Source organism: Vicia villosa, linkage group LG5 (assembly GCF_029867415.1).
Source record: "Vicia villosa cultivar HV-30 ecotype Madison, WI linkage group LG5, Vvil1.0, whole genome shotgun sequence".
Classification (NCBI taxonomy): domain Eukaryota; kingdom Viridiplantae; phylum Streptophyta; class Magnoliopsida; order Fabales; family Fabaceae; genus Vicia; species Vicia villosa.
Genome location: NC_081184.1, coordinates 135,594,860 through 135,666,948, shown reverse-complemented (window position 1 = coordinate 135,666,948; position 72,089 = coordinate 135,594,860). Strand labels below are relative to the sequence as shown.

The 72,089-nt window shown below is 34.3% G+C and overlaps 5 protein-coding genes and 1 long non-coding RNA gene across 8 annotated transcripts; 4 read left to right on the top strand and 2 right to left on the bottom strand.

Moving 5' to 3' along the window:
- The first annotated feature begins 21,848 nt into the window (after positions 1-21,848).
- LOC131602631 (CCG-binding protein 1) lies at positions 21,849-22,845 on the top strand. Its single transcript, XM_058874787.1, has 3 exons — positions 21,849-22,087; positions 22,172-22,245; positions 22,328-22,845. The coding sequence occupies exons 1-3, from the start codon at positions 21,904-21,906 to the stop codon at positions 22,643-22,645; spliced, it is 576 nt and encodes a 191-aa protein (XP_058730770.1). The 5' UTR covers positions 21,849-21,903; the 3' UTR covers positions 22,646-22,845.
- Positions 22,846-24,695: 1,850 nt separating this feature from the next.
- On the top strand, positions 24,696-29,564 carry LOC131602622 (protein DMR6-LIKE OXYGENASE 2-like). Of its 3 annotated transcripts, none has more exons than XM_058874780.1 (4): positions 26,801-26,938; positions 28,180-28,656; positions 28,741-29,068; positions 29,149-29,564. In XM_058874780.1, the coding sequence occupies exons 2-4, from the start codon at positions 28,187-28,189 to the stop codon at positions 29,404-29,406; spliced, it is 1,056 nt and encodes a 351-aa protein (XP_058730763.1). In that variant the 5' UTR covers positions 26,801-26,938; positions 28,180-28,186; the 3' UTR covers positions 29,407-29,564. The 3 variants fall into 3 exon arrangements, with proteins under 3 accessions (XP_058730762.1, XP_058730763.1, XP_058730764.1); XM_058874781.1 differs by lacking the exon at positions 26,801-26,938 and adding an exon at positions 27,677-27,906; XM_058874779.1 differs by lacking the exons at positions 28,741-29,068; positions 29,149-29,564 and having other exon boundaries at positions 24,696-26,938; positions 28,180-28,339.
- Positions 29,565-29,721: 157 nt separating this feature from the next.
- LOC131602628 (protein DMR6-LIKE OXYGENASE 1-like) lies at positions 29,722-31,969 on the top strand. The gene is made up of 3 exons (XM_058874786.1): positions 29,722-30,893; positions 30,970-31,297; positions 31,391-31,969. The coding sequence occupies exons 1-3, from the start codon at positions 30,424-30,426 to the stop codon at positions 31,646-31,648; spliced, it is 1,056 nt and encodes a 351-aa protein (XP_058730769.1). The 5' UTR covers positions 29,722-30,423; the 3' UTR covers positions 31,649-31,969.
- A 2,029-nt stretch (positions 31,970-33,998) lies between these two features.
- Positions 33,999-35,155, bottom strand: LOC131605518 (F-box/LRR-repeat protein At3g48880-like). Its single transcript, XM_058877865.1, has 2 exons — positions 34,755-35,155; positions 33,999-34,566 (listed from the first exon to the last, which is right to left on the bottom strand). The coding sequence occupies exons 1-2, from the start codon at positions 35,153-35,155 to the stop codon at positions 33,999-34,001; spliced, it is 969 nt and encodes a 322-aa protein (XP_058733848.1).
- Positions 35,156-52,212: 17,057 nt separating this feature from the next.
- On the top strand, positions 52,213-58,736 carry LOC131605517 (protein DMR6-LIKE OXYGENASE 2-like). Its single transcript, XM_058877864.1, has 4 exons — positions 52,213-52,514; positions 57,711-57,881; positions 58,070-58,397; positions 58,476-58,736. Exons 1-4 carry the CDS (start codon positions 52,216-52,218, stop codon positions 58,734-58,736), a joined length of 1,059 nt encoding a protein of 352 aa, XP_058733847.1. The 5' UTR covers positions 52,213-52,215.
- A 2,946-nt stretch (positions 58,737-61,682) lies between these two features.
- On the bottom strand, positions 61,683-66,108 carry LOC131602630 (uncharacterized). Its single transcript, XR_009284118.1, has 3 exons — positions 66,040-66,108; positions 65,411-65,465; positions 61,683-61,838 (listed from the first exon to the last, which is right to left on the bottom strand). It is a non-coding gene; the product is annotated as an uncharacterized LOC131602630 (long non-coding RNA).
- Positions 66,109-72,089: the final 5,981 nt, after the last annotated feature.

Genomic DNA, 72,089 nt, shown 5'->3' with positions numbered 1-72,089 from the left:
AGGGTATTAACGTAAAAGCACTAGAGGGGAAGGGGGGCTGTCAGGTATAACTTGGGGTGGCTAGTTAATTCCTCCAAGTGTAAAAGTCAAAGAAACCACCAAAGCCAAAACTTTCGCAATCTTAGTTGCAAATGTTTGCAACATTCCCCTAAGCCAATTACTTGTTCCATGCCTAAAAGGAGATCGACTAACCATCATCATTTCAGAAGAAGAATACAAGTTAGGATTAGGAGCGTGCAAACACAACCTCTATGAGAGAATACTCTGGCCAAAGGGCTTAATACCTTTAATTATGGCATCCATTAAAGTCAAGATGAATGTTGGCTTCCATTGGAAAATGAGGAATAACATATTTGGGGAAAGTTTCTATGAGTTTATTTTCTCTTGTCTTGAAGATATGTAGAGAGTCAGATCATTTTTCTCTTAGAGATTATCCCCAACTACTCTCAAGCTTTTCCTTGGTCCAAAGATTTTTTCTTTCGAATGACAACCAAACTTCTGCCCAAGTATGATTTAAAACTCATGGGTTTTCCCAAGAATACTAGAGGTCAAAAATAATATTCACAATAGCAAGTAGTCTAGGAACACATATATGCATTAACTCTTCCTCAAGTAAACCAACCTTTGACCGCCTTTTTGGCCACTTTGTTAGAGTTTTGGTTGATTTAATTTACATAAAGACTTGGCCTATAAGATCATAGTGGAAAGGGTTAGTTTTGCCTTATTGGCCTATAAGACGTGTTCTATCCATGACACTCCTTTAATTGCAATTATAGATACTGGGGCGAGTCACTCGTTTATTTTGTTGGATTGTGCTAAAAGATTGGGATTAGAAATATCTGATATTAATAGAAGTATGGTTATTGACACTACTGCGCCGGGTTCAGTAACTACTTCTTCTGCTTGTTTGAATTGTCCGATTGATATTTTTGGTAGAAGGTTTGGGATGGACTTAGTGTGCCTTTCGCTTGAACAACTTGATGTTATTTTGGGAATGAACTAGTTGGAATTCAACCGGGTTCATATTAATTGCTTTACGAAGATGGTTATCTTTCCTGAAAAGAGTAATGTTGAGGATTTGGCGATGACTACTAAGCAGGTAAATGAAGCGGTTAAAGATGGGGCTGCAATGTTTATATTATTTGCATCCATGGAGGTGAAACGAAAAGCGGTGAGTAATGAATTACCGGTAGTACGAGACTTTCCAAAAAAAAATTCCAGAAGAGGTTAGAGAGTTTCTACCTGAGAGGGAAGTGGAGTTTGCGATCGAATTAATTCCTGGGATGAGTCCTGTGTCGATGGCACCTTATCGCATGTCGGCATCCGAGTTGACTGAATTGAAGAGTCAATTAGAATAGTTGCTTGAGAAGGAATTCATTTGTCCTAGTGTTTCTCCGTGGGGTGCGTCAGTGTTGTTGGTAAAGAAGAAAGAGGGTTCGATGAGACTATGCGTGGATTATAGACAACTGAACAAGGTTACTATCAAGAATCAATATCCATTACCGAGGATTGATGACGTGATGGATCAGCTGGTCAGAGAAAGCGTATTCAGTAGAATTGATTTGAGGTATGGGTATCATCAGATTCGTGTGAAAGCATACGATATTCAGAAGACTGCGTTCAGAACGAGGTATGGTCATTACGAGTATACCGTAATGCCATTTGGGGTTACTAATGCACCTGGTGTCTTTATGGAGTATATGAATAAGATCTTTCATCCTTATCTCGACAAGTTAGTTGTAGTGTTTATAGATGATATCCTGATATATTCTAAGAGCAAGGAAGAGCATGCGGATCATCTTAGAATTGTGTTGGAATTGTTGAAAGAAAAGAAGCTTTATGCAAAGTTGTTGAAGTGTGAATTCTGGTTGAGCGAAGTAAGTTTTCTTGGTCATGTGATTTCCAAGAATGGTATTGCCGTAGATCTGATGAAGGTAGAAGCGGTATCTCAGTGGGAAGCTCCGAAGTCGGTTTCCGAGATTCGTAGTTTCCTGGGTCTTGCAGGTTACTATAGAAAGTTTATTGGAGAATTTTCGAGGTTAGCGTTACCATTAACCAAGTTGACTAGGAAGGGGCTAGCATTTATTTTTCTAAGTGTGAAGAAGAATTCCAAGAGTTGAAGAAGAGGTTGACTAGTGCTCCGATCTTGATTTTGCCAAGTCCGGCGAAATCTTTTGTGGTTTATTGTGATGTGTCGTTAATGGGATTAGGTGGTGTATTAATGCAGAATCAACAAGTTGTGGTGTATGCGTCGCGACAACTCAAAGTGCACGAGAGGAATTACTCGACTCATGATTTGGAATTGGCGGCGATGGTCTTTGTATTGAAATTATGGAGACATTATTTAAATGGTTCGAGGTTTAAAGTATTCAGCGATCACAAGAGCCTAAAGTATCTCTTTGATTAGAAGGAGCTTAATATGAGGCAGAGAAGATGGCTAGAGTTTCTTAAGGATTATGATTTTGGGCTGAATTACCATCCGGGTAAAGCTAATGTCGTTGCTGATGCGTTGAGTAGGAAGTCTTTACATATGTATATGCTAATGGTGCGAGAACTGGATTTAATTGAGCAATTCCGAGATTTAAGTTTGGTATGTGAAGGTACTTCTAATAGTGTTAAGTTGGGTATGCTGAAGATGACGAGTGGTATTCTTGACGACATTAGAGAAGGTCAGTAAGCCGATGTGGAGTTAGTTGATAAGTTGACATTAATTAATCAAGGTAAGGGAGGTGAATTCAGAATTGACGAGAATGGTATAATAAGGTTCGGTGATCGCGTTTGTGTTCCTGATGTTGCTGAGTTGAGAAAGAGTATTCTTGAGGAAGGACATCATAGCGGATTAAGTATTCATCCCGGTGCTTACAAGATGTATCATGATTTGAAGAAGTTATTTTGGTGCCTGGAATGAAGAAGGAGATTGCTTAATTTGTTTATTCTTGTTTTACTTGCCATAAGTCAAAGATTGAACATCAGAAGCCGTTTGGAGCTATGCAACTGTTGTTCATTCCAGAATGGAAGTGGGACAGCATATCCATAGATTTTGTTTCTGGGCTGCCGATGACAGTTAAGAAGTGTGAGGCCATTTGGGTTATCGTGGATAGATTGACGAAATCTGCTCACTTTATACCGATGAGAATGGATTATCCTATGGAGAGGTTAGCTCATTTATATATTGAGAAGATAGTGAGTTTACATGGTATTCCTTCGAGTATTGTGTCATATAGAGATCCAAGGTTTACGTCGAGATTCTGGGAAGGTTTGCATAAAGCGTTGAGTACTAAGTTGAGATTGAGTTCTGCTTATCATCCACAGACTGATGGTCAAACAGAGAGGACGATTCAATCGTTGGAAGATTTGTTGCGTGCTTGTATGTTGGAAATAGGTGGTGCTTGGGATAGTTATCTGCCGTTGATTGATTTACCTACAATAATAGTTTTCATTCGAGCATTGGTATGGCTCCGTTTGAAGCGTTGTATGGTAGAAGGTGTATGACACCATTATGTTGGTATGAATCCGGTGAGAATGCGGTAATTGGACCAGAGATTGTTCAAGAGACGACAAAAAAGATTAAGATGATTCAGGAGAATATGAAAGCTTCTCAGAGTCGTTAGAAAAGCTATCATGCCAAGAGGCGGATAACACTTGAGTTTCAAGGAGATCATGTGTTTCTGAGGGTTACTCCGACGACTGGTATTGGTCGCGCACTGAAGTCAAGGAAGTTGACGCCGCGTTTTATTGGCCCGCTTCAGATCACGGAAAGAGTAGGAGAAGTGGCTTATCATATTGCGTTACCACCGACACTTGCGAATTTGCATGATGTATTTCACGTGTCTCAGTTGAGGAAATACATTGTGGATCCGTCTCATGTGATCCAAATGGATAATGTGCAAGTGAGGGATAATTTGACGGTTGAGGCGTTGCCTATGAGAATTGAAGACCAAAAGCTGAAGCAGTTGCGTGGCAAAGAGATAGCTTTGGTGCGGGTAGCTTGGGGAGGAGCGGCAGGTGGGAATGTTACATGGGAACTGGAGAGTCAGATGAAAGACTCATATCCTGAACTCTTCACTTGACGTATGTTTTCGAGGACGAAAACTCTTTTAGCGGGGGAAAGTTGTAACACCCCATATTTTTTGTTTATTAATTTAATTTGAATTTAAATTAATTATTTGAAATTTCGGTATTTTAATTTGGATTTAACTGGAAAATTATGGAATAAGAGCTATTGGGCTTAAGGTGTGATGTTAGTAAAATAGGGGTGCTATTTTGTTAGGCCTTTTACTAAGTTGTGTTTATTTTGTTTTATTTTTCATAAAATAAGAAAAGAGCCAACTGGAGAAAAGGAAGAACACGTGAAAGAGCAGAGAAGAGAAGAAGAAGAAGAGGAAGAAGAGAACCTTCAAGAACTTCGATCGAAGGTAAGGGGGGAATCTTCCCTTTAGTATCTATTATGTGATTATAGGTAATAGAACTGATTAGGATATTAATTGATTCAATTGGTTGTATTGAGATTGTGATTGTTAGGTTTGGGGATGAAATAGTTTGGGGGAAATTGATGATATTGCATGAAATTATGAATGGAAGAATGTGTTTTCATGGTGTTTGATGATGTAATCTGCGATGTTTTTATACCTTTATGTGGTGTTTGGAATGCATTTTGGGTGGATAATGGGTGAGATCGCAGGTCTGTTGCAAAGATGAAAGTTCTGCATAATCGCACGTCTGCTAAGCGGATGCTGTTTGTTTTCTAGAAATTGTTTGAGCCTGCTAAGCGGACCTGGCCCGCTAAGCGGAGGTCCCAACATAGTTCACGTCTGTCACTAATTGCTGGTGGGCCGCTGAGCGGACCCTGCTGGGCAAAAAATTTCCAAACTTCGAAATTGCGTATCTTGTGATCCGTGTACTCTTTTTATGTTCCATTTTGGGCATTGCAAAGCTAATTAAATGTTTTATAATATAAAATAGAAGTATGGGTAGTGGCCGACTTTATTTCTAAAACTCGATTTAATTGCTTTGGTGGAATGAAACATTGTGCAAATATGTGATTTGTGGATAATATAATGTAATGTTGTGGTAATGAATGAAGTGTGATTGCTGTGTTTAATTAATGAATGAGTGATATGATGTAATGATTGCGGAACATGGGCATACTCGTTGGTGGTGATAATGGTGAGTTGTGAGGCGATGTATTTCATCGGATCGGTGATGTGTAAGTATGTCATATGTGTGTGCATTCATTCATACATCATTTAATAACTGAATCTCGGTGACGTATGGATTAGTGGTGGACATAATTCCCATTGTGCGGAATTTGTGTCGGTAGGGCCGTATCTCAGTGATGTTTAGATCGGTCGGGTGGATTAAGTCCATGGTTTATTGGTACCACATGCATAGTGTCAGTTGGTCCATATGCATATTGATATAACATGATTGAATGAGTTTCAGTGTTAAATTTTGGTGATGTAATTGTTGGTATGGTTACTTGATGATTGTATGAAGATCTGAATATAATGCAATTTGGGTGAATGGTATGCTATGATGTTATGTTGCTTATGAATGCATAATATTTATTAATTGTGAATGAGACTCACCCTTACATGTTGTCATTTTTCAGATTGAGGATAGCGGCTTTCGACTTGGTGAGGATTAGCTCATAAGTCAGTGTGTTTAGTATAGCGTCAAGTGTCATGCTCTGATATTATAACACTGGGGAACGTAAGTTTTTAAGTTTATAAGTTTATAACTTTAATCGTTTGTTTTTTAGTTATTTTATGGGATATGGTATCAAAGATGTTGTGCCTATCCGTTTGATTAATTTTCTGCTGTGTTGACATGAGATGTTGTGAAGTATTGATGAATGTTCCTTAGTGAATGCATGACAATGAAGTACGTTATTTTGTATTTTAAATCGAATTGCGGCACCCTTGTTTCATGTTACTCTGATTATTTATTTAATTGCCGCAAGGTTTAAAAGAGTGTTACAAACTCGATTGCGTAAAGGACTATAGAAAATGAGCCCCGCCTGTGCAGTCTGGTGGGCTAGCCCGACATGTATTTCAATTTTATAAAAAAGATGTAATGGATAAAAGTTACATAATAGAGAGTCATCATAAATGTAGTTAAGTGATGGTTAAAATATTCATCAAATCAACGTGTGTGTGTGTGTGTGTGTGTGTGTGTATATATATATATATATATATATATATATATATATATATATATATATATATATATATATCACAAAAACATCCATGTAAAAGTACAAAGTAACTTAATATTATCACTAATATTTATCAAATTTTCTCTTCATTTCATAACCATATATTTCCTTGATAATATCATCTTGAAAATGTATCTTCATCCTCTTTAACTTTTCTTTATTATTTAAAAATACATTTATACAATCATATCTTATATCAATCTTTTTTTTTCCAAATTTTATCAAAATCTTTTTTTAATGGGTCAGTTCGAAGCCCGCTTGGCCTGACCCAACCCAACCCATGAAAAACACAGGTCTGATGGGCAGGACAAAAAAGATAGTATCGTGTTTTTAAATGTATTTTGGGGTGCAGTCTACGCTAAATTATTGGGCTTCTTGGCCTGCCTGATAGATCAGACTCATTTTGATAGCTCTAATTAAGAGATTCCGAAATCAAAATGTCTTATATGAATTGGATTTTGAGTTAGATCTTAAATTAGGGCTGGACAATAAATTGACTACCGACCGAATTCGATGCAGTCCGGGTGTTTTCTGAGTGAATGGATCGAGTTGGTTCGGTTTCACGGGTGGTCGGGTGAATGAAATTGGGTTTAAGCGGACTATTTCGGTCGGTTCGGATAGAATTTCAAAGCCCATCGGTAACCGAAACCGACCAAACCCAATAAACTATTAGGGCCTTCCTCCAGTTCCAACAAGCCCAGCCCAGTATTGATCTAAATCCTCACCCATTTAAGACCTAACTTAAGACTATTTATTCAATTGTTTTCCTAACCCTAATTTCTTCTTCATCCTCTCCCCTTCGTCTGCGCCATTTGAAGGCCATCTTCAATATTCCTCTTCATCCATTTATGTTGTTCAAAGAATAACTTAAGGTTTATTCATGTCTTATCTCCATCTTTGTATTCTTATCTCCATTTCACTTTATATCTCCCTGTATATTTTTTATCTACGAGTAATGTTCTTGATCTGCAGTTTGCTAGGAAGTGGAACCATTTAATTGATGTTACGCTTCTTGAGGAGTAACTCCATCAGATGCTTCGAGAGTGGAAGCCAAGATCAATCTCTTTTGCAAAGGCATATGGAAAAGACGCTCACATCCATGAATGTGAAATATCAGAAGAAAGTGGTAACATTCAAGTCAGATCCACTAAGTTTATTCAATTTTTTAAAATCATATTATGTGTTTGTGTAAGTTTTTAGTGAGTTTTATTATTGTTATCATTATTACATAAGCACACATTTTTGGTGGCAAGATAGCTCTATAAGTTTATAAAATCTGAAGTTTGAACAGAGCAATCCATTTTCTGTTTATGATAATTACCTCTTAACTCATCTATCATGAAAAGATACACTTGTTTTTTTTTTTGCTGTAGCATGATAGAGTTTTATGTAGAGATTGAAGCTCACACTTGGAGGCAATGGTTTTCTCTTGGCATTACCTTCCTATTTTAGATCTAGTTTATTTTATATGAATAGTTATAGTATTTTGTGTGATAATGGAAGCATATGTGTTTTTATCACTGTCCTTATGATTATTCTTTACTTATTTTTTCTTGCTTTCAAATTTAATCACTTCACATAGTTAACTTTTTTTGTTGTTGTTAATTGCAGAAATAAATGGCTCAAGAACAAATAACCTTTGTTAATTCTGGCAACGAAAGTAAGTAAATCTCACTCTACCATAAGGTGCATTAGTATTTCTAGTTGACTCACATGATCTATGAGTAACTAGAGAAGAGGAGACAGCTATGGAAACTTATTGGTTGGTACTTGGTAGGTAGGAAATTGATTTTGTTATTTTATGTTTCTTATAAATAACATATCTTTTGTTCTAAACTTGAGTGGTAAAGGATTTTGGTTTGTTTAGAACTTGTTCATCTTCTTTTGTTTGTTTAGAACTTGTTCATTTTCTTTTTCTTTTTTAGAACTTGTTTATCATCATTATAATATAGTTTGACTATTGTCTTGTTGTCTATGCAGGCAAATCTTGTTTACAATATGAAAATTTTCCTGTACTGGATCCAAAATTTGTGTAATGGTTGATCATGGACAAGTAATACAAACTTCAGTAATCTAACTTTTATAAAACACTAACAGTTTACTGTGATTATCTATGACGGGTCATGTGTATTGATGACTTAGTATCTATGACTGGGTATTATGAATGAGTTGTGTTTCCAGCAATAGGGCTGAATACTTTTCTGGAGGAAATAGAACTAATCTATGAGCATTTCATTTTTTTATCAGTATATTTCAGATCAACATTATTCCATTGTAAGTGTTTTAGTTTCTTTGTTTATTATCATGCTCATAAAATGTTCTCATAAACTACAACTCATTCTGCTAGAGATTATAACAGCTTTCTCACAAACTACTTCAAAGAATCATGTCCTCAAGCTGAAGAAATCATTCTTTCAGGTTAAACTCTTCACTCCTTAAGTACTTTTTTTTATTTTTTTTTTATTTTTTATTTTTATTTAGAGTTGATTGATGGCCATACTTAGCAAAATCTAAATTAATGGTTTTATGTTAAATAAATAATTGTGTTTTTTTTCTTCTGATAAATCATTTTTCAGATAAATAATGGTTTTATGTTAAATAAATAAATGTGTTTTTTTTCTTCTAATAAATCATTTTTTGATAAATAAACCATTACTCTTTTTTTTTGGGTACATAAGAGGACAAAAGCCCGAAACAAAGAAAGAACCTACAAAGAAACCGCACCCGAAGATGCTAAACCAGCTCTATCAGCTGCCACAAGAGGCTTCAAAAAATCAAGAATAGCTCTATAGAAACAACCCTGCTTGAACAAAACAACATCATTAGCAAGAGCATCTGCGCACACATTTGTTTCTCTAAACGCATGGGAGATACTACACCTGTCAAACTCGTCCATTAACTCACCAATTCTTTTAATCATCGCCATGCTCTTAATGTTATTTGACTTTCTTGACTTCAAGGCTGAAACCACATGCATAGAGTCAATGTTAACCTCAACCTTTCTCAAACCTAGAGATTTAGCAAGATTCATCCCTTCCAAAACTCCCCAAAGTTCTGCCATGAAAGCACTACAAATGCCCTGATATTTGGAGAAGCCCCCCAACCAATCACCAGAGGCGTCCCGAATAAAACCTCCACACCCAGCTGGAGAATTCTCCTTTCTAGCCCCACCAGTGTTAATTTTAACCGTATCAATCATAGGCGGCTTCCATCCCTCCGCCCTATTTGAAATCTCCAACTCCATCACCTTTTTATTACTCTTCTTGGATATATCATATTCAAGAGTATTATGCAGAATATACTGAATCGTATCTAGCGGCCGCAAAAAGGAGTTATCATGCAATTCCTTGTTACGCCAGCTCCATAAAGTATGACAAACATAAGCCCAAGTACTGCTCCACTTCCTAGCACTAGTACCAGTATTCCTTAAATTCAAAGAGATCCACTCCAAATTTGCATTGAAAAATTGAACCATAAACTCAGCTGGTACTATTTGCTTCCAAGTCTGCAAAGCTTTCTCACAATCCCTCATGGCATGCAGAGTATTTTCGCACACATGCCCGCATAGACTGCATCCTCCTCCCCCGAGGCCTTTCCTACTTTTGCTAAAATTAGTGAGGAGTCTATCATGCTTCAACTGCCATATAAAACACTGACACCTTTCGAGCACATCCAACTTCCCAGATTTTCTTCCACTCTTCTGAACACAACTGCTCATCATAGCCGGCAATCGTGTTAAACAACTCCTTAAAAGAGAAATCACCACTTGCTGTACCTGCAATAACAAACACGTCAGTTTTAAAAATCTTCGTTGGTGGCATACATGCTCGAATCAAATCTTTCATCTCCTGAGGCATCCAACCTTCCAACAAGTCCCAATTCCACTCTCCATTCTCATCAACCATATCACACACCTTAAGCCCCAACAGCCTGTCAGGAATATTGCTTATACAATCTATCAAACAAGAATCCAGTCCCAACCAGTTGTCTCTCCAATCATATTTATACTGTTTTAGTGGATGATTTAACATAATTTATGAATTTTAATTTTGAGAGGCAAATTAAATATTGACCATTCATTTAATATTAATTTATCATTAATTGAATTGTTTTTTATTGACAAATTCATTAATAGAATTTAAATTATTGTTACTATTAGTTATTGATTAACTTTTGGATTTTATCATTAATATTGATCTTTTATTCTATTAATTTATCAATAATTGATTTTTTTTGTCAAAATCATTAAAAGAATTGTTATTATTTTTACAATTCATAGTTTATTTTAACTTTTGAATTGTATTACTTGATTTTTCATTTTTGATGACAGGTATTGCAAGAATGCATAATGAATCCTCTCCTGTTGTCTCTCTTCAATTTTTAGTGCTGCTCCAAATCCAATGATTGATATGCATTTAAGAAATGATGAATCAACATATTAGTACATGTAGATTAGGATCTAATGGATGCAATTAGTGTTGAACAGAAGAAGTAGAGATAAAGCTGCAAAGGATCCTGATCCGCAAGAATGAGTTGGAAGAAGTATGGACAATTGTATGAATTAGTTGGAAAAAATATGGACAAAACACTATATCACAATAGGACTGATTTCAATTTTGAATAAGTTGTAATAATATTATAGATTTAAATATCTCTAAATATTAAAATAATTTTGGTAAAAAAATTGGATTTATTAGCATTTTAGATAAATTTATTTTTAATAATCGAACTAGAGATATAATTGTTAAATTTTATTTAATATGATAGTTGAGTGATGATAATTAACTACAAATTTTAAAATGTGAATGATTTTAGTGTGGGCCAGCAAAGAAATTAATTTTCATAGATTTTTTGGGCTTAAAATCAAATTGAACCCGTAACCGGTTAACCGAAAAAACCCGATATTGTTAACCGAACCGTTCTAATCCGAATCCGAAAAAACCGATAAAAAAACCGGTCGGAATTTGGGCCCAACCATCTCACCCGTGGATTGGTTCGGTTCTGGGGTTTGGGCCCGAATCCGAACCGAACCGAACCATTGTCCACCCATACTATAACTACATAAATAACAAGAGGCTTGCTAGGTGTACACCAAATCCTACACCTATGAATATGATGTACACCGTATCTACTACAACATGTCATGTAAATGTGTAAGCGGATAGAAAAAAACCAATTAAATCGATAGTCCAAACCAAACCAATCCGGAAAAAAAACCGACTATTTTTGTTTGGTTCAAAAACCGAACCGAACCAATAAAAACCGATGGGGTTTGGTTTGGTTGTCGGTTTTAATTTTTAAAAACCGTCAAACCGGTGAACCGAACCGATGTTTATATTTATTTATTTAATATTTTATTTACCTCACTATTAAGCCCGAATTTTACATTGGCCCAATCCTATCTATCTTTATTTAAAGAGCCAACAACCAAACCCTAAGTCACACAAACTTGCTCTCATCAAACTATTTCTCTCGCCAGTCTCCGCCGTCGTTCAATTTTGTTCTGACCTTCTTCTCCGTACTTCAATATTTTTTGGTTAGTTTTCATATATGAATAATGATAATAATAATACTTAGATAGAGTAGTAATAATATAATGATATTGTTTATTACTTCACGAATTATTCATTATAATATATAATCAGTTCACACTGTTTGTTTCTTCATGTTTATTCCTTTAGTTTCATGTTGCTTGAAAACAAATATTTAATCAACTTGTTTCATTTGAAAAAAAACACATTGAAATAAACTAATGTCCTATTGTATTTTATTCACAGCAAAACTTTTTCGATCCATACTATATTTATAATTTATAACTTTAATTTACTTGTTAACAATGGCATACTATATGTATTTCCTTCAAAACAACAACCATGTTAATAAAAATATCATTTTTAATTATATTTCACTTTCTCACTATGAGAGTGGTTCATGTTAATAGGAATTCGTTGTGGTAGTTTTGTGCTTCTGATATTCAAATATTATACTAACTTAACTCTACAGCTTGATATTATAAAACTATAGAAAGGATTATATCCAACTTGTGTGTTTATAGGAATTATATAAAAAGATAGATACTTATATATATTATAGCAAGGATTATATCTATAGTATTTTAGTAACATTTTTGGAACATATATTTCAGTAAACTATAGAAAACAATTTTATAAAATGTGATCTTACCATTTAGTTGTTTATACTTTTGCGCTTAACTATTTTTGTGTGTGTTATTTATCAATTTTTTTTGTTATAGGTCATTGAAAATTGATGCAAATGGCAAGTGAAAATGTCACAGGAAGCAACACGCAAGTTGACTCTTATGCAGTAAATGGATCGGTCCCTCCTCCTATAAATGTTATTATTCCAACACAAGGAGCACAACAAGAAACTCAAGCTCAAACACCAACACAACTAGGAACAGCTGAATGTACAATTCCAGAAGACACACAGGTACTGAAAAGAAAACCTAGTAGGCCCCCTTCTAATGCTTGGTTATACTTCAAAAGAGACAATGATAAGGCTACATGTATCTTCTGTAGCAAAGTTTATGCTTGCAATAGTTCTAAGAATGGAACTACTAACTTGAACAAACATCTTTTGAAGTGTCCTAAAAATCCAAATAAGGAATCTGATAAGAGACAAAAAACAATTTCTCTTGGAAAAGATAATGAAGATGACCCTAATAGCACTGTTAGTTTTAAACTTGTCGAATTTAGTCAAGAATTGACACGAATAGCTCTTGCAAAGATGATAGTTATGGATGAGCTTGCTTTTAAACATGTCGAAAATGAAGGATTTAAGTATTTTGTTAGTGTGGCTTGTCCTAGATTTAAAATTCCTACTCGTGTCACTGTTGCTAAAGATTGCATGCTTTTGTATAATGAAGAGAAAGAGAAGTTGAAAAAAATATTATCTGCAAATAAACAAATGGTTTCTCTTACCACCGATTGTTGGACATCGGTACAAAATTTGAATTACATGTGTGTAACTTGTCATTACATTGACGAGGGGTGGGAGTTGAATAAGAAAATTTTGTGTTTTAATCTGATTTCAGATCACAAGGGAGAAACAATTGGTAAGAACTTAGAGGCATGCTTGAAAGAATGGGGGATTAAAAAAGTTTGTTGTGTGACTGTTGATAATGCTACTGCTAATAATGTTGCACTCACATATCTAATTAGAGGAATGGGTGATTGGAATGGGAATAGTTTATTAAAGGGAGAGTACATGCATATGAGGTGCACAACACACATTTTAAACTTGATTGTTGGTGATGGGTTGAAAACAATTGATAAATCCATCAGCAAGGTAAGGGCTGCATGTAAGTTTGTTAAGTCATCTCCAGCTAGATTAGCTTCCTTTAGAAGGTGTGCCCGCGAGTGTAACATAGATAATAAGGCTATGATAGCACTTGATGTGACAACAAGGTGGAACTCCACCTATTTGATGTTAGAAGTTGCTGTCAAATATGAAAAGGCATTTAATCGACTTCGATATCAAGAGAGTTCATTTAGTGTGTTTATTGCAGGTGAAGGAGTGGATGTTCCTATGAATGTTGATTGGGAACGTGCTCGTGTTTTTGTAAAATTTCTTAAGATCTTTTATGATGCAACTATTTCATTTTCTGGTTCATTGCATGTTACTGTTAATACTTTTTTCAAAAAGTTGTGCGACATTAAGAAGTCATTACATAAATGGTCAAATAGTGAGGATGAAGTATTGAGATCAATGACTACAAATATGCAACTGAAGTTTAATAAGTATTGGGATAGTGATGCTATCAATTATCTGTTGTTTGTGGCTGTTGTCTTAGATCCTCGTTATAAATATGATTACATTGAATTTTGTTTTAATAAGATGTATGGTAGTGCAAAGGGAAAATATATGTTGAAAACATTGAAAGAACTTGTCCAAAAATTGTTTGAGTATTATAAGGTTGAATATCCTATTCCTATTGTGTCTAGTAATGCATCCTCAAGCTATTCTACACAAAATAACTCAAGTTAATTTGTTGATGAGGATGATGATGATGATGATGATGATGTTGATTGGGATGATGCTTTTAGTTTGAAAATGAAGCAAAAACAGGTTGATGTAAAAAAGAGTGAGTTAGAGAGGTATGTTGGGACTGAAAATGAAGATTGCAAGGATCCTTCATTTGATATTTTGGGCTGGTGGAAAGGAAAATCTACAAAGTATTATGTTCTTTCTCACATGGCTAGAGATATATTAGCTATACCAGTGTCTACCGTTTCTTCTGAGTCAACTTTTAGTACAGGTGGTCGGGTACTTGATCAATTTCGTAGTTGTTTGAATTCCAATACTGTTGAAGCGTTGATTTGTACCCAAAATTGGATAAGAAAGGCTAAGGTGTTTGAATTACGAGAACAAATGGATGAAGTGCAACAACTTGAAGAAGGTATGGGAATTTAAAGTCTTTTTTATTTTTTATTTTTTACTTTATTAATGACATAGTCAAACTAATCTTTTATGGTTTGTGTGTATGTTTTAACTTTTAGAAATTGCTGGAATACGTCTAAATAGTGGCGAGGTTAACAATGAAGGAGGGAAAACATAATGTGAATGAAATAATCTAAAGTTGAATTTAGTTTTATATGTTCCCATTGGAAATAAATTCAATGTTCTATATTCTAACTTTGTGTTTATTTGAATTTATTTCAGGATGGTGAATTGGTGATTCAAATGAAAAAAAAATTGGAGTTTTATTTTGTATTTGATATGTTGATGAACTTATTTTGGTTGTATTAGTAACCGCTAAGTGTTAACTTTTATATTTGATGGAGAACATATTTTGGTTGTATTAGTCACTTCCGAGTGCCAACTTTTGTTTGTGGTTGTGAACTGATTTTGGTTGTGTTCGTCATTGCCAATAGATTATATGAAATGTATTATTTCAAAAAATAATAGTAGAAAATTCAGAGAACAACATGATAGTGGAGAATACACTTATAAATATAATGTTTGAAAAAAGTGTTGAAAACCGATCAACCAAACCAAACCGATTAGTTTGGTTTGGTTTCAATTTTGAAAAACACTAAAAACCAAACCAAACCGATGGAGATATTTACGGTTCGGACGTTTATTTTATCAAAAAACGGTCCAAACCGATCCGATTACACCCCTATAAATAGTTGTGTGTCCAACCAAATAAAAAATATATATTAAATATTAAAAAATAAACAAAACCGTATCGTTATACGGTGTGGGTGTTAGTTTCGGTGTATAGATAACATTTCTGAAATCAAAGAGTTAGAAATAGTGAAAGTTTTCGAGAGATGGGGAAGGATTTACGATGTGTACATTGCAAAAAAGAGAAACAAGCTAGGAAAAATATTTGCTTTTGTGAGGTTTGAGGGCGTCAGAGATGAAGAATGGTTAACAAACCAAATGAAGGATATCTGGTTTGGATCGTATAAGATTTGGGTCAATATTTCTAAGTTTTCCAGACCTGTGTGCCTATCGAAAGGGCCTTACCGCAATCTATCGTATGGTAGAAATGTAAGAAGGGAGCAAAACAGAAAGGAGCTTTATCAGGAGAATAAGTATCTTCAGAAGAACAACGTTAGACTCAAAGCAAAGCTAAGTCGGGGACAGAGTTTGAGACAGGAGGGAAGGTCATATGCCGCGGTAACCAAAATACAGGAATCAACATTGGATCAGAATTACAGAGAACCGAAGCATAATGGAGGTCAACGGGAAGGGCTGAGAATTAATATCAAAGAAGAAGACATGGAATGGGCAAAGAATGGATACGTTGGATGCATACGAAACGAGGAGGATGCTAACTCCATCAATAAAAAATTGATCAATGAAGGAATTGCCACGTTAAAAGCAATCTCTATGGGGGGAGATAAAGTATTTATCAAAGTAGACGAGGACGAAGAATTTAGCTCCCTGAAAAGAGATTACGAAAATGTTCTTAGCCAAATGTTTTCAGTGATCAGAAAGTGGGAAACTCGAGACGTTGGGGGGGCTAGATACATATGGTGCAGAATGATCGGAGTTCCCATCCATGCTTGGAAGAGGAACGTATTTTCCCTCTTGACAAACTCTTTTGGCAGGTTCATTAAACTAGATCCTGTGACGGAGAATTTGCAGAGATTGGACGTCGCTAGGGTTTATGTTAGAACACCATATCCAGAGTTTATCAACAAGATAGTAAATATCCACATCAACAATGAACACTTCAAGATCAGAATAACAGAGGAGATATGTGATTGCTCACATGTGGAAAATGTAAAGACCAATTTGGAATGGTTCAACCGAGATACAGAAGATTTTGGTGATGATTCAGATTCATCATTCATACCACCTTCTTTGGAGGCCATGGAAGAAGACGAGGAAACAGAGAGAATGGAGTATGATGATGAACATTTATCGAGACTCTCAATATTGAATGATGACGAGGAGATCGAGAAGAAGCAAATATCGAAAAGGAGCAAAGAGATGATCCGTGAAATTAATAATATTGGAGAGGGAGAAGAAATAGGTGCAGCCGGTAATAATAATTTTAGAGAGGGAGAAGAAATAGGTGCAGGTGGTAATCATGACCGTCACGTGTTGGAGACAAACGGCAACAACAGCAAGTTTCTTGTATCGAGGAAAAAGTCTCATAAAACCATGGAGGTGGAAAAAGAATCATGTGGGCCCACAATAAATTATGTGGACAATTATTATGGGGCAGATCCAATCAAACCCGGAGGCAAGAATCAACCCAATAGCCCATCACAAGCTACTAGCCCAAGTTCTGTAAAAGCTCAAGAAGCAGATCCGGCCCAATTGATTATATTGAGCAAGGAAACGGTAACGAATAATCTGGAGACTCAGAAGTTAAATCATTTCAAGGAGCACCACGAAGCGGAAGCTTCGAAAAGAGGCGAGGAGAGAGAATTCGTGAACGGAGACCAAGAAATCTTCAACCGAGAACATCATGAAGCTAATTCAAGCAAGGATAGAAGAAGAAGAAGGAAGGACATTCTTAGAGAAAAGAAGAAGGCATGGACTAAAAGGAAAAAAGAGAAGACCCAACCATGCTCCTGCAAGCATAAGAAGGGATCCCAAAAACAGGTACGGAGCTCTGATGATTTTGAATTAGTAGGAGATGAGTCTGATAAAGTAAATTGGAGATTAATTCATGGGGAAGCCAGAGAAATTGCTAAAGATGTGTGGGATTTAGGCAAAGATTTTGGTTTAGTTCATAAGGGTGAAGAAGGAGAAATAATTCAAGAATTGGTAGCTGGGGTAAGAAGGGGGGCGGAAGCTGACTAAGGTCAAGAAGGTCAGATTCCAGGTTAGGAGTTCTCAAGATTTACCAATGTCCATCAGAATAATCAGTTATAACATTAGAGGGTTTGGAGGAATGGCCAAGAAGAAAGAAGTTCAAAACCTGATCAACAGGCAGAAGCCTAATTTCATATGTATCCAAGAAACAAAGATGGAACATATAGATAGAAACTTATGTCTTTCAATTTGGGGATCCAACGAATTCGAATTCGCGTTCAAACCATCGAACGGCAGATCAGGGGGAATCCTGGCTTTATGGAACAGCAACACCCTATCAATAAAGAATTCTGAGATACTAGAGCATGCACTTTGGTTGGAAGGAGAATGGGGAGAGGAGAAAATTATTGTCAGCATAGTCGTGGGTTACGCACCGTGCGATAGAAGAAAAAAACTCAGTTTATGGAACGAATTACTCTTCAAAATCAACCAAAAGAGGGATGATAGAATATGCTTAGTGGGGGATTTTAATGCTATAAGAGATGCTTCTGAAAGAAGAGGAGGAAATGTAGCTGGGAGTTTGCACGAGATAACAGATTTCGACAATTTCATATCTGAAGCAGAACTGCTAGACTTACCTATCCAGGGAAGAAGATTTACCTGGCAGAGACCTGGGGGGACAGTGATGAGTCGAATAGACAGATTCTTATTCACGGATAACTGGAATAGAACATGGCCGAACTGCTCACAGTGGTGCCTCGACAAAGGATTATCCGATCACTGTCCGATTTTTCTTTGTAATAATTCTCTAGACTGGGGGCCAAAGCTGTTTCGTATGCTAAAATGCTGGAAGGAAATGCAAGGATATCATAATTTCGTCATAAAAAATTGGAGAGACATCAAGGTACAGGGATGGGGAATGTATGTTCTGAAGGAAAAATTCAAAAAGATCAAGGAAAGGCTTAAGGAATGGCACAAGTCACACTTACAAAATCTGGAAGGCAGAATTAAAGAGGAAAAGGAGAAGCTCAATGAATTGGAGATTCTAGGAGAAAGAAACGGATTTACCGAAGAAGAATTAATTATCAGGAGTGAGATCTCTTCAAAACTTCACAAACTTTCTAATCTCAACTGTAGCATCCAATGGCAAAAGTCAAGATCGAAATGGTTGAAGGAAGGGGACGCGAATTCTAAATATTTTCACAGATGCATAAATAAGAGAAGAAAAGACAATGAGATTTTATGCCTAGACATAAATGGGAGAAGGGTCACGGAGGTGCAGGAAATCAAAGATACAATACTTGATCACTTCAGCCGTCAATTTGCGGGCAGAGAAAACAGAGCAATTCCGGAGAACTTAACTTTTCATCACATTGAAGACTCACATAATGAAGAATTGATATGCGATTTTTCGGAAGAGGAAATTAGAAGAGCAGTGTGGGAATGTGACAGTGACAAAAGCCCAGGACCGGATGGCGTCAATTTCGGATTCGTGAAAGAATTTTGGGAGGAAGTAAAACAAGACTTTTTGAGGGTCATGATGGAATTCCACAGAAACGGAAGAATGGTGAAAGGTCGAATAGTTCCTTCGTTGTGTTGATTCCTAAGAAGTGTAATCCGTCAAAAATTTCAGATTACAGACCGATTGCGTTAATAGGATGTATATACAAGGTGATATCCAAAGTTCTCGCAAACAGATTAAAGAAAGTGATTGGAATAATCATTTCTGAATCCCAATCAGCTTTTATATCAAACAGACAGATTCTAGATGGTATTCTAATTGCGAATGAGATAGCGGACGAGGCTAGGAGGAAGAAAAAGGAATTGCTTATGTTCAAAGTCGACTTCGAGAAGGCGTATGATTCGGTGGATTGGAATTATCTAGACTGCGTGATGACTAGAATGGGATTTCATGAAAAATGGAGACATTGGATAGCAGAATGCTTAAAATCTTCGGCAGTATCTATTTTAGTCAACGACAGCCCGACTAAAGAATTCACGATGCAAAGAGGACTACGGCAAGGCGATCCATTATCACCATTTTTATTCCTCATTGCTGCTGAAGGTTTCAGTATGCTGATGAAAAAGGCAGTTGAATGCGGCAGATTCGTTGGGTACAAATTTGAGAAAGGAACAGATCGATTTTCTCACTTACAGTACGCTGATGATACATTAATTGTTGGGGAAAAGAGTTGGTCAAATATCCGGATCATCAAGGCGAATCTACTGCTGTTTGAAGTAATGTCAGGATTAAAGGTAAATTTCAGAAAGAGTTCGCTGACAGGGTTAAACATCCATGATAGATGGATTGAAGAGGCGACAAGGATCTTGAATTGTAAGAAAGGATCGATTCCTTTCAAATATCTAGGTCTCCCCATTGGTGCTAATCCGAACAGACTTGAAACTTGGAAACCTGTTTTAGAGGCTGTTAGAGGCAGATTGTCAAATTGGAAAAACAGGCATATTTCTTTTGGTGGACGCGTAGTACTCATCAAATCAGTCCTTCATGCGCTTCCGGTATACTTTCTCTCGTTCTTCAAAGCTCCGACAGGTACCATTTCTAAATTAGAATCGATTTTTAAACAGTTTTTATGGGGAGGGTGTGAGAACACTAGAAAAATCAATTGGGTCAATTGGGAGAAAGTGTGTCATTCATATGAAGAGGGGGGTTTGGGAATTAGAAACTTGAACTTGTTTAATACGGCATTATTAGGAAAATGGAAATGGAAAATTAAAATGGATAGAGGCGGGTTATGGTTAAAAGCGTTGAAGAGTAGATATGGGGAGGCAGAGGTTATGAGTGGTATTGCTGGCAGTAAAGACTCAGGTTGGTGGAAAAAGATATGTGAGATAGATATAGGATCATGGGAAAACTCAACATATTATTCTGTTTCTGAATTATATAAGAGTTTAACCGTGGCTGAACCGGATCAACTCTCTATCCCTTGGTCCAAGGTTTGGCACAAAACGATACCACCAAAGATCTCTTGTTTTGGATGGAGGCTATTCCAAAATAGTATAGCGACAAAAAACAATCTCTTTAGGAGGAAAGTCATAGATCAAGGATCGATAAGATGTACTGGGGACTGTGGTGCGGACGAATCTATACCTCACTTGTTTTTTGAGTGCAAATGTTTTGCAGGTATTTGGCAATCAATATGTAAGTGGCTCCGGATATCTACAGCTTTCCACAGAGAAAGTATAGAACACTTTGAACAATTTGAAGGTCTGATCGGAGGGGATAAGGAAGCTGCGTCGAAAGTCAGAGTTATATGGTTCGCCGGAGTTTGGAGCATATGGAAAGCCAGGAATGCCAAAATCTTCAGCAACAAAGATACGGTTCAGGAAAAGGTGTTTGACGACACTATTGAATACTCATGGAGGTGGCTGTCCTCAATCAACATGGACGTACATTTCAACTACGCCCAATGGAGATCAAATCCTAGGATTTGCATCGGAGTTTGACTTCACAGAGGATAGATCGCAGTAGATTCGGAATGGAACTGAATTGCTATTGGTGTCTCTATTTATTTATTTACTTTTCTGCATTGTCTGGCTGCTATATGTTCGCGGGAGGTTTAGCACAAGTTTGGCAAGATCAGCAGGCTAAGGAGCGCGATGCAGCCTGTCTTTGTCATGACTGTGCGTGAAGGAGTAGGTTTCAGAACTGAAAACCTTCAAATGTTTCTGGTTGGGATTGTTGCCCTGGTTTTAGTGAGTTGGGGATATCATAGTTTAGGTGTAACCTTAATCCTACTGTGTATTGGAAATGTATCAGGGTGGTTTTGAATTGTTGTCTGGGAGCGGATAATTTTGAATTAAATTACACAAGATACAACTAGGTATTTATCCTGCTAGCAGACAGTAACATCAAATATTCCTTTGGCATGGCTCATGCCTTCTGTTTTATTTTTAATAAATCTTTGCTGTTTCAAAAAAAAAAAGATAACATTTCTGAAATAACAATGCCACAAAAAGATCAGTACACCTTTTCTGTCAAACCACCGTAGTAAGTAATGTATCTATGTCTGTATACATAGAAGTAAAACCAATCCCTTTACCATGTATCCACCCTATCCGCCCAATGCTTGGCCCCATGTTTTGAGATCATTCTCCCACTTGACTCACTCAAGTCATCAACTTAAAAAATATTGCCCTTAATATGGTCCCACTTTTACCAAAAACAGCAAACACCAATAAAACCTCAGTATAGTTCCTTATCCGAAATGCAATTTATGTTATTTATTTATTCATTCATTTGGCATAAATGTATTTTTAATATCTACAGGATGCTTAGTCAACAATATACAAAATATCTAGAAAATATCGTTCTTATCCAAATAGAAACCCCCCACAGAATTTCGCAGTATTTAACGGGATAACATCAATATAAACCATCATCATTATGCAGCCTTATCGTTAACACTATTTCTTTCCTCAGAACAATGAATTCATCAACACTTCTTCGTCCTTCTTCTCCTCCTCTGCTTTTTCATCGCAACCCTACCATTTGTTCTTCATCTAGAAACCAATCTTACATCCCTAAACTCGAACCCTTTAACCGATCCAAAATCGATAGAGTCGCTAAAAACCTCCCTCTAATAGAAAAATCTGAAAAAGATCTCTCTGGTTCGTTCCCTTGCAATTTTTGTTCATGTTTCTTTTTAATCATTTGATTTGATTTTAATTTATATTTTTAATTTTGTTTTGCAGATTATTGTTCCACGCTTGAAGGCGATGAATGTTATAGTTGCTGGCAGGCTTATTTCGAGCTCAAAGATCTTGAAGTATATTTTATTCTTGTTCATCAAATTTTATTGTTTATTTGATTTTGATATGCAAATCATTGAAAGATTTGATGTTTTACAGAAGGAGTCACCGAGAGCGGATATAGAGAGAATGATTATTCAGATTGGTGGTATAAAATCCTTGATAGGATGTTTACATGCTATTGCGCTGATGCATAAATTGAAGAAGGATGGACTAAATTTGGGCATGGAAATAGAATCAAAAGATGAACAAAATCTTTGTCCTAGACCAGATGGATTACCGAAATCTGCTGATGAAATGATGGAAGAAGAGAAAGCGAAAATGCCGGATTCTTCGTATACTAAGCTTCTTAGATCCATGGGAAAGTCACAGTCACCTGCATGGTTTTCTGAAGCACCAGATCATGAAACAGATTGATGATTACTATAATTTGATATGTTTTTCTTTTTGTTTATAGAGAATGATTAATCATGTGAATGTTTTAGTAGTAGGCTAGTTATGCTCCTATACTTGTGAGGTTTTTTGTTTTTGCTTAGTTTGGTTTATTGCTTTTCATAAATCATGATCTCATGTAATTTCAGGAAGTAATGTATATAACATGTATTTTGTTTTTCACACTTTTAAAGTTTTGATCTATGTAATGGAGTTTGATATTTTTATGATAGCTTTGAAAAATTTTAATTTCTCATTGTTACTTTTTTTTTTTTTTTTTATAACAAGAGAGGGCTTTAAGATTATGAAAAAAGAAGAGAAAAAAAAACCTAACAAGAAACTCTTAAAGTCTAGAGCACGATTATCATCAACCAGGGCACAAGACTTTAAGACTATCATCAACTTAAAGGAACTTTAAATCATTTGTAAGAAAAGTTGGAAGAATGATGATTTTATTGTTCATATCAATTAAAACTTTGGATTCATTCTCAACTATAAATTTGTAATTCTCTTACCAAACTAACTTCATCCCAAACATTGCACACATTTCAGTCTTGAGTCCATCATATAAACCAATTTTCCGCGCATATCTCCATACTTAATTTGACGATGAGTCTCTAAATAAGCATTTATATATCCAACAATGACAAACGACAATAGATTTTTTTTAAGTACCATCACTATTGAATTGATCCAATTGTCACAGACAATACCAACAAACCTGTGTGATCTCCAATCTCATCAACCCATATTTTTTTTTTGCACGAGATTGTCATTCTCGATATCTTTTGCCAATTGCATGATTGGTTATGTTGGATTGTCCAAACATTGGAAGCCATATTCAGAAATAATTTTGTTTCTCCAATTCCATAGGTAGCAACAAAATATCGTAAAGACAGACATTGTGTACTATGTGTGAATCCTCAATATCTTCTTTGAGATCGTAAGAATTCCAATCTCTACAAGAAGGACAGTAAAATTGTGTCACTTTGTTATAAGTAACAAGTCTAATCTATACCTGAGTTGCATAAGGACAATCCCTCAACACATGAATCAAAGATTATTTAGTGTCCGTACGTACATCAGTTGCACTCAACATAGATTGCTGGATTCCACCTGTAACGCCTATAGTTCGTTAATAGTCTCTCATGTGCCATAAGTTAAGTGAACATCTAGATTTGATAGTTGGTATTTTCACTTTCAAATAATATTTCAATCGATTAGTAGTAATAACGGTTGGAGATGACGAAAGATGTTTGTAAGCATACCAACAAAAAGTTCATTATGGTAAAAAGTTTTAGCCAAGATCACACTTAATTATCTCAAAATATTTACCATAACAATAAATCGAGCTATTTTGAATTTTTATGAAAGTTTTTTTAGATGATTAATTAGAAGATTTTCTAGCAATAACCAAGTCTTTCAATTAAATTTCTTCAATAACCATGTTTTTCCATAATTTACCTAAATAATTCGGTTTCGTTTTTGATATAAGAGGTGACGCCATATGAGATGACGTATGGGTGGAAAAGTTAAAGGTAGGTGCCATATGAGATGTTGCATGAATTCAATGCAATTTCGATGAGCCATCTCATATGACACCTCAGTTGGTTTTTGAGTGCATGTGCCATATGAGATGACGCCTAAGTGTTGCCTATAAAAAATGAATTTACACTCACGCGTCATATGAGATGACACATCCTCACAAAGCTAACATGCATATGCTATCTCATATGACACCTTGGTTATGCATGCGCCATATTATATGACGTCTCAATTGTTTTTTTGAATACATGCGCCACATGAGATGGCACCTCCTCTTATATAAAAACAAAATTAAATTGTTTAAGTAGATCATGAAAAAAAATATAGGTATTGATAAAATTTAATTCGAAAACTTGATTATTATACTGAAAATTTTTCAATTAATTAATTAAGTGGTGAAGAAATTCAAAATATAAAAAGAAGGCAAAAAAATTTTAATTAAAGAAATGCAAAAAAATTTGAATAAATTAAAAGTTTATGAATGAGTGACAACTCCTTACCCAATTTGTGCTCATGTTGTAACGGCTATCCCTCGCAAACCACCATGTTTTGTTTCCCGCACAATGACCCTGTTTCTCAGATTACACCCAGTGAGCTCCCCCTGGAAACGGAAAGCAAAAATCCAACTTTTCACGACCCTTTCGCAAGCTTCGGAACCATACCCCCCTCACGTGATCTCCACCAACATCTCCATCGCTCACTGCTCTAAAATTGGGAAACTCAAAGAAGCGCGCCACATGTTCGATGAAATGCCGATTAAAACAGTTTCCTCATGGAACACCATAATTTCTGGCTACTCTCAATGGGGGAGCTACACTGAGGCTTTGACTCTTGTTTCCGTCATGCACCGATCTTGTGTCAAACTCAATGAGATTTCTTTCTCAGCAGTTTTGAGCGCGTGTGCACGTTCCGAGTCTTTGTTCCTTGGAAAACAGGTCCATTCCCTCCTTTCGAAATCTGGACATGAGAGGTTTGACCTTGTGGGGAGTGCCTTGTTATATTTCTATGTGCGCTGTAGTGGAATTAGAGAAGGTGAGCAAGTTTTTGAGGAGCTGTGTGATGAGAATCATGCATTGTGGAGTTTGATGCTCGCGGGGTATGTGCAGCGTGAAATGATGGGTGATGCTATGGAATTATTTAACAAGATGCCTGTTAGGGATGTTGTGGCTTGGACTACGTTGATATCTGGGTATGCCAAGAGGGAAGATGGGTGTGAGAGGGCTTTGGATTTGTTTGGGAGTATGAGGAGGAGTTCTGAGGTGTTGCCTAATGAGTTCACTTTGGATTGTGTTATAAGGATTTGTGCTAGACTTAAGGTTCTGTATGTAGGGAAGGCTGTTCATGGACTTTGCATTAAGGATGGTTTTGATTTTGATAACTCCATTGGTGGTGCACTTGCTGAGTTTTATTGTGTTTGTGATGCTGTAGATGATGCGAAGAGAGTTTATGATAGCATATCAGCAGAAGCTTGTTTGAACGTTGCTAACTCATTGATTGGTGGCCTTATCTCGGTAGGGAGGGTCAAAGAAGCTGAGCTGATCTTTAATGGGTTGAAAGAGAAAACCCTCATCTCTTATAATTTGATGATTAAAGGTTATGCGATGAGTGGTGAGTTTCAAAATTCGAAAAAATTGTTCGAGAGAATGAGTGTCAAACATTTAACCTCCTTAAATACTATGATTTCTGTGTTTTCCAAAAATGGCGAACTTAATGAAGCTGTGAAGCTTTTTGACAAAGCTAAAGGTGAAAGAAACTGTGTAACATGGAATTCAATGATGTCAGGTTACATTCATAACGGTCAACACAATGAGGCATTAAAGTTATATGTGACTATGCGCAGACTATCAGTAGTGTATAGCAGATCAACTTTCTCTGTCCTATTTCGTGCTTGTGCGTGTCTCTGTTCTTTTCGACAAGGCCAGTTGCTTCATGCACATTTAGCCAAAACACCATACCATGCAAATGTTTACGTCGGGACTGCTCTCGTAGACTTCTATTCAAAATGTGGTCGCTTGGATGACGCTCAAAGGTCTTTCGCCAGCATCTTTTCTCCTAATGTAGCAGCATGGACAGCTCTTATAAATGGTTATGCATATCATGGACGTGGATCAGAGGCGATTTCACTCTTCCACTCAATGTTAGATCAAGGAGTTGTTCCAAATGCAGCTACTTTCGTTGCTGTTCTTTCTGCCTGTAGTCATGCTGGTCTAGTTGACGAAGGTTTGGAAATATTCCATTTAATGCAGATAAGCTACAGGGTAACCCCAACAATAGAGCATTACACATGTGTGGTGGATCTTCTTGGTCGATCAGGCCGTGTGAAAGAAGCAGAAGAGTTTATAATAAAAATGCCTATTGAAGCAGATGGTGTAATTTGGGGAGCTTTGCTCAACGCGTCGAGTTTTTGGAACGACGTGGAAGTGGGAGAGAGAGCTGCTGAGAAGTTGATCAGTTTGGATCCAAATTCGATATCTGCTTTAGTTATTCTGTCTAACATGTATGCTGTACGAGGTAGATGGGGGAAGAAGACAAAAATTAGGAAGAGATTAAAGAGTTTGGAATTGAGAAAAGATCAAGGGTGCAGCTGGATTGAGTTGAACAACAATATTCATCTGTTCTCTGTAGAAGATAAAACACATCCTTATTCTGATGTTATTTACAAAACTGTAGAGCATATAACATCAACCATTAACTCCATCGGACCATTTAATTATCATTATAGAAGCAATGTCGGTTAGTGTTTCTAATACAACCTGCTCTCTTTGGTCTTATTTTTCTTTCAGATGTGGCCACTTAAATTTTATAGTGAAGCACAAAGTCTTCCAAAAGGGGAGTTTTTTCAAACTTAATATTGAATCGGTTAGATTTTGTAAACTAGTTTCAGTTAAAAATGATTTTTATTTAAATTTCAACCACTTGAATGCAAAAGCAGCATAGATTGCACACCTTCTTCTAGCCACTATATTTTAATTTCATACTGGAAAAACTTTTATTACAAAAGGCATGCAAGGGATTGAATGTGTTGTTATGGGGACTATAGGCAACCATATTTATCATCCAAACTGGAATTGTAGTTATTGGGGAAAACTCAAATTTAGCATTGAAAAGAGCTTATAAGAAGAGGCATTCATCTCCTTACTTAACTGAGAAGTGGGAATCATAGAATGATAACACCAGGGAGTGGATGATGTATAAATGAGAATGACATCATTATTTTTGAAATAATAATAGTAATATTAAGTTTTATTTGTTAGAATGGCTACTTGTGATCATCTTATAATGGACTTGAAGTAGAATGGTTTGTAAATAAGTTTGTTTGAATTAACTTTTGCAGTATTTATACATATTTTTAAATACACAATCAATCAAACAAACTTTTTACACATTTTTATCCTTTTATTGTTGTGGTTTACTTTTCATTTATGCTTTTCTTAGTCTATTAGTTCAAAAACACCTAGCTATGTACTTGGAGTTGGTGAACCCATAATTAAGATTCATAATTCAATCTTCAGGGTAATTGTTTGAAGCTAAAAGGAATCATAGTTAGGAAAATACAAGGTTGGCTTTTATGACAAGGTGGAAGAATTAAAAAATAGAGTGATAAAAATAATCTCCAGTTTGATTCTCACTAGGGATGGAAATAAGTCAGACCGACTTACAGAGGCCTATTTAAGTCTGACCTGACCTATTTATTTAAAAAGGTAAGTTTATGAAATCTTATAGACTGATCTATATATGAATATCAATTAACATATTTATAATTTAGATACAATTTGGATACATATTTTCACAATTTGCATCAGAAAAAAATCATGTTTTGTCTACATGCTAAAACTAGTCCAGATTCAATGTATATATACTTGTGGACTAATAATCACAAAAACCTGGATATATATATTTGACACAACCTTTTAAATAAAAAGAAACACAAGAAAATCATCTTCAACATTAATTTTTACAAACTCTAACAACAGAACAAACATGGGAGAGGTAGACACAGCTTTTGTTCAAGAGCTAGAACACAGACCAAAACTCTCCATCATTGAAGCCCAAGGAATTCCTGAAATTGACCTCTCCCCAATATTCCATCATGAGGTTCCGAATCCATCTGCAGTTGATGCCTTAGTGAAAGAGATTGGAAGTGCATGTAAGGAGTGGGGATTCTTTCAAGTCACAAACCATGGAGTCCCTCTCAGTCTCAGGCAGAAACTTGAGGAAGCTTCTAGATCGTTCTTTGCTCAGAGTTTGGAGGAGAAGAAGAAGGTTGCAAGAGACGCGATCAATCCAACTGGTTATTATGATACCGAACACACCAAAAACGTTAGAGACTGGAAAGAAGTGTTTGATTTTCTTTCTAAAGACCCTACTTTGATTCCTGTTACTTCTGATGAACATGATGTTCAAGTTACTCAATGGACCAATCAATATCCTCAATATCCTTCAAACTTCAGGTACTTAGTTATTTCATTTACAATTCATAGTTCATACATATAAATATCATTCTATGTATTAAAAATCGATGCAAACATGAGCAGAACTATAATTGAAGAGTATATTGAGGAGATAGAAAAGCTGGCCTTCAAGTTACTGGAGCTCATAGCTTTGAGCTTAGGAGTTGAAGCAAAGAGGTTTGAAGAATTCTTCAAAGATCAAACTAGCTTTATTAGATTCAATCACTATCCTCCATGTCCTTATCCAGACCTAGCTCTTGGCGTTGGAAGACACAAAGATGCCGGCGCCTTAACTGTTCTTGCTCAAGATGAAGTTGGAGGACTTGAAGTGAAGCGAAAATCAGATCAAGAATGGGTGCTTGTGAAACCTACTCCTGATGCTTATATTATCAACGTTGGTGATATCATTCAGGTACTTTTGGCCTTACAGTGTGATATTATCTGCAAATAATTATACTGGACTAAGAGAGTTGGGTTTATTGATTGTTACAGGTTTGGAGTAATGATGCATATGAGAGTGTGGAGCACAGAGCAATGGTGAAGAAAGAGACAGAGAGGTTTTCTATTCCATTCTTCTTCAACCCAGGACATGACGCTGAAATTAAGCCTTTGGAGAAGCTTATAAATGAAGAAAACCCTTCAAAATATAAGGCATATAAATGGGGTAAGTTTTTAGTCAACAGAATAAACAGCAATTTCAAGAAACAGGATGGGGAGAATCTTCAAATTTATCATTACAAGCTACATTAGAGATTATATGATTATAACAGTATCACTTAGCAACCAAAGATTGATCCAATACAGTGTCACTAAAATGTTTCTAGTTGCATTATATATGTAAGTATTTTATCTTAGAATTGAAGTGACATTGACCTTTAAATTTAATGTTAATAATTTCTGGTCACTTGAGTAAAGAAAATAAATTATGTTTACTTGTACCGATTGCTATTAGTTTTCTAAGCAAACCTCTGGTAAGTGGTAACTGGAAACCCTTCCATGACCAATATATTTTGAGCATTACTCATTGCATCTCATGAATTATTTATGCTGACAAAATTTCAAAAATAATTCTAAATATTTTAATTAGACATACGGGTAGAGTGAACCAAGATAAATTTTTGATGTATATCTTACTTCTATTTTCTCTATCTTTAATTTGAATTGATCTTTATCGTAAACATTTTAATATATATTTTTTTAAACTCCAACAAAATTCTTACCTCTCTTCTTGTATTTTTTTCACATTCACCTATTTATTAGATCAATATAACTATTGGAGGCATTCATAAATTTATGCATCATTAACATAAAATTTTATAATTTTGGTAAGTTGAACGACAAACGAACCAAAACAATTATGGCGTCACTTCTATTCTCCCAATCATGTCGGGCACCAATCACTTATAAACTGACTAACTTTTATTGGTACAATGTTTTATCAACTTATTATTCATAACATATACAAATTACAATTAAAAGCAATAAAAACAATTGTACTAAAAAGGTAAAACTTGTATTAAGTGTTTATAGTTCGACTAACTTGTGACTTTTTTTTGTCTAGATTCAATGTACGTAAATAATTTGACATAATGTCTTCTTTTTTGTTTAGATTCAACGTACTTATATAGTTTGACTAATTTCTATTTTGTCCATTCAATATACGTATCCGTCTTATAATTTTTCCTTCGCTATACACATGTTTGAAACAACCTCTTAAATAAAGAGAAACACAAGAAAACCTACCCAGGCCCCAGCCACAGATCAAACATGGGAGAGGTAGATCCAGCTTTTGTCCAAGAGCAAGAACACAGACCAAAACTATCCATCATTGAAGCCAAAGGAATTCCCGAAATTGACCTTTCCCCATTATTCCACCACGAAGCTCCAAATCCATCTGCTATTGAAGGCTTAGTGAAGGAGATTGGAAGTGCATGCAAGGAGTGGGGATTCTTTCAAGTCACAAACCATGGTGTCCCTCTCAGTCTTAGACAGAAACTTGAGGAAGCTTCTAGATTGTTCTTCGCTCAGAGTTTGGACGAGAAGAAGAAGGTTGCAAGAGACGCAATCAGTCCAACTGGTTATTATGACACAGAACACACCAAAAATGTTAGAGACTGGAAAGAAGTGTTTGATTTTTATTCTAATGATCCTACATTGATTCCTCTAAATTCTGATGAACATGATGATCGAGTTACTCAATGGACCAATCAATCTCCTCAATATCCTCCACACTTCAGGTACTTATTTCATTTTCAATCCATGCATGATATATATATCATTCTATGTATTTAAAATTGATGCGAACATGAATAGGGCTATAACTGAAGAGTATATTAAAGAGATGGAAAAGTTGGCCTATAAGTTGCTTGAGTTAATAGCTCTTAGCTTGGAACTTGAGGTTAAGAGATTTGAAGAATTCTTCAAGGATCAAACTAGCTTTATTACATTCAACCACTATCCTCCATGCCCATATCCTCACCTTGCTCTTGGCGTTGGAAGACACAAGGATTCCAGTGCCTTAACTATTCTTGTCCAAGATGAGGTTGGTGGTCTTGAAGTAAGGCGAAAATCAGATCAAGAGTGGGTTCTTGTAAAACCTACCCCAAATGCTTACATTATCAACATTGGTGATATCATTCAGGTATTTTTATCATGAGTAGTTTAACTTAAGCCCTTAATTAGTATAGTAGATAACATTTTCTGTTTGATGATTGGAGTTGTTTTGTTCGTGCAGGTTTGGAGCAATGATGAATATGAGAGTGTGGAACACAGAGTAGTTGTTAACTCTGAGAGGGAAAGGTTTTCAATTCCCTTCTTTTTCTTCCCTGCACATTACACTGAGGTGAAGCCTTTGGAGGAGTTGGTAAATGAGGAAAATCCTTCAAAATATAGACCATACAACTTGGGCAAGTTTCTTGTTACAAGAAAGAGTAGCAATTTTCAGAAGCAAAAAGTGGAGAACATCCAAATTCATCACTTTAAGATAGCTTAAAAATAGTATTAAAGAACTTATATCTTGGGAATTAATAAATTGAGTATACTTTGTTGTATCAAATTGCTGTTAAACGCCCGGTGTATATGAGCCGTTTGGGAAGGACTATCGAGTCTACCTTCTAGAAGGAGACGGCTTCACCCTTTCGTTGCATCCTAAGGTAGTTTTGCACATCCCTTCTTTGTATTAAGTTTTGTTCTTTGCTTTTCTAATTTTAGTTTTCTTTGTTATGTGGTTTCCTCAAGAAGCATTATGTGGCAGAGAGAAAAGAAACTAATTGGATGCAGATGAATTGCTATAATAAAGCACAAATCAAATTGAACCCTTGAATGTTAAAAGCACAAATCAAATTGAACCCTTGAATGTTAAAAGCACAAATCAAATTGAACCCTTGAATGTTGAAGGTCGTACTAGTCAAAAAATGATATATCAAGACATATATCGGATTGATGTTAAGAAACATGTTAATGCATGAAGACTTAATGAAGGAGCCAAAAATGATTTGGAAGATTTATTAAGGAATAATGTACTCGAATTTTTTTTAGAAAAGCAAAAAGGGATTTATAACTAACTCATTATAGAAGCATAAGTCATGCTGCAGAATGAGAAAAAAAATTACAAGCAACTAGCTACACACCAATCCAAAAGCAAAGGAAAGAAAAAGATAGAAAATGGCTCTCAATCCCCCACACAAATAAACAACCCCTAAACAAATCTAAAACCACTGCAACTCAAACCCCAGACCTGAAGCCACTAAACTAGTACCACATTAAAATTCTAGAAAAAGAACTCTAATATGCATCACCTGCAGCACCAATTAAAAAAAATAAAATAAAAAAATCACACTGCTATGAAAGTTTGACAGCAACTAATAAACTGTAGATGGGTTCCAAAACAATCAAGTGAAAAATCAACACCCTCAACCTACAATTCCTTGTATGATGCATTCACTGGAAACCGGGTCATGAAAGGCAAGGCGACCGCACTATAACCGAACCACACAGAAAATCTAAATCCAACCAGAACACTCGACAACAAATGAGAGGTATTTTGATCGCATTATAACATTGAGTAATAAAAATAAATTTAAAAAATAATGTTATAACATTCATTTTTTAATCCTCCATCTTCCAAGACTCATAAACAAACCTGAAATTCATGCAAGACTCATAAACAAATATGAGGTTCAATTTTGTGACTATAAATCCTATTTCGTTTTCTTCTTGGACAACAAAATACTAATAAAGTAAATTTGAAAAAATTTTACAATCTTCACTTCTTGTTTGCAAAGAGTCTAAGACTCATTTACATATCATTAAACACATATTTTAAGATTGAAGTCAATTTGAAATCCAAACTATATCCTGCAATAAAAAATTAAGAAAAATCAAATAAAATTAAATAAAAATAAAGACTACAAAGCATAACCGTAATTCATGATCATACTCAAAAACTTCCCGCACTACATAAATTATCACTATAATAACTTCTGACAAAATTCCACTCACGTTATCTCTTATTATTTTTGTTATTAATTAATTAATTAATTGATGAAAAATTTATTATTCAAAGAAATAGCGTAGGATTAGAATTAAGTTTGATGATTTTAATTTATAATATAATATGTTTCTGATAGTAAATAAGATATAAAATACTATTATTTATTTATTTATTTATTTATTTATTTATCAGTAAATGTATAGATTAGTAGAAAGAAAATATTATTATATAAAGAAACATTGTAAGTTTTTAAGTTTTATTATTATTATTATTATTATTATTATTATTATTATTATTATTATTATTATTATTATTCTAAAGGTTGGTAATTCTTATTTAATTAATAATTATTATTTACTATAAGGCATGTTAATGAAGTAAAAGAGATAGTAAAAACATGAGAAATGGGTGAGTGTGTAATTTATTATTTATTTCATTTATTTAATATTTATTAATTAGTAATATTTAATTTTTTATTTAATTAATTTAATATTTTAATAGATTTTGGCGGAAATTTTTTGTAAGAAAAGTTATAGAATTATAATTTAGTATAATATGATTTTACAACTAAGAAAAGGGATTTGACATATGACATTGTTTGCCTTGCATATTTTGTAATAGAAGATACACAATAGAGGAAAACAATTTCTCAACCTAAATATATAGAGCTATTCAGACTCATAAAGCAGATTGAGTCAGTGATTACATTAAAAGGTTTCACACAACTAAATTTTAAAAAATCCATCAAAATATACACACTTAAGAAATTGAAAGAAAATAGTGATAAGTTCTATCAAGTTATATACTAACTAATTCAATTACTCTAAAAAATTACAATAAAAGTGACCATTCAAATGGCAAGAGAGTTAACTTCATCATCTTTCCAAATTCCTTCCTCGTACATGTACCACCTAGGAAATCCACAATCATTTTTTGTTCTATGACACATGATGCATGATGTTTGTTTCTTGCATATGAGAAACTCACACAACCTTGAAGCCTTTTCACTTATAGTAGTAAGGTCAATCTCATTGATAAATTTATACTCTTCACGCTCAAAATTATTCGTCTTCACAAAACAAGAATGTGAAATATTGAGCACTTGTAAACCTTCAAGTTTATCTAAAATTAAAACAAGAGCTTCCATATCCAAATCTGAACATCGAATACTTAATATCTTTAAGTTTGGAAGATGCTCAGTGATTGCAGAAGCAAACTCCATATGTAAACGTCCCATAATCTTTAACTCTTTGAAATTCTTGCAATTCTTTGAAATTTCTTCAAATACATATTTTGGATCTCTTATACTAGGCATTGTCATTGATTCTAGATCTTTCCATCCTCTAATAGCTTTTTTAATCGTCATTTTCTTTATTCTATTCCATGACACAAAAACTAATCGTTTTACAAGCGGACATCTGTCTCAATACAATAATTTATCAATTATCAGTCATCAGTTATTTTTAACTAAATAACCATATATATATATATATATATATATATATATATATATATATATATATATATATATATATATATATATATATATATATATATATATATATATATATATATATATATATATTGTAATGAAAAACCTAATTACCTTTTAGCTGTGTACATGAATTGATCATCGGTGAGATACAAATTGTAATGAAAAATCAAAGTCTTGATATTTCCATGACTGGAATTCAATGCAGCAAACAACAAATTGTATAAATCATTGTCAAAGCGAGAATTTACCCAAACACGCGGCGCAGCATGAGTTTTGATATAATCAGATTTCAACATCGAGAAATCAAGTGTTTGCCAATCCTCCTCGCTAGCTTTGTACCATGCTTTGCAAAATCGATCAATAGCTGAAGATGATTCAAAGATATCTAAATATTTAAAAATTTCAACACTCATATCATTGTTTAGATGCTTCATTAAAATTTCAAGAGAGATATTATTGTTGAGATTCTTCATGAGGTTACTCATCATTACCGTCATGTTTTCAACTTCCATTGTTTCGTCAAGTCTTCCAAATTCGCTGCACATGATGAAATCAATTTTTTTTTCTAGTAGGTGGGATTCACACTCCGAATTAGCCTCTCTAATATGTCTGAAGTCTCTTTATAATTATTAATTAAGTTGCAATGTAAAACAAATTTTTCAATATTAAAGTATATCGTTTTTTGTTATTGATCATAATAGTATGATAATTTTAAAATCAAATCTCAATCTAAACCAAATTTTGTTTCTTATGTAAAATAGTGTGGGTTAATTAGTTTATTGTTTAAAAAAATTGATTCTGTTTAAAAAAATTGAATTTAGTTTTCAATAATTTAAAAAAAATCTAAACCTAACTTTAATTTATTTCATATTATTTCTTGAAAAGATTTAAGCATTTAATCTCATTGAACGAAATCTATAAAATAATTAACCACCAAATATATAATTATGAATATTAAACTTTAATATTAAATTTAATTCATAATAAAAATATAAAGAGATTTTTTAGATAAGTAATTGTAATCGACAAATTATAAATAAAATGATTTTAATAATAATATAAATATAAAGATATGTGCATCCATAAAGAATATTTTATTTTAACTATAATAATATTAATATTTAATCATAATTAATTTTTAAAGTTAATTACTATTCTTAAAATGTTTTCATAAATATTTACATACTTTGATTTGATTGGATATACACGATCAATGCATACTACATTTAAAGTTAAGTACTATTCTCAATATTTTCATAAATATTAATATGATATGATTTGATTGAATATAAATGTAAATAAATTTACACGATCAATGCATATATATATATATATATATATATATATATATATATATATATATATATATATATATATATATATATATAGGGGACGACTCAAGTGAGAACACTTGGTTATTATGAGAAATGAGAACAATGAATCACGACCATTAGATTTGATTTTAATGGACTGGATTCGTTTCTCTTTCTGTGTTGATTTAAAATAAATGTTAAGGATCATGGAAAGAGAAACGAATCCAGTCCATTAAAATCAAATCTAATGGTCGTGATTCATTGTTCTCATTTCTCATAATAACCAAGTGTTCTCACTTGAGTCGTCCCCTATATATATATATATATATATATATATATATATATATATATATATATATATATATATATATATATATATTTGGTTTTATACCACCGATTTAGTCCGATTCGGGGGTGAGTTCTAGCATCAAGTGGTTTCATCCCCCTCCCGATCGCAGTTGCAGATTTATCAAAAGATAGTACTATAAAACTTATAGCTTGTAGAAGTTAATACATTGAGTATATGTTCTTCGTATTGAGGTTTGTTATTGGTTTTTCTAGTTTTCTTTGTTGTGTGGATTCCTTTAGGTGGTCATTACCTGTTCTCTATGTTGAGAGTTTTGTCATTTAAATTAGTTTTGCTTAAGATAATTTGAGTAGAAAGTTATCTAGTTAGGTTTTATAAATTTTGTTTTACTATTATGGTAGTTAATGTTTGTTATGACAGTTAGATTATTGTTGGTTCTGTTATAATATAACTCTCGTGTGCCAATTCTTGTATTACAAAACAAATATAAGTATGTAACTTTGATTTCATCAACAATATCAATCTATTTAATGTGCAATTTATCACTCTATTAAGTGAAAAAACTAAAAGTTACTTAGATAGTAGTTAGTTTATTATCCATGTACAAGTTAGTTACAAAACCTCTAGTTAGTTAGTTAGTTTTCTTGTGCTCTAAGCTACTAGCATGTAACTAAGCTTGTATATAAACTACAATCTATCTCAATCAATACATGAGAGCTTATTCTATTTTCTCATCTTCTTCATGCTAGCTTTCATATTATAATATGGTATCATTCACTTTCGACCCAATTCCACTTCTTTCGTGAATTCTTTCGAGATTCATCTTCATTTTCATGTTTCATCTTCACGATTTGTACATGCAAATCTTTCTATGTGATTAATCTTCACCTTTTCTTGCTTCTTTCTTTTGTTTCGATCCAATTTTGCCATGCCACCACATATTGATCTCACTGCAAATCGCAGTACCAGCCGAATAAACCTCATCTAGAACAATACGAATGCGAGATGAAAGAGATTCATTTTATTTATTCCCACTGCAACCTGAACCGTTCCTCTTTATACCACCCAACTAGTTATCAAGATCCTCAGTTTCCCTTTGATCAGAGAATTCATCGATGCTATCACCCGATTCCTCCCCTTCACCATTTTCATTCACTCCATTTAAGTCATTTGACCAAATATCCTTCCCATTTATTTTAACAATTAGAGATTCCATTAACTTGATCGATAGATTAACCCTTACTAATAATCTGGCAATGTCATAATGAATGCCTTTTGATGTATTATCGTCCATATATACGAAAGAGCCGAGGGAATTCGCCAAGAAAATGAAAAAATCACCATTCCAAGCATGACACGGGACTCCATACACTCTGTCATACCCCAAAATTTGGCCATCTCATTTCTCTTTTCAAGCTCAAGACTCAAAGACACACTCTCCTAGACAAGGGCTCAAGGAATTAGGTTTTGACTTCCCTGAAGAAAATCAATGAATAAAAGGCTCCAATACATTTCATATGGCTTATGATGTTTCAAACTATCTCCATGACAAAGTTCAGGTTCCAACTTCAAGGATTGACCACTCTATCACTCAGAAAGTCAACAGTCGACTAGTTTGACCTAAAAGTCAACTGTGGTCAAAGTATAGTCAAAATTCCTGATTTTTTGTCAAAAACCTTATTTTAAAGTATCATTCATCATTTGATCAAGGATTGATCATGATTCATCAAGAAAAGATCAGAAATCAACAAATTCAAAAAGTTTCTAAATTAGGGTTTCATAGGAGAAAGTCAACTGAACTTTGACCAGCCCTAACTTTCACATGTAACATCATAAATTTCCCATACAAAGCTCGTTTTGAATAAAATTGAATTCTCTACAATTTTGTCTCTCACAAGCCAAGGCTAAAAATGCTTCATTTGAGAGATATGGATCAAAACATTATAGGTCCTTCTTGAAAGTCAACCAAAAGCAGTTTTTTGTCAAAGCCAATATCATCAAGATAAAATTCTCAAATGGAAAAAAGCTTCCAAAGTGGCTTGTAGAGGACATCTTGAGGTTTCCAAAAAGTCCTAGAACTCCTCCATATCTTAAAAATTGAGGGAGATATGCCTTGTCAAAGTTGGACAATTTTGAAGAAAAAATGTAAAAAAAAGGGGTTCAAAATAAATTTCTTTGCAAAGAGGCCCAACTTTTTATGATCCATTCTTGATCCACAAGTTATATAAGACTCCAAACCTACTTCCCACGAAATTTTGAATTTTTATTTGATTTTATATAAATTTTTTATTATTTAAAAGAGATAATTAATTTATATAAATCATGGAAAATCAAATATTTGGTTAAAGACTCCATTCCAATCAAATCCAATCTACATTTACACCAAATACCAATCAAATTTTGTGCATATTGGATTTGGAACAATTGAGTCAAATATGGGACAAAAATAGAAAGATTTCTTCCATAATTTCAATCAAATTTCCCAAACATCAAATATCAAGATTCAATTGGATTTTTCACAGTTTTGTTGCCCTAAATCCATCTCATATATATATATATATATTCAAGCTAGACAACCCTAAAGGACACAAATTCTCTGCCTCAAGAACCCTAGTGCCATTCAAAAAATTTCAAGAAAACTGGAAACACGATTTTTGAGTTGAAGGATAATTCAAGGAATTCTAAGTATTGATTCACGTTCTTGGAGGTTCACTGAAGCTCTATGGATCATTGCTCTGCATCAGCACCCCCTGAATTATGTCCGATTAGTCATTACCTTTTTTAATTCGATTGCATCATTACATGCATCATTTGTGAAATTTGACTGCATATTCTGAATCATGTTGTTGTGTGGATGAATTCTGGAGCGTTAATTGCATTTCCATGCACGTTTGCCATAGATTACCGTTTTAGGGTTCATAGTTTTTTAAATTAGGGCTTCGTGTTTGAGGCAAAATTAGAGGAAATCAATAGCATATTTGAATTCAGGGAGCTTGGACGATCCTGATGGAAGGGTCGCGAAAGTTTTTTTTGTTGTTCTTGTAGCATTCGTAAATGGCAGGTGTGAAAGGTAGGGCTTTTATAGCGCGTTTGCAAACATGGAGCTATAAAAGATGTTTTTGCAGAATTTCCAAGGAAGAAGATGATGACGCGTCCTCCTCCGATTGGCCAGCTTGCGCGCGTTTTGGATTTTTAAATCCAAATGGATCTGTTGCTTCTCACGCGTGTACGTACGATGCGCCCTCACTCTCTCAGCCACTCGATCGTCATCCAACTCAATCCAACGTGCCAGAGCTTGCGTGTCTACCATAGACCTTCAGGGACCTGCAGCACTGGATCCAAAACGCTAAGTCCCAAATTTTTTTACTTTTTATTATATAACTTAGTTTTCTTATTTTAATTATATTATTTATTTGTTTTATTTAATTTTTTTTAAATATCCTTTTAATTAAAACCCTTTTGAACTTTTTTCTTTTCTTTCACAAAATTATTTATGTTGACAATGTTTATTTTAATCAAATAATTAATTTAGTTTAATTATTAATAATAGTTTTATTTGATTAAATGATTAAATTAATAATTCAAACATTTAATTAAGTTAAATTTTTTTATTAATTGATTAAAATATTCATTAGGGTTAGATAATTTAATCAAAAAATTTATTTTTGCCGATTTAGTTAATTAGGTTGAAAACCAATAATTAATTAATTTGGTTTTTATTTATTTTATTAACCATCGTTAACTTGTGCCCTAAATCAGGGTTTGCGAGGTTTATCATTAGATCATTCATACACTAAAAAATTTCCTTTTCTTTGTGCAACTTTTCAGGGTTATCTCAAGATCCTCCGACTACGTGCCATGCCAATCGAAAAGTTAAGTTTTATGAATCCCTATTTAATTTAATATTATTTTACTTTTTATTTTGTCTTTTGCCTTAAATTAGGGTTTGTCCCACGTAGTCAATGAACTCCTCCTACACTCACCCCCTCTTTTGCCTTTATTGATTTTCAGGGTTAACCAACCGGTCAAAGCTCGAACTTTCGGTAACCCTAAAACTCGTTCCTTTTTAATTTCTTCTTTAATTATTACTTGTGTTAAACCTATTGCTCTGTTGGGGTTCATTTTATTGCTTTTTTCCCCTTCCCCATGGCTTATTTTGTAACTGCTCCTGGTTGTATTGTGTGGCCTTGAAGGCACTTAAAACTGTTATGCATTATATTATAACTGCGTGGTTAGTAATTCTAGGGAGTGCAACCTCGAACTGAATTTAGAATAACTAATTTACAAGATAATTATCTGAATTGAATCACGTGATTGTGCACCACACACCTTTTATGGTAACCCATTCTGTTGCCTGTTGCCTTGTTGCCTTTTTAGTGCAGAATAGTCAAGTCCCTCGGATACGAGGACGCCTCAGCAAATGTTGCCTTTAGTTCATCACTAAAGATCATAAGTCCCAATGATGCTGCCTTCGGTTCGGTTATATGATCTCGTCCCTCGAAGTTGCCTACGATGATGTGATAGTCCCTTTCGATTATTGCTGAGGTGTCCTCTTGGTTGCCTAATAATGACTATTCTTTTCCTTCCCTTAGACTACCTGCCCTCTCTATGGCAAGGGACAGTCTTATGGCGAACGAACTCTCGATGACCCTTCAACCTCCAAATAAAAGGACTTCTTGCCCTTCTTATGGTATGGATAGCCCTGAAAGGCTAAAAGAACTCTTTTACAATGTTAAGGTAATTAGCTCCTATTTGCTTGATTTGGTTTAAATCCTTTTCTACCCTTTTCTAAAAAAAAAACCTTCAAAAAGCTACGCTTATTTACAAGCTAAAGTCTTATTTCATTTCTAAACATTTTCAAACATTTCAAAGTGAGCTAAGCAATTAAGAGCCCATGGAAAACCATGGATGCAAAGGGTGCCTTACACCTTCCCTTTGTATAAATTACCCCCAAACTCAATTTCTTTTAAAAGGTTTTTCCTGTTCTTTTAGCCTTTCTGTTAATTTGGATAAATAAAAGTCGGTGGCGACTCTTGCTTACCGCGACATTTCAAAAAAAAGTCAGTTCACCGTATTACACACTCTAATCCAGATTACTCTTCCGTTGTCAACCTCCTCCTCATTCCATCTCCTCACCTCCACAAACCACTGCCTCCACCATGTTTCCCCTTCCCCGATTAAATCTTCGATGAAGGATAGAAAAACACTTAGAAAAGGGGGGGATTGAATAAGTGTGACTTTAAATCTTGGACGATAAAAATAAATTGCACAATTATTTTTATCCTGGTTCGCTGTTAACGAAGCTACTCCAGTCCACCCCCGCAGAGATGATTTACCTCAACCTGAGGATTTAATCCACTAATCGCACGGATTACAATGGTTTTCCACTTAGTCCACGACTAAGTCTTCTAGAGTATTCTGATCACAACTTGATCACTCCAGGAACAATTGCTTAGACAACTTCTAAGACTTTTCTAGAGTCTACTGATCAACCTGATCACTCTAGTTACAAACTGCTCAGCCAACTGCTAAGACTTCCTAGAGTATACTGATCACACGATCACTCTAGTTCCTTACAACTTAATGTAATCAATTCAAGAGTTTACAAATGCTTCTTACAAGCGATAATCACAACTGTGATATTTCTCTTAATCGTTTAAGCTTAATCTCACTAATATATTACAAAAGCAATGTAGTGAGCTTTGATGAAGATGAAGATTCTGAGTTTAGATTTGAACAGAGTTTCAGCAAGTTTGATATGAGTTGTTTTGGTGCAGAATCGTTAACCTTGCTTCTCATCAGAACTTCATATTTATAGGCGTTGAGAAGATGACCGTTGAGTGCATTTAATGCTTTGCGTGTTCCGTACAGCATTGCATTTAATGTTATACGCTTTTGTCAACTACCTCGAGCCTTGTTCACGCTGTGTCTACTGACGTAGCCTTTAGTAGCTTTAACGTTCCTTTTGTCAGTCAGCGTAGTCTGCCACCTGTACTTCCTTCTGATCTGATGTTTGTGAATACGACGTTTGAATATCATCAGAGTCAAACAGCTTGGTGCATAGCATCTTCTGATCTTCTGACCTTGAAGTGCTTCTGAGCGTGATACCATCTTCTGATCTTCAGTGCTTCTGATCTCATGTTCTTCTGATGCTTCCATAGACCCATGTTCTGATTCTGCTTCGACCATCTTCTGATGTCTTGCCAGACCATGTTCTGATGTTGCATGCTGAACCATTTGAGACACAACTTCTGAGCGCTGAATTATGCGTACTCTTTATATATTTCCTGAAAGGGAAATTGCATTGGATTAGAGTACCATATTATCTTAAGCAAAATTCATATTATTGTTATCATCAAAACTAAGATAATTGATAAGAACAAATCTTGTTCTAACAATCTCCCCCTTTTTGATGATGACAAAAACATATATAAATGATATGAATTTGCGATCAGAAAGAGTAGACGGCAAAAGACAAATTACACAGCTATAGCATAAGCATATGAATATGTCTCCCCCTGAGATTAACAATCTCCCCCTGAGATAAATAATCTCCCCCTGAAATAAATACTCGAAGAACTTTGATAAAAGACTTCCCTGATTATTTCGGTAGAGACGATCATATAAGCTTCTGCCTTCAGAGAATTCATAGCTTCTGACTTCTGCTTCCATTGGACAGCTTCAGAACTTGAATTTCTTTAGATCCTTAGAACACTCACAGCTTCTGATTCCTGCTTCCATCGTGGACAGCTTCAGAACTTGAATTTCTTTGATCTTCAGAACATTCACAGCTTCTGACTTCTGCTTCCATTCAGGACAGCTTCAGAACTTGAGTTTTCTGGATCTTTTAGAACATTCACATCTTCTGATTTCTGCTTCCCTCGGATAGCTTCAGAACTTTGAATGTCTACCAATCATCACTTCATGCTAGATTTGTATCAGAACATTGTTGAATGTACCAGAGCATCATCAGAGCATCTCTACATCCTGAAATGTTACAGAACAAAAACTAAACGACAAAAGTCAGCATGAACGAGTTAAAACATAAAATGTATGTTTGAACACATTATATGTATCAGAGCCATATAGGCTGAAATAATGTATCAGAGCAAATAATGTATCAGAGCCATAACATTATATGTATCAGAGCAAATAGAATTTTGTCAGAACAGGATAGACAATGATATTCAAATTCTATTTTCAGTGCTTCTGATTCATTCTTCTTTCTTGCTTCTGATCTCTGAAGCTTGACAGCACTCAGCTTGCTTCAGTTTCTAAGAGCTTATTCCTTTTACAGAATAACGCTTCTTATGGTTTTGCTTCTAGTGTTTGCTTCTGAAGATTCACTTCACTTCTCTGTACCTGCAAAACACTTAAACCATATAGAACTTGCAGTTCTTGTTAGTGAATGTGACTGATTAAATCAAATCATTTATCACAGTATTTCTCCCCCTTTTTGTCATATCATCAAAAAATAGAAAAGATTCAGATGAATAAAACAGAACACATGGAGGAAGAAGATGATTTCTTTAAGGTTCAACCATTGGGTACAGAAGTACAAAATGAAAAGATCAGATGCACAGAAACAAAACAGATGCAAAGAAAAGAAAGAAACAGCATAGACTCAATCTAAGATGGCCCTAGTCTTGACAAGATCTTGGCCAGCATCTCTTTCATCTCGTTGTTGTGTCCTTCTTGCCTCTCAATGAAAGCATCATACTTGTCATTGCGTGAGCTTTGCTCATCCTGTCTCCTCTGAATTTCTTCTAGCGTTTTTGCAAGACGAGAAGGTTCATCAGAAGAAGCTTCACAGCTTTGATCCACAGGAATGACAACTTGATCTGCAGCTTCCATAGAAGTATCATTTGCTGGGATATCCTCAACAGGGTCTGATTTAGCAACATGATCTTCAGCATCTGCTTCTTGCATAGAAGCATTTCCATACTCTGCAGCAGGAATTTCAGAGTCTCCATTCTCTAGTGCCTGAAGAATGGCAGCAAGATTCCTGGGAGCAGAAGGACCTTCAACTTCTGGTGGGTCAACAACTTCTGAAATGACCAAGCTAGGGTCTTTCTTAGAAGGGTTTTCCCTCAGATAGTCAAAGAGAGTCTTGAAGTCTCCTAGCAGAACAGGATACTCAGGAATCCAGATAACCATGTCCCTGCATGGGTTTGCTTCCATTGCAGCAGCCAGTCTCAATTGTTCCATCTCATCCACAAAGGGCTTCTCTTCCAACAGATATCTGCCTCTGAGACGAGCAAACCAGAAGTCTTCATAGTTTCTCAGAATTCCACGAGGACGTGGGGCAGCAGCTACACAGGCTTCCTGAAGTTCTAAAAACAGAGCATCTGATTCTCTGCGAAAGATCCTCCAGAAGTTCCGCATAGCAACATCATTCAATCCAGAACTTTCAGCGATTCTGAGAGTATCAAATATGCTTCTGAGATTCCTCTTTGCTTTTTCAAAAAATTCACCAATAGGGTACCTTGAAAAGATAGGGTTGGGAAAGAAGTACGGTTGAGGATCTCTATTCAACTTATAAGAGGATTCTGCTTCAGTATCAGAATCTAACACTACCACTTCAGTGTCAGGTCGAGACCTGGGAGTGTAGTTGCAATCACGGAGCAACTGCTCATGTGATGCAGAAGTTGGAAGAATAGAGTCACTAAGGTTATTTTGGGAGGTGGAAGGGACAGGATTATAGTTGGCATGTGGAGGTGGTTGAGAGATGGAGATATTTGTTTGTGGTGGAAAGAGAGTTTGAATGGGTGGTATGTTCAGAACAAGATTGTCAACAGCTTGGTCAGAGACAAGATTAGTGGAGGGTGAAGGAGACGGAATGGATTGAGGAGATGGTGGAGTTTTTGTGAAGGGAAATGGTGAGGGAGGAAGAGAATTGGATTTGTTTGCATGTGAAGAAGGAATGGTTATAGGGGAGGATGGTGGTGTAAGAATATGGACAACAACAGGTGATTCTGATGAGGCTCTTTCTGGTTCAGGGGTAGGTACAACCTCTATTGGTGTAACTTCTGAACGAACATCAGGAACAGAAACAGGTTCAGAAATGCATATACCTTTGGAACCTCTCAGAAGCGCTTTGGTCACATCCTCCGTTTTCTTCAGCTTTTTACTCTTCGGCTCTTCAATAATTTTTGCTTTGCCTCTAGATATTTCTTTCCTTCTGACATAAGCCTGAACTTCTTGTTGGTTTTCAGCTTCTTGAGGGATATTGTCTTCATCAGAGCTTTGAATAATCATCTTCCTCTTCTTGGTTATCTTCTTTTCAACAACCTCAACAGTCTCATCATTTTTGTTTGACTTCTTCTTCTTTTTCTCTTTCTCAAAGTCATCAGATACGGCCTTAACAACATTAGCAATCACCTTTTTAGAAACCTCTTGTTTCTTAGAGACAGCAGAAGGATAATCATGCTTTCTTTTAGTCCTTTCTTCCCTCTTGCGATTTACTTTGAAAGGGGCACCTTTGTCTTGATCTTTAAAACTCTTATTCTCTTCAAGAGATTTCAGATAATAAGTTCTGACTTCAGGTACCTCACTATTGAAGAAGGTTTCAAAGTCAGCCAGAACTGGTTCTCTTATGGTTCTTGTTCCAGCTAGAGGTTCAGGAACTTTGAGAAAAGTGTCAATTATTTTCATCTTCTTTAAAGAGAAGGCATTCAGACAGGCTCCAGTGGTGACAGCAAGATCTTTGATGATACCTTCAGACTCCAGACTTTCAACAATCTTGGAATGTACCAGAAGGTTTGTAATAATCCTACCAAAAGGAATGGTTGTTCCAGCATTTTCCTTTCTGAAAGCATTCCTGGAATCCTTTACTGCTTTCCACATATGGTTGAAGATAATGTAAATCGCATCAACCTTCTTCTGAGTGGCAATGCAATAAAGAATATACCTTTGATCATTACTGATGAAATCCGAGGCATGAGTTGATTTCCTATGGTAGAAGCACCCGAGAAGGATCTTTGTCCAGATTCTGTAGATATCTCTCAAATTCTTAACATGTGTAGTTTTCTTGACATTTGAATAGAGAGTGGATAGAATATCTTCCAAATCTTCTCTTTGATCAGCCTCAAAAACCCCTTCAGAATTTTTCAGATCAAACATCACTCTTAGGATGTTTTCAGTAACAACAACAGACTTTCCATGGACGAAAGAGAGTATAGCTTTTGGTGCAACCACAGCATGTACCCAGAACTCCTTGACAAGATCCGGATAAACAGGGCCAACGAACTCAGCAAACAACGAGGTCCATCCTTGAAAGATGATGTCTTCTTTAAGGTGAAATTGATTTTCTTCAAGGTTGTCAAAGTCGACCATGAGTTCACACAAAACTTCCAATTCATCTTTGGGGATGGAGCATGCAACAACAGGGGTGAGTTCCTGGTGTGTTTCATCGTGCATATGAAGAAGAGTAGATGAACCAGCAAAATGAGATGAAGAAGCAGCCATTGAACCAGAACGATCAAAAGAGAAGAACAAATATTGGGTTTTCGGTTAGGGTTTCAGAAAGACTAAGAGGCTTTCAGATAGAATGTATGCAGGAAGAAAGTGAGACAAGGGAGCGAAAAAGATGTATGAGATGATTTGAAATGAATATAAAGGAACGGATTTGAAAAGAAAAATAAAAAAAAATTAAACTGAACAGTTCCAGAATCAAGAGAAATCAATTTTATTAAATGATGAGTGACGTAAGGAGAGAGAACGTGGTAAATGAAATGATTTAGAACAGTTACCTAGGTCGGCGTCTTTTCAACTGCACGCTTTGTACAAACCGTACAGACACGTGTTCATCATCAGATAATAGACGATAGCTGTAAATATCAGAGAGATTTTACGCCTTCAAATTCTGATTACTGCTTCTGAATTGATCTAATTTCTCTTCTGGAAATACTCCTTCTGAAGTGTGCTGATATAAGTCTGAATGATCTTCTGATCCATTACTTCTGATGTACACAGCTTCTGGAGGTTCACTTCTTTGTTCTGCAGCTTCTGATAAGACAAAACTGTATCTGCAGAAATTCTTAAGCTCTTTGTTTCATCAGAAACAAGTTTATCATCAAAACAGATGTTTATTGATTTGTCCACAATCAATGTTTCAATGTTGTATATTCTGTAGCATTTAGAGCATTCAGAATAATCAAGAAAGAAACATCAAAGCCTTAGAGGCAAACATCATAGATGGTTCCAAGACTAATAAGCTTCTTTTCTGAATTCCTACAAACATAGTTTCTTCAACAGATTTAAGAACCAGAACTTGGAAGACAATCTTTCTTCCCTTCAAGTGTTGAGAGCAACTTGAGTTCAGGTGTCATGTCATGTTGAATGTTGTCTTCTTTGTTATCAAGAGAATCTGCAAAAGAAATAATCTTTTTCTTTGGTACCCACATCTTCTTGGGTCCTTTCTTGTTAGATTTTCTCAAGTTCTGATTGAACTTGGGTTTGACATTATAAGCAAAAGGAGGAACAGCATGATAATTTTTAATATGAGTTTCATGATATTTCCTAGGTTGTGTCACATGCTTCTTGGTGTGTGTTATGTGAAAACTTTGTGCATGTGAAGTGTGCCTAATATCATGAGAGTGGCCATACTTGAACTGATCATACAATGGCTTGTATGTGAGTTTCATTTCATCAACAGGTTCAAGTTTGTATGGGGTTTCACCCTCATAACCAATGCCAACTCTTTTGTTTCCAGATACGGCATATATCATAGAAGCTAGCTGACTTCTGCCAATACTTCTAGATAAGAACTTCCTGAAACTTAAATCATATTCTTTCAGAATATGGTTTAGACTAGGAGTGAATTTTTCTGAATTAGAAGGAGATCCAACATCATTGGATAATTTTAAAAGTTTATCTTTCAATTCAGAATTTTCCAATTCAAGCCTCTTTGTTTCAAATTCAAATAGCTTTTTCAGCTTTTTGTATTTGATACAAATCTGAGACTTGGATTCCAGAAGTTCAGTTAATCCGGAAACTAACTCATCTCTAGTAAGTTCAGAAAATACCTCTTCAGAATCTGATTCTGATGTAGATTCTGATCCGTCATCTTCTGTCGCCATCAGCGCACAGTTGGCCTGCTCATCTTCTGAATCATCTTCTGACTCATCCCAGGTTGCCATAAGACCTTTCTTCTTATGAAACTTCTTCTTGGGATTCTCCTTCTGAAGATTTGGACATTCATTCCTGAAGTGTCCTGGTTCATTGCATTCATAGCACATGACCTTCTTCTTGTCAGATCTTCTGTCATCAGAAGATTCTCCATGTTCAAATCTCTTTGAACTTCTGAAGCCTCTGAACTTCCTTTGCTTGCTCTTCCAGAGTTGGTTTACTCTTCTGGAGATCATGGACAGTTCATCTTCTTCTTCAGATTCTGATTCTTCAGGATCTTCTTCTCTAGCCTGAAAAGCGTTAGTGCATTTCTTGATATTTGATTTTAATGCAATAGACTTACCTTTCTTTTGAGGCTCATTTGCGTCCAGCTCTATTTCATGACTTCTCAAGGCACTGATAAGCTCTTCCAGAGAAACTTCATTCAGATTCTTCGCAATCTTGAATGCAGTCACCATAGGACCCCATCTTCTGGGTAAGCTTCTGATGATCTTCTTCACATGATCAGCCTTGGTGTATCCTTTGTCAAGAACTCTCAATCCAGCAGTCAGAGTTTGAAATCTCGAAAACATCTTTTCAATGTCTTCATCATCCTCCATCTTGAAGGCTTCATACTTCTGGATTAAGGCTAGAGCTTTGGTCTCCTTGACTTGAGCGTTTCCTTCATGAGTCATTTTCAAGGACTCATATATGTCATAGGCCGTTTCCCTGTTAGATATCTTCTCATACTCAGCATGAGAGATAGCATTCAGCAAAACAGTTCTGCATTTATGATGATTCCTGAAAAGCTTCTTCTGATCATCATTCATTTCTTGCCTAGACAGCTTTACGCCACTAGCATTTACTGGATGTTTGTAACCATCCATCAGAAGATCCCATAGATCACCATCTAGACCCAGAAAGTAACTTTCCAGTTTATCTTTCCAGTATTCAAAGTTTTCACCATCAAATACCGGCGGTCTAGTATAACCATTGTTACCGTTGTATTGCTCAGCAGAGCCAGATGTAGATGCAGGTGGATTTGTCGGAGTTTCACCAGCCATCTTTTAAATGAAGCGTTTTTCTCTTCCTGAATCTTTTCTAAACACGGTTAAGTGCTTGCACCTTAGAACCGGCGCTCTGATGCCAATTGAAGGATAGAAAAACACTTAGAAAAGGGGGGGATTGAATAAGTGTGACTTTAAATCTTGGACGATAAAAATAAATTGCACAATTATTTTTATCCTGGTTCGCTGTTAACGAAGCTACTCCAGTCCACCCCCGCAGAGATGATTTACCTCAACCTGAGGATTTAATCCACTAATCGCACGGATTACAATGGTTTTCCACTTAGTCCACGACTAAGTCTTCTAGAGTATTCTGATCACAACTTGATCACTCCAGGAACAACTGCTTAGACAACTTCTAAGACTTTTCTAGAGTCTACTGATCAACCTGATCACTCTAGTTACAAACTGCTCAGCCAACTGCTAAGACTTCCTAGAGTATACTGATCACACGATCACTCTAGTTCCTTACAACTTAATGTAATCAATTCAAGAGTTTACAAATGCTTCTTACAAGCGATAATCACAACTGTGATATTTCTCTTAATCGTTTAAGCTTAATCTCACTAATATATTACAAAAGCAATGTAGTGAGCTTTGATGAAGATGAAGATTCTGAGTTTAGATTTGAACAGAGTTTCAGCAAGTTTGATATGAGTTGTTTTGGTGCAGAATCGTTAACCTTGCTTCTCATCAGAACTTCATATTTATAGGCGTTGAGAAGATGACCGTTGAGTGCATTTAATGCTTTGCGTGTTCCGTACAGCATTGCATTTAATGTTATACGCTTTTGTCAACTACCTCGAGCCTTGTTCACGCTGTGTCTACTGACGTAGCCTTTAGTAGCTTTAACGTTCCTTTTGTCAGTCAGCGTAGTCTGCCACCTGTACTTCCTTCTGATCTGATGTTTGTGAATACGACGTTTGAATATCATCAGAGTCAAACAGCTTGGTGCATAGCATCTTCTGATCTTCTGACCTTGAAGTGCTTCTGAGCGTGATACCATCTTCTGATCTTCAGTGCTTCTGATCTCATGTTCTTCTGATGCTTCCATAGACCCATGTTCTGATTCTGCTTCGACCATCTTCTGATGTCTTGCCAGACCATGTTCTGATGTTGCATGCTGAACCATTTGAGACACAACTTCTGAGCGCTGAATTATGCGTACTCTTTATATATTTCCTGAAAGGGAAATTGCATTGGATTAGAGTACCATATTATCTTAAGCAAAATTCATATTATTGTTATCATCAAAACTAAGATAATTGATAAGAACAAATCTTGTTCTAACATTCGATTACTCCTTCCTCTGATTCCTCCAACAAACATAAATTCGCTCCCAACGGAGTAACCTTTATCGCAAAATAGCCTTCCATCTCAAAATTTGTTTTTGCATAAGCTTTTGACAATCTCAATCTATCTTTCTCCTCCGAAGAGTACTTCATGAAACTCTTATGTTCCCGAACTTCCTTCGAATGATTGTTTGCAACTACTTCCGCAAAAGACTTACAACCCCTCAACGAATTAAAATCAACCATGTTCCTACGTTGAAAACCCTGACGGGCAAACTGGTTCTGTTTAGAGAAATACTTCGTCCCACCGAAGCGACCCACGCTTCCTTACCCCCATTCCTCTAAAACCTAGGAAGATTCCCGTGGATCTTCTTCCCCTCTATGAGAACATTATCCATTTTAACTGCCAGCAATCTCGAGTCCTCCACTTCGATGAATCTTGTAAAACCAAATTTTTTCTGATGCTATTCTTCCTGGGAGCGATTACCACCTCCACTACCCCCCCCAATACAACCGAAGATCACGTAGAAATCCTTCGCCTTGCGACTTTCTGAAAACTCAGAAATATAAATCGAAGTGACAATGTTGTCTACTCTTCCCCCTGTTCTCCTGTGGAGGACCCAATTCCCAAAAGCCCTCTTTTTCATCTCCCTCCATCCCTCTTCACGGTGAGGAACGCCACCGTTCATGGAGGATTTACCAAACCCTAAGCAAATAATAATGAGTTAAAATGAAATGTGTCTCGTTATTAAATTTTGTTGCAAGAACATTGTTTTACTTAATAAAATTATTTTTGCCGTTTTCTATTTTATTTATTTATATTCATTAATCAATTTCAATTTTTTAAAAAAAAATTTAATAATAAATTTTATTAATCAATTTCAATTTTATCTTTAACATACCTAATTAAGCACGATAAAAAAAGTTTTAATAGAGATGCACTGACAGTTTTACACTGTCATCCAATGAGAATATATTATTATGTCATGTCATCACAGTAATTTAAAAATAATAATATGACTTAGTAGGATACATGGTCGTGATTGGTTGACAATGTAAAACTTTTTTAATTGTCGATGCATCACCCCTTTTCTCGTAAAAAATACGACACCTTTGTTTTTTATTTTATTTTAAATCGTTGTAGATATTTCATTTATATTAAGAAGTATAGTCAACTTTTTGTCCAGATTTAATATACATAAATAGTTTGACTATGTTATCATGTTATTGACCATGAGAGTTTTAAAAAAACATAATTGTCCAAATTCAATAAAGCCATAATTTTTTGTCCAGATTCAATATACTCTAGTAAGAATGATTTATGACAATTTTTTGTCCATATCCAATACACGTGGTTTGCCTTTCCTATAATAATAATTTTTCCTTTCCTAATATGTTTCAAATCAACTTTTTAAATGAAGACAACACACAAGAAAACCATCCTCAACAACATTGATTCTTACAAACTCTAACAACAGAAAGATCATGGGAGAGGTAGATCCAGCTTTTGTTCAAGATCAACAACACAGACCAAAACTATCCATCATTGAAGCCCAAGCAATTCCCGAAATTGACCTCTCCCCAATATTCCATCACGAGGTTCCAAATCCATCAGCTATTGATTCCTTAGTGAAGGAGATTGGAAGTGCATGTGAAGAGTTGGGATTCTTTCAAGTCACAAACCATGGTGTCCCTCCGAGTCTTACGCGGAAACTTGATGAAGCTTCTAGATTGTTCTTTGCTCAGAGTTTGGAGGAGAAGAAGAAAGTTGCAAGAGACGATTATTGAGTAACAGAAAAGATACTAAGATAACTTCTCCATTCATTGATAATCCAAAGGGGAGTACAGGGTGTTGTTATATAGAGTGTCAGTCACACACTAAGCAAGGAAAGCATGACTATACCCTGTTTGGATAAGATCTAGGAGGTACTAGGGAAATAGAAAAGGAAGCATGAAAAAAGAATGTGTGTACATCACGTGGCATATATAAAGAAAGGCATAAAATAATAACAAACTAATGTAATAAACTTTGATAGCCTTCTTCAAACTGCAGCATGATAGATATTTATCATGTTAAGTTTGGAGATGAAATAGTGAAATTTGGGTGGAGGTAAAGCCTTTGTAAGGAAATCCGCGAGTTATTCTGAAGATGGAATAGGGAGAAGCTTGAGTATTTTCTTTTTCACTTTCTCACGTACCAAATGGCAGTCTATGTCCAAGTGTTTCGTTCTCTCATGAAAGACCGGGTTGGATGCTATATGGATGGCGCCCTGATTATCACAATACATAACAGGAATCTTGGCACAACTTACATTTAAATCCTTGAACAAATATAACAGCCACTGTATCTCACACGCAGCGGATGATAATGCACGATATTCTGCCTCAGACGAGGATTTTGATACAGTAGCTTGTTTCTTTGCACGCCAGGAAATCAGGGATTTTCCCATAAAAAAACAATGATCGGATATGGAACGTCGCGTGTCTAAGCAGCCAGCCCAGTCTGCGTCTGAGTAGCCAAGAAGTTGCAAGTCAGAGGTTCTGTCAAAGAAAATGCCGTGGCCAGGATTTTGCTTGAGATATCTAACAACTCTGCATGCTGCCTTGTAATGAGTCACAGTAGGTGAATGCATAAACTAACTTAATTGTTGCGAGGCAAAAGTAATGTCTGGTCTTGTTGTGTTCAAATAGAGAAACTTGCCAACCAATCTTCTGTATGTAGTCACATCTTCCAGAGGAGCTGAACCATCATTATGCAGCTTGATTGAAGTGTCAAGAGGGGTAGAAGCTGGTTTAGAACCAAGTAAACAAGAATCAGCAAGAAGATCAAGGCAATATTTCCTTTGAGAGATTGTGATTCCAGCAGATCAACTCAGTAGGGATTAGTTCGCCATGGGATCGTCAAAAACTTGGAAAAATTTCGTGAATAGTGATAATTGCTACAGTACCGCGGCTGCTACCCTAAGGGGAAAGAGTTCAACCCGTTTTACAATCCAACTGGGTCAAACATACGACCCAGGCCCAAAACTAATTGACCCGAAACTTAACTAAAACTAGTGCTGCAACTTCAACGAATTTTCTGGCCCTGCTACAGTCTGATTCTGACTTCGACTCCAACATGAAAGTCGTATCTCTCTCTCTTAGCTTTCTGGCGATTATTAGAACGCCTCAATCGGACTCCTGGAACTCCAGAATTGATCGTTTCCGTGCAGAATGTTAATGCTGAAAAATTAATACGAAAAACAAATAAGTGCACAAATAAAATAAAATATAAAAACATATTAAAACATAAAAATAAATAAAACAAACCGAAGAAATGCTTGAGTACAAACATGGAAGAACGTGCATCAAAATGCACTGATCAGTAATCAGAAGTGGATTGAGTGTAGCCTTCCTTAAGCAACAAGTGAGTCAATTTTTCATACCATTTGCGACTTGCTTGCTTGAGCCCATACAAACTCTTCAGCAACTTGTAAACTTGATTGGGTTTTGACACCTGCACGCCTTCGGGAGCAGTCATGTAGACATCTTCTTGAAGATCGCCATGTAAAAAAGCGTTGTTCACGTCTAATTGGTGGAGATGCCAATTTTGAATGGCAGCTACTGCAAGCAAGGTCCGGATTGTGGTCAACTTTGCTACAGGGGAGAAGGTATAGAAATAATCAAGCCCTTCCACTTGATTATAACCTTTTGCAACAACCCGTGCCTTATAGCGCTCAATAGAACCATCAGATTTGTACTTGACTTTATACACCCATTTGCTTCCAATAGGCTTGACTCCTTGTGGAAGATCAATAAGAAGCGAAGTTCCATTTTTGTGAAGAGCATCTAATTTAATGTTCATAGCCTCTAGCCAGCAAGGTGAACTTACTGCTTCTAAATAAGATTGTGGCTCAGCGGTGTGTGTGATGGACATGCTGAATGCCTTATGTGAAGAAGATAAATGTGTCAGCGAATGAAAAGAAAACAGTGGATATAAACTACTTGAAGTGACAAGAGCAGCTGAGTTACTTGATGGAATATCACACACATAATCAGACAAGTAAGAAGGAGCTTTTCTTTGCCTAACTGGTTTAGTGTTAGAAACTGGGGAATGCTGGTTTTGGGCCTGGGCACAGGGTTCAGGGCTTGGGACAGGGTGTGAATCATCATTTGGGAGGGAAGATGATGGTGTACGTACAAGAGGGAAAGGTATAGAAGAATCAGGTTCGGAGTGTTGTGGGCTATGAGGGTGATATGTCCATGAAGGGATAACTTGGGAGGACTGGTAGGGTAAAACATCCTCATGGAAAGTAGTGTTCTTGGAGACAAAAATATCTCTATTATGTAAGTCATAGAGAACAACACCTTTGACTCCAGATTTGTATCCTAAGAACACACATTTGCGAGCTCGATGGTCCAGCTTGGTTCGTCCAGATTGTAATGTGGACGCATATACCAATGAACCAAAAACTTTCAAGGAATGTAAGTCAGGATTTTGATGGTGAAGTAGGAAATATGGAGACTGGTTTTGAAGTAAGGGACTGGGAACACGATTAATGATGAACACAGCTTGTGATACGACATAGCACCAGAATTGTTTAGGTAGTTTGGATTGGAAAAGAAGGGCTCTACCTACATTAAGGATGTGTTGGTGCTTTAGTTCAACATGGCCATATTTGTTGTGGGGTTTCTACACAGCTAGTATGGTGCTTTAGAATTGTAGAAAGAAGGCATAAGAAATTCTGGCCCATTATCAGTGCGAATAATCTTAACAGGGTGGTTATGCTGTGTTTCAATTTGTTTGATGAAATTTATGACATGTTGTCTTGTTTCACTTTTATGTTTCATCAAAATTATCCATAAATAACGAGTATGATCATCCACAACAGTTAAAAAATAACGATGATTGCCAATAGAGGTAGTGGAAATGGGACCCCAAATATCAAAATGTATAAGATCATATGGCTTTAAAGCTTTATTTGTGCTTATGAGGGAAAGAGGACCTTCTATGTTTGGCAAAATGACAAACATCACAAATTGCCTTTTGATCACTAACAATAAAGGGAAATTGTTCTTTTAAATTTAACAATCTAGGATGAGATAGGTGTCCTAGTCTAAAGTGCCACAAAGCACTTTGAGGTATTTGAATGGCATTTATGCTTGGGGTGATCTTCTTATTTGTCAGGAGAAGGTAGTATAAACCATCAAGTTTTTCAGCTGAACCAATCATCCTCAGGGATTTCTGTTCCTGAATAAGACACTTTAAACCAGAAAAAGACACCAAATAGTTCAAATTATGGCACAATTCAGAAACCGAAATCAGATTGACACTAAAATCAGACTCATATAGAACATTCAAAATCGTGAATCCAGGTGAAAAGGTGACAGTGCCCATGAATTTTGTGACAGTGTGCTGACCATTAGGTAGCTTGATGAGTATTGGAGTGATTTCACTATAAGAGTGAAACCATTGTAGTGAAGAGAATATATGGTGACTAGCCCCTGAATTGATGATCCAAGAGCCAAGAGTTGTGTTATGACACGAAGAATGGAAATAGGAAATAGAATGGACAGAGTAAATACCTGAAGAATCAACTGGTGTAAGGCCAGAAGAGTGGAACGAGCGCACCTGAGTAGAAGCAACATTTCCAAGTTGCTGATTGAGGCTAGAACCTTGAATTAGATGGATAAGCTTCTCATATTGCTCGTGAGTCAAGGAAGGAGAAGGACCTTTGACTAGAGCTGCATCAGAAACTGTGAACGCACTCCCTTCACTAGCAGTGCCTAAAAAATTTGATCGCTGCAAATGAGGCGGTAAACCATGTTTCTTGTAGCAGGTATCAACAGTGTGACCATATCTGTTGCAGTAGGTACAAACACGAGGTTTGGACTTGGTGAAAGATTTTCCAGATTTCTGATAAAGCTTCTTAGACTCAGAAGTGTTGATGAGAGCTTTGGAATCCTCAGAGAAAGTAGGAATAAGTTGTCGCTCATGTTGAAAAATCATGGAGAAAATCTTGTTAATGGATGGTAGAGGATCAAGGAGGAGAATCTGAGATTTCACAACTCCAAAGTTATCGTTGAGGCCGGTAATGAAACGCATGGAATGAAGCAATTGGTGATTCCGGCGAGCAGTACGCATAGCTTCACACGCACATTTGGAACGACAGGTACAGGTAGGAATAGGCATATAAATCTCAAGTTCTTCCCATAGAATTTTAAGCTCAGAGAAGAATTTTGTTGCCGTGCGTGAGTCTTGCTTGAGAGAGTAGATTTCTTTTTGAAGTTCTTAGATTCGGACCAAATCCCCTTGTGAGAAGCGCTCCTTTAGATCGAGCCAAACATCAGCGGCGTTCTCCATGAATACGATGGATTGAGCGATGGAAGGATCCACCGAGTTCATAATCCATGAATGAATGAGCATATTGCAGCGATTCCAAGCGCGATGGAGAGGATTGAAAGAGTCGACCGACATCGGAATGGTGCCGTCGAGGAACTCGAATTTGAGCTTGGCGCCAAGAGCACGACGTATAGATCTTGCCCATGAATGGTAGTTAGAACCATTCAAAGCAGGGGTAATGGAAACCGAAGAGGGACCATCATTGGAATGGACGTAGAAGGGACTGGTAGGATCCAAAACCGGATCTGTAGAAGAAGGAACCGGACGTGGTGGCGCCATGGTGAACAATGAAGGAGAGGACCTAGATCGGAGGGGTGAATGATACCATATTGAGTAACAGAAAAGATACTAAAAAGATACTAAGAGAACTTCTCCATTCATTGATAATCAAAAGCGGAGTACATGGTGTTGTTATATAGAGTGTCAGTCACACACTAAGCAAGGAAAGCATGACTATACCCTGTTTGGATAAGATCTAGGAGATACTAGGGAAATAGAAAAGGAAGCATGAGAAAAGAATGTGTGTACATCACGTGACATATATAAAGAAAGACATAAAATAATAACAAACTAATGTAATAAACTTTGATAACGATATCAATCCATCTGGTTTTTATGACACAGAACATACCAAAAATGTTCGGGACTGGAAAGAAGTGTTTGATTTTTTTTCACATGACCCTACTTTGATTCCTCTTACTTATGATGAACACGATGATCGAGTTACTCAATGGACCAATCAATCTTCTCAATATCCTCCAAACTTCAGGTACTTTTTTTTATTTCTAATCCATATATATATATATATATATATATATATATATATATATATATATATATATATATATATATATATATATATATATATATATATATATATATATATATATATATATATATATATATATATATATATATATCATTCTATGCATTTAAATTTTATTTGAACATGAATAGGGCTATAATTGAAGAGTATATTCAAGAAATGGAAAAGCTGGCCTATAAGTTACTTGAGTTAATAGCTTTAAGCTTAGGACTTGAAGCAAAGAGATTTGAAGAATTCTTCAAAGATCAAGCTAGCTTTATCAGATTCAACCATTCTCCTTCGTGCCCTTATCCTCACCTTGCTCTTGGACTTGGACGACACAAAGATGCTGGTGCTTTAACCGTTCTTGCTCAAGGTGAAGTTGGAGGTCTTGAAGTGAAGCGAAAGTCAGATCAAGAATGGGTTCTTGTGAAACCTACTCCCGGTGCTTATATCATCAATGTTGGTGATATCATTCAGGTACTTTTGCCCTAATTCATACTATGATGATTTTCTGCATATATTTGTTTGATGAATAAAGTTGTATTGTTTGTGCAGGTGTGGAGCAATGATGCATATGAGAGTGTGGAACACAGAGTGACGGTTAACTCTGAGAGAGAAAGGTTTTCAACGCCCTTCTTTTTCTTCCCTACACATTACACTCAAGTCAAGCCTTTGGAAGAGCTGATAAATGAGGAAAACCCTACAAAATATAGGCCTTACAACTTGGGAAAGTTTCTCGTTACCAGAAAGGATAGCAATTTTCAGAAGCAAAAAGTGGACAACATTCAAATTCATCACTTTAAGATAGTGCCATAGAACTTATAACTTGTTAAGTATTTTCCAGTAACATCTATCGTGTTCCCTCTCAAAATAAAAGTAAATAAAAATCTCTCTTGTTCTTCTTTTGACTTTGGCACTATTTTTACGTTTTAACGTTTATCATGCTTTGATTAAGTTTGATTAGATTATTGCTTTTATTTTTGTTATCTGATCTTGTGGGTGTAACTTAGGCCATGTACAATGATTTGCATATTCAACACCTTTTTTTTTCCACTTTTTATTCTCCACATCATCTTCTTTTTCTTCCACATAATAATTCAACACTTATTTAATTTTTACTCACTACAATGGTTTTGTTTAATAAAATTCAACACCCAATTCCACCATTTTAAACAATCACAATAACCAATAAAATTTTGCAAAGTAATATATGTGGGCCCACACTTTCTCATTCAACATGTTGAAAGTTTTCAACACATATTAATCCACAACACTTTCAACTCTTTATTCAACACCTCATTACACCTATTCAACTATTGAATAATTTTTTCAACACCCCATTGTAAATGGTCTAAAGGGGAATAACTGGTATGTCGAGTTTCAACAAAAAGCTTTTATATTTAATGTCTTGTTTCTTTTAAATTCTTTTAAACTTTTAATATAAATAATTTGGATTACTCTTTTATAGGTAAAAAAAAGTGTGCAGAAATTCTACACCAACAAATTAATGGATTACTCTTTTATATACATTCAATAATAAATATATTTAATCCATATATAATTAAATATTTTTTCTATTTTATATAAGAAATAGAAAAAATAAATTTTAAAAAAATGATTAAAGATATGATAGAAAAAAATATTAATATTTTATTTTTAGTGTAAAATAAGTTATAATTTAAATTTGTTCAATAAATTGGCATATAGTAAAAAAAATGGATGTAGTAGAAACTTGTTTAAAAAAATATTAAACATTCACTTAAGTGTTTAGTGTTTAGTGTTTATTATCTGATAAGAGTCCCACATCGGATAATATATTGCCTGAACACGTGCTTATAAGTGAGGGAAGTCCTCACCCCACAAGCCGATTTTGTAGGGATGAGTTAGGCTCAACCACATTTCTTAACATGATATCAAGAGTCTCGTTTAAGATTCGGTGGGCCATCTAGTGGGGGCAGTCCTCACCCTAACAGTTGGATGAGTTAGGCCCAACCACATTTCTTAACATTATCTTCTAACGGGAGAAACCCGACAAACATATTAAAAAAACATTCGAATTGAAAAATACATATTAAAATATATCTTTATTAATATAATTGAAAAAGTAAAAACACCATATTTTATATTTTTCTTCATATTTTAATAAATTAATTTTTGAAGTTTATCAAACTAACCATTTCCTTTTTTACGTTAAATCATTTCCAACAAAGCGATTTTTTTTAAAAAAATTTATTAACAAATCGAACTTAAATAGAAAAAAAAAATTCCTTAAAAAATTTATACGACAGGCTATGTACTCATATTTCCTTTTTTTTTTATTTTGGTCTATGTTCGTATTTTTTATTACTATAAAAATAAAAAGGTTAAATATACAAAACCTTTGTAATATTAATATTAGCTAGATTTGCTTTAACCCCCTCTAAAATATTTTTTTAGATCTCCTCATAATATTCAGATTTCGTCAGTATGGCCCCCGAGGGCACTATTCAGATTCCTCTTCTCTGCCAACGTGGCGCTGCTTTCAATTACATCGTGGCTTTTTTCTTCTTCTTTTTGTTTAGAAAACATGGAATCTCAAGTGGGCAGAGTTTTCCATTCTCTTCTAGGGTTTACCCGAGCTACCCCATTTTCCCTTTCTTCATCTCCTCCCATTTCTACTAAGGTAAGGGTTACTTGCTTTTGCGGCGGACGATTTTGGTACCAGGTTCAACGAAAATCACCTTCATTGGGTTTGATTGTCATGGGTGGAAGCAAAACCTCATCTGTTGGTAACTCAAGTGGACTGAGTTTGCCAAGGTGTGGATGTAATAATAAACCAATGAAGATGTGGCTATCAAACACTATTGAAAATCTAAATCGCAAAATCTGGAAATGTTGAAATAATGTGGAAAGTCTCTGTTAATGATTCTCTTTGTTTTTGGTAAGCCCATGTTTACGATTCTCTTCGTTTATAGTTGGTTGGTCTAAACACATTCGCAGGGTGGCTGTGATTTTTTCATATGGGACGATGAGGTTTGTCAGGTTCAATGGTGTGAAATGACTCCTCTAAACTGTTGCGAATGCGAAATGACAAAGCTTTATTTGAGGGAATATGCGAAGGACATTGTCAAGGAAGTTGGTAATGAAATTGGCAAGAAGTGTGGTGTAGAGTTCAATTCAAATAATATTGATAAGATGAAGAAAAAGCTTGCAATGGAGAAGAACAAAAACCACTGGTTAATGATTGCACTTGTGGGTCATGGATGTTGTTCCCAATCTTTGTTAGGTTAATGTAATCTGGTGAACTAGATGTTGTATTAGTGTATCTGTGTATCAATCTTGTCATGGATGTTGTATCAGTGTATCATTGTGTAATTTATGTTATGTTAGTGTATCAATGTGTCATGGATGTTATCAATGTATCAGTTGACATTTTTTGTAATGAAAAAGTTGAGATTGGTGTAAATTGTGGTATGATATTTTAGTTTCTCTATTAATTTTGTACATAAATGTATAAGTCAAGATAAAATGCATAACTTGATAATACATATGGAACAAGAACATAAAGTAGCACATAAGAGTGCATAATTCATTACCAAGTAGCACATAGAGTGCATAAGTCACATACAAAATGGAACATGAAGTGCATCACTACAAGCATGTCAAAATGACACTTAATCTGTCAACATTACAAGCATAACTTAATAAAACATAATCAAAGCTATCAACCATACAAACATAACAAAATGGGATTTAGTCTGTCAATATTACACACATGACTTAAACATACTATGAAATGTGGCACATAATCTGTCAGCATTACAAGCATAACAAAATAGCACATAATCTTTCATTTCCTTTTCTTCCGAGACTTAATTCTTCTAGTTGACACCTCAAGCTTAGAATCAAGTCCACGTGTACTTGTACTTTCTTCAGGTTCTGTCAAAGTAATTGGTTGGTCACTAATTGAACCTTCACCTATCATTCGTTTTTGAAACCACCTTAGCTTGATTCTTTTAGTCTGCTTTTTTTAATTTCTTTTATTTTGATTTTATTACTTCTTTATTATTTTAAAATACTAGAAAATTGCTAAAAAATATTTTTTTAGTGCATGATAAAAATATTAGGATATTATTTTTTATTTTTAGAATATTATTTTGATTGGTTTTTAGCTTTATTAATTCAAAAAATGGATAGAAATATTATTAGTATTTGTTTTGATTTTGGAAATTAATTTTGATGATATTTTCATGATGATAAAAATCCAAAATGCCATGTCACATTTACTTTGATATTTTAGGGGTTTTAGAATATTATTTTGATTTGTCGTTTTAATTCAAAAATGCCAAAATACCCTTGTTCTTGTGGTAATCGTTTGTTGACTTATGGGATGATTCTTGATGTCTTACTAGATCATTTGTGGATTGATTGCTTGCTTGCTCATATGTTCCCTTAGGATTATTAATTCAATTTTAATCTTTTGATTATATTGAATTAATTAGACATTAGGCCTTTAATTCAGGCAAGTCAATAATTAGGGTTTCCTCTTTGATCCTAACTTTAAGTCCATGATGCATGATAAAATTAGGGTTTTAGTTCCCCTTGTTTTCTTATTTTGCATTACATCATTTTTTTCCTTTTAAGACAAAAATCTCCTTTCTTAATCAAACACAAAAATACGTAGTAAATACGATACATACAAATATGTTATGAGTCTTAAGTACATGAGAAAAAATGAGCGGAAGTCATTTCTTACCTCTTCTTAAGGTATTTTGTACATGAGACGCATGGCTCATTCGTATGAAATACACGCTCTCATGTCATAGACTTTAGTATAATACGTATCTCAAACATTTTCAATACTAAGGGACAAATTCTCAAATATCCCCAGACTTTGAGGGGCATTTGACGTGTTTCCCAACAAAACACTCAAACAAATTCAAATCATTTTACCTCGTGGCTTTTCTCTTTAACCTTTTCATAAAAGGGTATGTTATTTCCATTCTAGCGCATCGAAGATCGTGCCTAATGCTAAAGTGCGAACGTTAACACTGTCCATACAAAAGACAAACAAACAAACCTTTTTGAGAAGAACTACGGAGCTTTGATTTCTCTATTGCACATTAGGGATACATAGGCATATGGTTCAAAAAATCCTAGCGAGCTCAGTAATAAAAACCTCTTCCTTTTCCCAATCAGTTCACTCATGCATTCTCTTTAGCAAGTAAGTTTTAGATATACACACCTTTGATTAGAATAACCAGAGTGGATCCCGTTGAGTACAACGGACTCGAGGGATGCTAATACCTTCCCCTTGCGTAATCGACTCCCGAACCCGAATTTGGTTGCGAGACTATGTTCTTCCTATTCTGAGGTTTTCTCGATGTTTTCCTTTCCCCTCCTTTAGGATAAATAAATTTCGATGACGACTCTGTGTTTTTCGCGGTAGAGACACTTAGTAGCACCACACCAAACCAAACAAAATAAGAGTAGAAAAAATAAAAATTTTAAATTAAAAAAAATTTTAAAAAAAAATTGCAAAATTAAAAACGCCGCACAAATTTCCTTGTCGAAATTATCAATAATCCCCGACAATGGCGCCAAAAACTTGATTTCAATTCTAGCAAGTGTACTAGTCTCGTCGAAATAATAAATTAAATTCGTCTCCACTAGGATTACAAATTTTAACAAAGAAATAATAGTGTGAATTAAACTAATTAATTGGGGGTGGTTTTCAATAGCAAACCGATACGAAAATAAGAACGAGAAAATTAATGTAATGAGAGACATTTATTTTTACTCCCCTCCTTATACATGTTGATGAATTGTGTATTAACTGGATTACTAATATGTGAGAATCTTATGAAGAATTAACAAAGTCAATGTACTCAATTTCATGGTGTACAACTCACTAATTTATACAATAATTTTCTAATTTCTTAGGCCAATTCAGAGTTAAACTAGACGTTCTACGTTTGTTAATTCAAAAGTCACAACTTATAATTACATATTTCTAGTTAATTACTAAGTTGAATAATTGCCCTAGATCGGATCGGTAGACTTACGATCAATAAACCCTACTCATCTGATATCGATTTATGCATTAGGCAATACACAAAAAGCATTAAAATCAAGAATAATTAAATAATAACGATAACATAAAAAAAATTTAATTAATCTCAAATACTCATATGATCCAACACAGTACAAGTACGTATATCTCAAAAGACCTTATCTAAAATAATCTAGCTCACATAGTGAATGTAACAATTACCACGAGTTTAGATGAATAGTTCATGAAATTCAAGAAAGGTTAGTGTATTCGATGGCTTCCAAACCCTCAAATCTCTTGATTTAAAACTTCAAGCCGTCACTTTTCTCTATCAAATTCGGAACCCTAAAAAATGTATAAAAAAACCCTATCTATAGCAACTGTTGCGTGCTAGAGCAACGTGGAATTGCGTCCACACTAGTGAGTATCACGACCACGATGTGACATCACCAGGCCTATAATATCAGCCTCGCGGCTGTGTAAAAAATAAAATCATCTATTTTCTTCAAATTTTCACTAAGTTACAACATTTTTTCCTCGTAGTAGTTTTTGCTCACTTTTTCACACTTCGGCATGATTTTTTCTCATTATTCCAACAATTTTATCCGAAATTGCTCGTAAATATTGCGTAATGACCGAGTGTCATCACTTCGCCTCGATCCCATATCTGATCATAAAATACCCACTTTTGACGGACAGGTTGGAGTCATCTAAGGGGATTAAGAAGTCGCCAGTAAAAATTTCGAGCGGATTGTCTTAATCTTTTCGCTTATTTCTTTTGGACCTTTAGGCCCTCTTTTGTAAAAAAAAAATGATTATCCAAAATATTGAAGAAATGGGCAACAAGTTGGGCCACAATCTCTTGTTGAATGGCGAACTCAATAATCTTAAATACTACATCCATGACCTTAGAGACACAACATTGTTATGTAAGAATCTTTGAACTTTAAAAAAAATATTTCTTTTTTTGAATTTTATCCAAAAATTGTCTTGAAAAAATATCTAATCAACTTGTTTTTTGGCGAATCGATTTTTCGTTTTGAAATTGATTTTTAAAATAAAAAACGTACAACCACTTCTTACCAACGCATCAATCGAGCCAGCCAGATTTTCGACTTAACTTTCCAGGCTTCATTGACAAAACCAGCGATACAACGACCATTAACTACTGGTCTTTGAATAGTGCAAGTGAAAGAATTTTTAACCTGCATACTACAAAAACCTTCACTGCTTGATCAATATGATCAACTTTACTTAAACAATCAAGCACAGACAAGAGACAAGTCAGATGCTCATGAGGCAGCCCAAACAATATATTTCTAATCCTTCTGCTATGTATTCAAAACAATATATTCTTTTTGAACATCGATGTAAAACTATTTTTTTTATTCTAACATTGCATATTTTGTTTTCTCTTTTAAGAAAAGAATAATTTAAAGATATAGTTGTGAACACTTACTGTCTTTTCTTCAATGCCAACTTCTTTAGGCATCCGAAAGAAAGCATATTTGAAGCTTTAAAAGGAATAGCAAATCAAAATCAATATTGATATACTTTGAATAAAACCATTAATGCCAGAAACACAACATCTTGATGTGTAGAAAAGTTATTTGAAAATGCACATTTACGAACACCATATAACAAAAATGTTCTTTATGCTTCTTTTTTCTTTGATTTTCAGTCAGAGACATGAAAAAATGAGAAATTGTTATAACCCAAAATCAGATTTGAAGCTTTAAGAGGAAGAAGAAATCAAAATGAAAATGAGTATAGTTCTATAAATGAAAGAATCACAGTAAATGATGCACTTACATGATATGAAGAAGAATCAAAATTGTAGTTGAAGGGTGAGGGTTGAAATGCAAAAGGAAGGAGAGTGAGAGAGAGAGAGAGAGAGAGAGAGAGAGAGAGAGAGAGAGAGAGAGAGAGAGAGAGAGAGAGAGAGAGAGAGAGAGAGAGAGAGAGAGAGAGAGAGAGAGAGAGAGAGAGAGAGAGAGAGAGAGAGAGAGAGAGAGAGAGAGAGAGAGAGAGAGAGAGAGAGAGAGAGCTTGCAAAACTATGGTATGAAGTGGGAGAGAGAAAGTTTACCCGAATAAAGACATGAATCCAAAGCTTGTATCCGGTTAGAGAGTTGTGAAATGAAAGGGTGTAGAATACAAGGCAATTACTCTTCGGTTTTCAAAGCTTAGAGGAAAAATCCAATGGATATTAAGAAGCAACTAATAGAAATATGAAAAGGGAGTGCCATTTGGACGAATGGAGAAATGTGATTGGTTGGAATAAAATTTTGAATTAGCAAATTACAATAAAGGGCATTTTTAAGGATAATTTTATTTTGCATTAAGGATATTTTAGGATGTTTGGTGGCATGTCTTATTATTAGTTAGGTAGTTGATAACTTTTAAAAATTATTTTTTTAATAAATTAATTAGACAAATTTTATTATTTTTTAATTTTAAAAACTAAAACATTATTTTACAAAACTAAATCAAACAAATCTTAATCTATACTTTTTTTCAATCACTAATATAAAGTGATGTATATAGTCTTTAATATTATAAGATACATCAATTCTTAATACATACTTCTTCCTATCACTGTCATAAACTGACGTATTTTTCAACCATATCACAAATGTTAGAGAAATGTCACTATTATTAAAAACAACAAAATATCCTAAAACCAGTCTAGATTCAATGTATATATTGGACTAATAACGACAAAATGCTTATACTTTTCTTACAATTTTTCTTTTAAAAAGTAAAATACTTCACGTCTTTTTTAAGAGATTTTCTTTATCCACCTCCCTATGGGGTCACCCCAGCGAAAACCCCATTTTATCCTACTTCGGAAATGTATTTTCGAAATATTTTTTTTCTAAATTTTTCTAGACTTCGAAAATGCATTTCCGAAAAAATCCCAAAAATTGGAATTTTAACTAATTCGGAGATGCATCTCCAAAACAACAAAAAAAAATCTAAAAAAATCTCAAAAATTAATTTTAGGATATTAATTAGTTCACATATCATAAATTTGATATAATTTATGAGTAATGAATAATAATAATTATATATTTTGATATAATTTATGAGTTATGAATAATAGTTATTATATATTTCTATCCTGATTCATATTTTAAAATTTAAAATAATTTTAATTAAAAAAATTAAAATAATTTCACTTACAAAATAAGTTATAATTTTTTATTTATATATTTATAATAATTGTTATATATTTATAAAAAAAATTAAAAAAATGAGTGTTTTAATTTATATATTTATATAATAATTATAATAATTATTATATATTTATAAAAATTATTATATATTTATATATTTATATAATAATTATAAAAATTAAAAAAAATGAGTGTTTTAATTTATAATAATTATTATATATTTATATATTTATATAATAATTATCTATTCTGATTCATAATTAAAAATGAGTTATAATTTTTTATTTAGTTTAAAAAAATTAAAAAAGATTTTGTCTTAATTTTATTTAATGAATAAATTTTATATTTAATTTTATATAATTTAAAATTTACTTATGAAATTAAGATGTTTTTGGTTTATATAAGTTAGTAAAATAATTTTTAACTTTAAAATTGTTTAGGAAATTTTTATTCACCTTAGTTTTTTTGATTCACCTTCATTTTATTGATTCACTTTCATTTTATACCTATTAATTGTATTGATTCACCTTAATTTTAATTTTTTAATAATTATTGAATTCTTTCTGAAGTGTATATCCGAAACATTCCAAGACCAATTTGGTCTTGGAATATTTCGGATATGCATCTCCTCAGGGTGTTTTCGGAAATGCATCTCCTCTCCCAAAAAGGGTGTTTTCGGAAATGCATCTCCGAAAACTCAAAAGGGGTGTTTTCGGAAATGCATCTCCGAAAACACCTTTTTTTTTCGTGTTTTTGAAAGTACATTTCCAAAAAACACTTTTTTTTTCCAATAAAAATACGTTTTCGGAAATGTATTTCCGAAACCAAGGATATTTTGGTAAATTCGCCAGAGGTAACTAAAAAGGTTAGGAGGTGGGTAAAGAAATTATCTTTTTTAATCATATTTTGAAACAGCCTTTCAAATAAGAGAACACAAGAAACCAATTTCAACATTTTTTTTTACAAAACTAGTCAGAGACCCGTGCTTCCGCACGAGTGATTTTTTTCCTGGTGTAGTATTTTTGTAATGATATGAATAATATAAATAAAAGGAATTATAAGCAATATGCATAATTAAAAGGAATTGTTTTATTTGAATAAAGTTAGAGTTTTATTGATTGCTCTGTTATACTCCCAATTCTTTGAAAACCTAATATCCATAGGAATCGTTTTGAAATTTGAAAATAACTACTTTAGTTTTCAAATAAAAGTCATTATTGTTTAAAATAAAATAGGCATTGTATTGAAATTGGCCCTTAAGATTAAACATTATTATCTTATTCATGTGCTAATTTTGTGTGTAATAAAGAACCATATAAAAAAGGACATGTGAGTTGGAGAAAAAATAAAATTTTAACAAATGCAAATGTAAAATTCTAAATATAAATGAAAAATATGAAATAATTTACTTAATTGTAAATTTAACAATAATTATATAGAAAACAATGATCCACAAAAAAATGTTTAAGATAGGTTAAGAACACAATAGCAAAATTGGGTCAGGTAATTTAATAATTGACGGTCCAACTAAATGAAAAATGATCATATAAATTCAATTATATTAAATAATCATATAAAAAATACTATAAGATGGAGATAATAAAAATGAAATATTAACATTTAAAAATAAAAATTATCTCTCAATTAATAGTAATTGTTGATTAAAATAAAATAGCTACTATGTTGATAATGACTCGTGAAATAAAAAAATAATTTGATGCGATATAAAATATATTTAAAAACAAATGTAAAATAAACAATAATCATGGAAATTTAATTGTATTAAATAATGATAAAAAATCGTGAGATGGAGAAAAAAATAAAAATAAAGATATTATCTCTCAAATAAAGACAATGATTGATTAAAATAAAATAGACATTATGTTGATAGTGACCCGTGAGATAATAAATAAATAAATAAATAGAGAAAAAAATTAAAATGAAAGTAAGAAAGTGTGAAAAAATGTGAGAGAAATTTGAAATTTTAATTAAGATAGAGAAAATGTGTAATGATCGATTAAAAAAAAATTAAATATTGAGTTGATAATGGCCCGTGAAATAATTAAATATTTTTGGGAATAATAATTAAATGATCGATTATTAATATTTTTTGCGATAATAGATAAATGTTGAAAAATTAAAATGAAAGTATGGAAAAATGAAATGCGAAAGAAATTTGAAATTTTTAGTAAGATTAAAATTTAAAAATAGATTATTAATATTTTTTGTGATAATAAATAAATTAAGAAAAATTAAAATGAAAGTAAGAAAGTGTGGGAAAATGAAATGTAAAAGAAATTTAAATATGACTTACATCATTCATGGCTTACATGTGATGTCATCATTCATGGAATAAAGTTGTAGGGAAAATGTTATTTAATTCGGACCAATGAAAAGCTAACACTTGGGACATCCATTCAATAAAGTTGAAAGAGTGAATACTTAATTTGTTAGTTACAAAAATGACCTTTTATTAGTGCAAATAAATTTTGGTGAAAGGGTAATTTAGGCAATTTGGTCAATCTTCTATTAATGAATAGTTCAATAAAGTTGAAAGAGTGAATACTTAATTTGTTAGTTACAAAAATGACCTTTTATTAGTGCAAATAAATTTTGGTGAAAGGGTAATTTAGGCAATTTGATCAATCTTCTATTAATGAATAGATAGTAGATAGTAGAGTAGATAGATAGTAGACTCTAACAAGAGAACAAACATGGGAGATATAGATCCAGCTTTTGTCCAAGAACAACACGGACCAAAACTCTCAATTATTGAAGTCCAAGAAATCCGGAAATTTACCTTTCCCCATTATTATAGTCAAGAAGATGGTCCATGCCATTATGCGAATGAAAAACTAAAAGGTGTTTATGTTCATAAAGATTGATCTTGAGAAATATTACAAATTGAATTAGAAGTTTGTCACTCAATGTGGATTGTAAGTTTTTTATATTGTTAATTAATTTAATTTATCATTGTATTATTTTTTTGTCTTTCAAAATTTTGTAGAATAAAGACAAACTTGATAAATTTATTTCTTTCAGAGTTATTCAATAGTGTGATTCTCTTTCTCCTTATGTTTTATTTATATATATGGATCACTTGTCACATATTATTAATAAAGTTGATGCGAGTCAGGTATATGGGAGTAATTCTTGCATGAACACGACCTTAAATTCATATTTTTACGAACAACCAATAAGAAAGAGTACTTTTTAAATTTATTTTAATTTTAATTGGATTTATGGGGTGGTTGAGATTATGAAGGAGAGAGAAAAATCAATATTTATTTTTTAATTAATTAAAATTATGTGGTTGTGTGTAAAACAATTTCTTAGAAATGTGTCTACCTAAAAATTTTCTATCATATGGAACCCCAAGTGCCTTACATTCTCTTTGCAAATGACTATTTTTTAGAGGCTACTATAGAGCAGGCCTATTGCATCAAACACTTTCTAGGTCAATTTTGTCATATCTCAAGACAGGATTAACTCGAAGAAGACTCAAAAAAATTTCTCGACCAATACAAATTCCAAACTATGACACGAGATTCTACAACACACTATTTTTAGAGAAGACCCTAGTCTAACAAAGTGCCTTGGGGTAAATTTACCCATGGTAGAAACTCTAGGAATAAATTTAGACATATTATTGAGTAGGTGCAATGGCACCTGAGTGTCTCGAAGCATCAATGTTTGAACTTAGCTAGAAGAATTACTTATTGTAAATGAGTGTTAAGTTCTATCCCTTATTTTTATATGTAGTAAGTTAAAGTCCCAACAATTATTTGTAATGAGTTCGATTACTTCAAAGGAAATTTATATATTCTGACATTAAGATAATATGCAAGGCTTGTCTAATAAGTTGAGAGGTTTGTTATTGTGTGTCTAAGATCGATAAGGGGGCTTAGGCACAAAAAAAATTCAACTTATGAGTATGAGAGGAAGAAAAATTATTTGGAGAATATTATTAAAAAATTAAATGATTCTTTGTTATGCAAATCTTTAACAAATTAAATGATTCTCTGTTATGCAAATCTATAACTAAATAAAAAAGGATAAATTTTTGGCTTGATCCATGGAAAAATACTTGCATGAACACAAACCTAACAAGTGGCTTTACAAACAACTAATCACAAATTTTTATTAATTGAAAAACAAAAATATTTTTTTGCTCTCTCTTACTCAATCACAACCACCCCATGAATCCAATTAAAAAAGAAGTTAAATTTTAAATAAATTAAAAAAATTTTCTTTCTTATTGGTTATTCCTAACATTAATAATTTATGTTCGTATTCATGCAAATTTTTCTCTGATCAATGGGGTTTAATTGTGAAACCTCTTTTTTAAAATATGGCTAAAGTGGACCCGATTGTGGACACCATCATGACAATGAAGTACATGGTTAATATAGAAGGAAAATGGAAAGTTGACATATATTGTGGCTATTCCTCCTCCTGACTCTAAAGATGGTGTTGACAAATTAGGGTGGGGAAATAATAGCGAGAATGATTTTTCTATGTGTGATGTTTATAATATATCTTAGTCCCAATCTAAATGTTGTAGAAATTGATGTTTAAAAGTGAAATACCACCATCTGACACAAATATTGTCTTGATTTAAGTTACATGAGATATTTAATAAACGTTACATTTTCATCTTTTAAAAGTTATTATGTTAGACAATTTAGTTTTTTCCGCTAACTTTTAACTATAAATATATTAGATGAAATAATATTATTGAGTGTGCACCATCAATTTTATTAATTTTTTAAATATTAATTATTTGATCATTTTAATAAATTTTATACTTTTAGATTTTGATGGTCTATTAATTCTAAGAATATACCATCAACACCTAATTCTTCATCATCTTCATTCATCTTTCAATAAAATTCTAAAATTTTTTTAGAAAAATTTATTTATTTTTTGTTTATTTAGCTTTTATTTTTATTTTTATTTT

What these genes read in the sequence shown, in the direction of transcription:
- LOC131605517 (XM_058877864.1), top strand. Translation starts at nt 52,216, where the DNA reads ATGGGAGAGGTAGATCCAGCTTTTGTTCAAGATCAACAACACAGACCA. An exon ending in AAAGTTGCAAGAGACGATTA is followed by an intron (nt 52,515 to 57,710) that starts TTGAGTAACAGA and finishes TGATAACGATAT; the next exon opens with CAATCCATCTGGTTTTTATG. An exon ending in CAATATCCTCCAAACTTCAG is followed by an intron (nt 57,882 to 58,069) that starts GTACTTTTTTTT and finishes GAACATGAATAG; the next exon opens with GGCTATAATTGAAGAGTATA.
- LOC131602622 (XM_058874779.1), top strand. Translation starts at nt 24,769, where the DNA reads ATGACCCTGTTTCTCAGATTACACCCAGTGAGCTCCCCCTGGAAACGG. An exon ending in TCATTATAGAAGCAATGTCG is followed by an intron (nt 26,939 to 28,179) that starts GTTAGTGTTTCT and finishes CTCTAACAACAG; the next exon opens with AACAAACATGGGAGAGGTAG.
- LOC131602628 (XM_058874786.1), top strand. Translation starts at nt 30,424, where the DNA reads ATGGGAGAGGTAGATCCAGCTTTTGTCCAAGAGCAAGAACACAGACCA. An exon ending in CAATATCCTCCACACTTCAG is followed by an intron (nt 30,894 to 30,969) that starts GTACTTATTTCA and finishes GAACATGAATAG; the next exon opens with GGCTATAACTGAAGAGTATA. An exon ending in ACATTGGTGATATCATTCAG is followed by an intron (nt 31,298 to 31,390) that starts GTATTTTTATCA and finishes TTGTTCGTGCAG; the next exon opens with GTTTGGAGCAATGATGAATA.
- LOC131605518 (XM_058877865.1), bottom strand. Translation starts at nt 35,155, where the DNA reads ATGGAAGTTGAAAACATGACGGTAATGATGAGTAACCTCATGAAGAAT. An exon ending in TTCATGTACACAGCTAAAAG is followed by an intron (nt 34,567 to 34,754) that starts GTAATTAGGTTT and finishes GTATTGAGACAG; the next exon opens with ATGTCCGCTTGTAAAACGAT.
- LOC131602631 (XM_058874787.1), top strand. Translation starts at nt 21,904, where the DNA reads ATGAATTCATCAACACTTCTTCGTCCTTCTTCTCCTCCTCTGCTTTTT. An exon ending in ATCTGAAAAAGATCTCTCTG is followed by an intron (nt 22,088 to 22,171) that starts GTTCGTTCCCTT and finishes TTTGTTTTGCAG; the next exon opens with ATTATTGTTCCACGCTTGAA. An exon ending in TCGAGCTCAAAGATCTTGAA is followed by an intron (nt 22,246 to 22,327) that starts GTATATTTTATT and finishes GATGTTTTACAG; the next exon opens with AAGGAGTCACCGAGAGCGGA.